The sequence below is a fragment of the Lathyrus oleraceus genome, chromosome 7 (genome assembly GCF_024323335.1).
Source record: "Lathyrus oleraceus cultivar Zhongwan6 chromosome 7, CAAS_Psat_ZW6_1.0, whole genome shotgun sequence".
In the NCBI taxonomy this organism is placed as follows: Eukaryota; Viridiplantae; Streptophyta; class Magnoliopsida; order Fabales; family Fabaceae; genus Lathyrus; species Lathyrus oleraceus.
The window spans coordinates 432191005-432263093 of record NC_066585.1 but is presented as its reverse complement, the minus strand read 5'-3'; the positions used below and the strand labels follow the sequence as shown (position 1 = coordinate 432263093).

Genomic DNA, 72089 nt, shown 5'->3' with positions numbered 1-72089 from the left:
TTTTCTTCACCTTTGACCCTAGGCTTTGACCTAGGGGTTTGGACTTACATGTGAGTTTTGAATTTCAGGACCAAGCACCTAATCTCCATGGTTGATGTTGCTTCATCATTTGAATTTTGATATTTGCTATTGATTGTTAACATTGGTTTGTTTTGTAGGTTGATGATAACTCATTTGAGTTTGCCTTATGGCTTATATTTTGTACATTGGGATTGTCTGTTTGTTGTTGACTGTTGTTTGTTTGTCTGAATTCTGTACTGATTGGTTTAGTTGTTTCCACAGGTACCTAAGTTGCTTTAAGTTCATTTGAACTTTGCTTTGCTTTTGCTTGTGGTTGGCATACCACTTAGGTATAATTCCTTGATCTTCATGTAGTCTGGAAGACCTGTCATGTTACTTTGGCAGGCACCTGTCTGAAGCCCTCCTTAAGAGGCAATGTTTGTGTTTGTTTAATTTTGTGCCAAGCAGGTTAAGTCCTCTTAAGAGGCAATTGGCAGATAAAAGGGATATGTAATCCATCCCCTGCTATTCAGTTGTGTCATTCATCTTGCTCACACCCTGTGTTGATGCACTTTGAATAAAAACCTAAAATCTTGTTGTGTCAAGTCATGTGGAGTAGAGTCCCACATTCTGGACTCCCACACTTTCATTGTTTGAAGCTCTCCCAGGCCAGGGATAAGAGCTGTGAGGTCTTACCCTCACTTCCCATTTCATCTGCTTCACCCTAACTCTCAATGTTAGGGTTAAGAGCTAATAACACCCTTTTCCAGTTGGCTTGTTTGTCAAGGTCGATATGACCCCTTGACTAAAGCCTAACTTTGCTTGAGCCCCTTGGTTGTGTATAGTGTGTGCTATTTGCTTTTGATGTTTATCTGCTTAACTTCTCATCTCCTTTCTGTAGGAGTCGTATGATCAACTTTTGAGGAAGTTGACGTACATAGAGATAGACTTGAGTTGACTCACTGCCTGTGTGAGTCAAACTCTTGTTAGAAACCTCAACTTAGGACTATTGTGGATTACATGATAACTATTAGGCTCGAGTCAGTCTCCCTTTTAGTTTGTCATTTCCCAGTCTCTGGTTAGGATAGAAATTTCTCCCCTGTTTAGGGGAACTACGTCGCCCTGATCCTCATACCAGATGAGGTACGTAGGCAGGAGATCGTGCGAGATCTCTCCGAGCGCCCTTTTCTTTTTTTGCGTGTGTTTTGCTTGACAGCTATTAGGTCCGAGTTCCCGACTCCCTTCTAGTATGTGTGTTCAACTCTTCTGCTTTGTGTGTGTGTTTGGAGTCTGATGTAAGCCCAGCGATTGGCATTCGGTTTCCAGTTTGTTGTTTGTTTGTGGAGTCAGATGTAAGCCCAGCGATTGGCTATCTGTTTCCTGTTTCTTTTGTGGAGTCTGATGTAAGCCCAGCGATTGGCATTCGGTTTCCCGCCTGTGTCTTGCTTGTTTGTGGAGTTGGATGTAAGACCAGCGATTGGCATTCCGATTCCAGTTGTGCGTTTGTCCTGATGTCTCAGCGCCTTTGTGTGTGTTTTGTTTCGGCGTGCGTTAGCCGAACTACGGTAGCTCTGATTCTCATTCCAGATGAGATACGTAGGCATAGGATGCGATATCCTAGCGAGCCCGTTCCCCCCTTCTTCCATCTGTGTTTTATTCCAATGTGCGTGCATTCTTTTGAGCAGTTATTTAGCAACCTTATTCTATTCTTTTGAGCGTGGATCCCGTCGAGTACGACGGACGTGAGGGGGTGCTAATACCTTCCCCTTGCGTAACCGACTCCCGATCCTTGCAATCTCCGGTCGTAAGACCATTTCCTTTCCAGGTTTACTTCGAGCGTTTCCTTTCCCTCCTTTGGGATAAATAACGCACGGTGGCAGCTCTGTTTGTTTGTTTTTCCCGCCGGTTGTTTTTCGCGGATGCGACAGTAACACCTAGTTTTTATTATTCGAGCATCTTCGGTAGAATGCTCATCTAAGTATAAACTATTATAGTACGTCTTAAGGCGTGAAAGTAGTATACCTTGACCTCTTGAATTATCATCTAACAAATCAATCTCTAAGAGCTCCATGTAAATTGAATTTGCATAGTTGGTCTTACCATTAACAGCCTTACCTTTAATGGGTAGTCCTAAAAGCATGTAGACGTCTTCTAACGTCATGGTACACTCGTCAGTTGGGAACCAAAATGTGTGTGTCTCTGGTCTCCATCTTTCACATAAAGCTAGAATGAATTTGTTATCTATGGACCAAGACAAAATCTTGCTAATATGACCAAAACCGGCGACTTCAACATAAGGTTGAATCATCGTATCCATAGGGACATATTCGTGGACCCGAGTTCGGAACCTTGATACATCCTATAAAAGAAAGAATAAAAAACTTGACTAAGTTGGTATGTCAAAATAAAAGGGGGTTGGTGAAGATAAAAGATAAAAAGTTAACAAAAGAAAAAACTTACATATGTTGCGATGTTTGCAACTGTTCCTCTATGTGCTTCGCCCATTGTGAGGATAGACATTTTGTTGGGGGGTTGGTGTAGATGAAACTACAAGAAGTTGTTGCAGATGAAAATGTAGAAGAAGTATTGTAGAAGAAGTAGTGAGAGTGATGGTGTGGAAGAAGTGTTGATGGAGTGGATGTATTTATAGGCAAATGGATGGGAGCATGAAAAGTTGTGCTTGCATGGTGTCTCCATTTGAATTGGCGACCATGTAAAAACCTTTAAGAGGGCCGCCATTCAAATTGGCGCCTCCATAGGGACATGCATGCAAGACCTAGGTCTGATTGCTTGGTTTCGAGGTCTAAATACATGGTGTCTCCACTTGAATTGACGCCCATGTGCAAGGAATGAGTGGGGGCGCCAATTCATTTGGAGTGTGTGTCTGCATGTCTGACACGTGTCTGTCTTGTCTCTTGCATGCTGAACATCTCACTTCTTAGTAGCTTGCATGGTTGACACCTCATTTCGGAGAAGCTTGCATGTGCGACACGACATTTCGGAGTAGCTTGCATGTGTGACACGTCACTCCGAACTAGCTAGCATGTGAAACACTTCACTCATATATTTAAGTGTCTTACTATCAACATCCAAGACACTTCACTCACATTCATGTGCAGTAAGAAAATAGTTTTCATCTGCACAATGTCATCTTCATCATTATACAGTGTCAACGTTCACTGCAATGGTGAAACATACGAGTCTGAGCTACATGGTTTTTATTTTCGAAACACTGATACCATTAGAATCACGATCAAGAGAAATGCAACCTTCTTGCATTTGAAAAAAAGAATACAATCCTTTGTAGGATCGGGTATTGTGTCAAAGATCACATACCAAAATCCAATATTTTTTGAGAATGGTCAATACAAGTATTTCCCCCTTAAGGTACGAGATGATGAAGATGTTGAATACATGTTTGTTAGTCATGAACATTCAGGCTGCAACTGTATTGAGTTGTACATTACTCTTTAACCATGTATACCATCTCAACAGTCTCAACTAACCGGTCAGGATGAATCTGGTGAAGATGATTGACAATGGTCAGATGACGTCAACCCAGAAGCAGAGGCAGAAGTGGATGACGTTGATGAAGAAGAAGAGGAGACCGAGATACAGGTTGATCACATGCTGAACAACGACGATGAAGATGATGATCAACCACCACAAATACCTCCTAGTCATGTCTACAATCCTCCTCAACATATGACAAATATGGATCTTCACGACGATGAAACATCCAATAGTGTTTTCTATAATATGTATCCGAGATCAGAAGGCGAATTAAAGGTGGGAGACATGTTTCGTACCAAAGAAAAATGTGTTCTGGCAATCAAACAATTCCACATGAACAACTCTGCTAACTTTATAGTGAAACGCACTGATTCTAGAAGGTATGTTATCGAATGTCGTAACATGCTTTGTAAGTTTCATTTGGCTGCGTCTTACAAGAAGAAAAACGACTCTTGGGAGATCGCTTCAATAGACCCACCGCACAGTTGCATTGCAACTAACGTTGAACAAGATCACCGTAAGCTAAGCACAACTTTGATATGTCAAGACATTCTGCCGTTGGTTAATAAAGACCCATCAGTGAAGGTGAGTATAATTATATCCCATATCAGAACAACATATAATTATACTCCATCTTACAAGAAAGCCTGGATTGTGAGGACAAAGGCTATTGAACAAGTTTTCGGCAACTGGGAGGATTCATACAAGGAATTGCCACAGTTTTTATGGGAACTAAAAACATATGTCCCAGGAACTGTGGCAATTACGGAGACAGTGCCAGCGATGATGCCAAACGGAACCTATGCTACAGGTAATAAAATACTTCACCGTCTCTTTTGGGCATTTGACCCGTGCATCAAAGGTTTCGCATTCTGCAAACCTATTATTCAAATTGATGGCACTTGGTTAATGGAAAATACAAGGGTACTTTGCTCATGGCGGTTGCACAAGACGGCAACAACAATGTCTTTCCCATTGCCTTTGCTCTTGTTGAAGGTGAAACGACTGGTGGATGGGGTTTCTTTCTTCGACATCTCATAACGCATGTGGCTCCACAAGCCAATCTCTGTTTGATTTCTGATAGACATGCTACCATTAAGAGTGCCTACAACAACCATGACAACAGATGGCATGATCCTCCTTCTACCCATGTCTACTGTATCAGACACATTGCACAAAACTTCATGCGTGCTATAAAAGATAAGAATCTTCGTAAGAAGGTGGTGAATGTTGGGTATGCTCTAACTCAGCCATCATTTCAATATTATTGTGATGAAATTAGACTGTCTAATGAAGACGCAGGGAGATGGATAAATAACATACCAGTAGAGCAGTGGACAAGGGCATTTGACGGTGGTTGTCGATGGGGCCACATGACAACAAACATTGTGGAATGCATGAACGGGGTATTCAAAGGAATTCGAAATCTGCCGATAACCGCCTTGGTAAGATCAACCTATTATAGGTTGGCTTCTATGTTCGCAACCAGAGGTGAAAGATGGAGTGCGGTGTTAATGTCCCGGCGAGTATTCAGTGAGTGTTGCATGAAGGTCATGAAAGAGGAGAGAATCAAATCTAGCACACACGCTGTAACAGTCTTTGACCGTCATAGACAAAATTTCAGCGTCCAGGAAACAATGGACCATAACGAGGGGAGACCAAATTTAGCCTACGTTGTTAGACTAAACAGAAGTTGGTGCGATTGTGGAAAATTCCAGGCCTTCCGCATACCTTGCTCCCATGTCATAGCAGCATGCGCTTATACTCGTCAAGACGCTTACAGCCATTTATCTTATGTGTACATGGCCAACACCATCATGAATGTATATACTCAAAGCTTCTCAGTACTACCAATAGAGAATTACTGGCCTCCATATGAAGGTGATATTGTTTGGCACAATGACGAGATGCGTAAAAATAAGAAAGGAAGGCCAAACAGCACACGTATCAGAACAGAGATGGATTCCATAGATAAAATGATAAGATTATGTAGTATCTGTCGTCAACCAGGACACAACAAGAACAATTATCCCAGTCGAGGAGCATCATCTAGGTCTTAAGCTTTTTGTAACATTGTATTTCTGTAACTTTCAATCATTATATATCATTAAGTTTTTGTTACAACGGGGTTCACAACAAACATCAGTATAAAACATCTGAAAACATATATATTTCTAACTAATTACAACAATCAAATTGATGTGGTCTCAACCGAACATCATTTCCCTAACATCCTTATCAGTCTTCATTCGCACCCAACCAAAAATACTGTCAAGTCTCTCAATACTTTTGATTTTTCCCCTTCTGGTATTTTCCCATCTAACCAACGAACCAGCTCCCTCTTCAGTTGATCGAACGTGGTGATGTTCCAAAACAGCATCAGCATTTGAGGTTTGTCTCTCGCATAAATCACCTTTCCGTATCGGCCGAACACCAAACATGATTCCCAAATGATTATATGAGATGTGGAACGATTACTCACACAACGCATCTATTTATAGGACAAAACTTGCATCTTAGGAGGAGTCTCCAATTGAATTGGCGGCTCCTCTTAAAACCTACACAGGGGCGCCAATTGGATTGGCTAGGGCACCTGCCCTAGCTAAACCAATTGGCGCCTCCATTCAAGTTTTAAGAGGAGTCGCCAATTCAATTGGAGACTCCTCCTAAAAGTGGGGTATTTTGGGATTTTTTTTGAAACCAGGGGTATTTTGGGAATTTCCGTGAAAAAATGGGTTATTTTTGTAAAAAAAACCATGTAAATGATATAGTTAGATAACAATAAACATAAACATAAAATACTTGAAATAAAGTGAACAATAAAATAAATTGTAAGGAATTAAAGTGCAATAATATAAATGTTAGGAGTTAGTAGATAATGAACATAAATAAAATACTTGAAATAAAGTGAACAAAAAAATAAATTGCAAGGAATTAAAGTGCAATAATATAAATGTTAGGAGTTAGTAGTTATTGGTTAGTAACAATAAGCAAATAGATTAGCAAGTTAATGTAAAGACATGGTTTCATCTATGCATCAAATGACTCAAATATGGTTGAAATAGAGGCAATCTATCAATGCCTCAAAGTATCATGAATGATATATTGATCAACCATTAATAGGTTTGAAACATTGAAGATTTAATAAACTCTAAACAACCATGGTCATGATCTAATAGACCTCATCAACCAAACAAATACAACAACAAGTCCATAATAAAAGAAAATGATAACAAAAATAAAGCAAGACTAAAAAAGGTGAATAAAAAGGTAGTAAGAGCAAGAAAACTCAAAAAAAAGTGTGTAAACCAAAGTTAACCATTTTTGCAAACTTGAATCTAAACTTTCTCAAAAGATCAACCAAGAACAAACAACCATTTTTCAACACAAAACAGAACCAAAAAGTTAACAAAGTTTAAGCTAAAATCATTACCCAAAGATGTGAAAAAAACTAGGTTGAAGGGGTGTTGAACTTGAATGTGAAGCAAAGGGGTTTGGGATGAAAGTATTTAGGATGGAAGCTTAGTGAAGGGTTTATTTGTGAGTGTTAGAGAGTGAGAAGTTTTTTGGAAAAAAATGTGAAAGAGGACAAAAAAAAGTTGGTGGGGTGACTTTTTGAGAGAGAAAGATTTTTTGTTTTGACATAGGTTTAGAGAGGAGAGTGAATGGTACTTGGGAAAAACTTTGGGGGGCTAGGAAGCATGAAAAATGAGGGGAAATAGTACCCCTATTTATAGGGAAAGTAAGTGGGAAAGGGGGTGAAACAAAATGTACTCTGCGTAAAAAACAGAGTTACTGCTGATGTCCTCATAGGTGTAACTGATTACCAAGGTTGGTGTAATCGATTACAGGCGCCAAAAATGGTCTGAGAGCCTGTTTTTCAGCCAGGTAATCGATTACCATGGTTGGTGTAATCGATTACAGGCACCAAAATTGGCTTGAGAGCCTGATTTTTAGCCAGGTAATCGATTACCAAGGTTGGTGTAATCGATTACACTGTCCAAAAGGTAGATTTTTCCTGTTTTGGTGGTGTTTTCTCAGGTATGAACGGCATGCCTTGAGGTTGTGCAATGTGCCTTTGGTTTTGGATGTTAATGCAATTATGGTGATGGAACGATGAATGTATGTAGGGGTAATAGGGACATTGATCAGATGAAATTTGTATGGGGGTAGGGTGATGGATCGAATGAAAGTTGTATGGGTAATAGGGACATTGATCAGATGAAAGTTGTATGGGGGTAGGGTGATGGATCGAATGAAAGTTGTATGAGTAATAGGGACATTGATCAGATGAAAGTTGTATGGGGGTAGGGTGATGGATTGAATGCAAGTTGTATGGGGTAGGGTGAATTTTGGGGTATGACAAAAAGCCCTATTAATTTTTTCCAAAAAAGAACAACTGGACTTCGTAGAATTAGAAAATGGAGCAGAAGTGGTCTTAGTAAAAATGAAAATAAAAATAATAAAAACAATATGGATATGATCTTTTCTCCTATCAATATATAAATTATGTGGATATGAAAAAATCCTATGTTTATGGATATAAATCACAGTCTTATAACACACCTAAAACTCTCAAAGAATTATTTGATATAATGGGTGATAGCTTTATCCAAAATTATATAGGAAAATATGGTATAGATATGGAAAAAAATATGGATAGAAAGTATTTTCATTGGATGGGAAAAAGAAAAATGAATTCCATAACGAATCAAAAAGTATTGACTCCAAGATTTGTTTTTTTTTCAAAAGTAAGTTCATATAAGAAGAATCCTTGGATCTTACCACTAGATTTCTTTTTTATGCCGTTTTATACAAACAGTAACATTACTGATAAACCGCAATTAGAGTTAGAAAATAAAGAATACGAGATTATAGAAAATCTAAATTTATATCTCGCTAAGTATTATGCGATCTGTCCCCATCGTCGTCGTCATAGTTCTAAGATAATTACAGAAAGGTCGACTTTATTTAAAAAACGTGATTATTTAATAAACAAATATTTGGGTTATTATGGGGATTGTGCGCACGGCATCAAAGAGGATATATTTCAACATTTTAACATACAAGGTTACTTGCTTGAGTTGAAAATGCTAAAAAAAAATCACTATTGTGGCTATAAAAAGCGGGGATATAAATATAGAAAATTTGGCGCGTATGAACAAGATGGACTTTTGTTATGGAAACGTTAGGGACATAATAGAATTGCGGGACTACCTAATGTTTTTTATTGAACCCAATCGTGTTTCTATAAAAAATTATGAACAAATCTTTATATATCAAACCATAATCATAGCATTGAAGAACAAGCGAAAAATTTCGAAAAGAAACTCAAAAAATAGTCGTCTTGAGAATTATGATTTCCGTATTCCCGAAAATCTTTTATCCCCTAGACGCCGTAGAGAATTGAGAATTCTAATTTCTTTGAACTCTAGGAATAGAAAGACCGTGGATAAAAACACAATAAACGAGAAAAAATAAATAATTCTTCTGAAGTTTTGACTAAAAAAAAGGATCTTGATAACGATACAAAAAAATTAAAGAATTTAAAATATTTTCTTTAACCAAATTATCGATTCGAAGATTTAGCTTGTATGAACTGCCATTGGTTTGATACGCATAATGGGAGCCATTTCAGTATATTAAGAATACATATGTATCCTCGATTGGAAATTTGATTGAAAATCTAGATTTTGGTTCTATTTATAATTTTCATAATATTTCTTGTAACATATCCATCTTGAGTGTATTGCATTTCATTTATAACATGTAACCTCGAAAGATGATAGTATAGTATTTCATTATATAATAACATTTCATTTGTAACATGTAAATTGTGACAAAGTAGTGTTGGAGAGTCTAAGAGAGACACACCACATCTCAGTCTAAAAAATTTTAAGGTGTTAATAAATGAATCATCTCTCTTATAAATTCAAAATTTCACTCATTCATAGCTAATGTGGGACTTTAACCACTCACTACACTTAACCCCATCAATTTAAATGTATAGTTTAATTCATTATAGAATGACTAATGAAAATTCACATGATTTCATTAAGTTGTATGATGTAATTCCAAAATAACCATTATTTCAAAATATTTATGAATATAACCACTTTTTCAAAAACAATTAACAAATGCATCATTTTATTGGCACATGCAATGAAACTGTTATACATATGCGCCACATGCATTGGCGCATACATGTCCATTTCGCCACTAAGAGTGGCGCATGCATGTCCTATGTGCCACATACAATGGGATATGCATAGTCCACTCAGTGGAGGTGCCAATGCACGTGGCTACTGCTCCTGCACTCCTTTAAATACAATATCACCTCCCATAATTTTTCACACATCTTCTTACTATCTCCTTCCATTTTTATTAATTCTCCTTCCATTTTTCTTTAAAATGTCTTCATATATGTGTCCTTATATTCACAAGAGAAATTTCGATTTAATATTTTCAGCAGTGCAGCCTCCGATGAAGATCCGACTTTGGAATGTAGATACGTTTGAACATATTAACAGGATCTTGAACCGTTGGTTATATGGAGAAATTGCAGAGGTTGAAAAGATCTTAAGAATTCAATGGTTTGATACCATGTTCAATCAAAATGGGGAAGTTCGTTTCTGGGTGAATGTTAAAACTGACAGAGATGTTTACATGATGATGTATACTTCTCACAAAATTGTTTTGATGGTTGTAATCACATAATTATGTTGTTATTTGTTGTATTTGTTTGTGATGTTATTTTATTGTTGTATTTGTTCGTGTTGTTGTTTAATTATTGTTTAAATTATTGTTTAATTTTTGTTTTCAAGTTATTGTATCTGAATCTTATGATATTTATGAAAAGAATATTGTTTTCAATATAAAGCAAAAGGGTTGCAATTAAAATTATGTTGTTGTGTTTGGTCTAATACTGGGACAGTTTGTACGATTATGATCGGGCTGGTTACATGAACTACATAATCTCACCATTTTGTTCGTCGTATCCATTTCGGTTCGAATATGGGTGTTGTTTGGGCAACCCTTTTTCTTTCTTCGCATTATTTCATTGTGTCAGAGTATGTCCCCTTGATATGAAGGCCAATAATCCTCTTTTTCTACCATTGAAAAGATAATTTTGTAAACATTGCATAGGTTTATGATTTTGTAAACGTCTGATAGTAAGTTAGAAGGATCATGTCGAACCTTTGAACATGCCACTATGACATGGGAGCAGAGCATACGAAAGGCTTGGAACTTTCCGTAGTCGCACCAACCTCTATCTAGTTCCACTCGATAGTGTCCCATCGGCATGCCTTCATTATGATCCACTGACTCAGCAACATTGTACCAACCTTTAGTACGGTCAAACACTGTAGCCACATGTGTGTTACCTTTGGCAGCTTTCTCTTTAAATACTGATGTTTATCAGCCTTTCCATCAAACACACTCAACCTATATACATTGTCTGCAACACTCAACCTATATATATTGTCTGCAACACTCAACCTATCTACTTTGTCAGCAACAAATACTCAAACACATTCAACAAAATATCTCTATTGACTATGACTGATGAACATCGAGGAACAATCGACAATATTGTGACATTTGTAAGTTATTATTTAACTTCCCTAATACTATTGTTTATTAATTATTCTTACTTATGTTTTAATTATCTTTTGTTAGGAACCAAAGAGATTTCAATGTCGTGTACACAAATATGTATCAGACGATCCTTTGATAGAACCGTATTTACGAGCATGCGATTTTGGTAATCTACTCAACATAGTCTCATACTCAGTTGATTACAAATGTATTCTTGCTTTGGTAGAAAGATAGAGACCCGAGACCCACACATTTCACTTTCCATTCGGTGAATATACAGTCACACTTGAGAACGTCTACATGTTGTTAGGTCTACCCATCGATGGTAAGACTGTAAATGGTAGAGTTAACCAAGATAACTCTATATGCGAGAAATTGTTGGGTGCCCCTTTGTGTGAAGATACAACTACGAGACAAACTTCAGGTCAACCTAGGGGCCAAAGTATTAATTTAAAATATCTTAAACAGTATTATTCAAGTATAACATTAAATGAAGAATCGACTGAGTATGAAAAGATAATTAAATCTCGTTATTATATTAAGATTCTATTTGGTAATTTTTTATTTCCTGAAGTTACTGGTATTACGGTAAATATTATGTATTTTCCGTTGTTACGAAACATAAATAAGGTAGGCACATATAGTTGGAGTTCAGCTGTTTTGTCCCATCTATATAGTTCGTTGTGTAAAAATGCCAAAAAAATTACTTGTACGTTTTATTCTTGCGCCTATTTGCTACAAGCATGGGGTTGGTCAAGAATCTCGCCCCAGTCAACGAGAAGCCATTCACATTCCTCTACGCAACAAAGTAAGTTTATATTAAATCTTCTAATTTGTTAGACTTTATAATACAACTGACTGTAACTAATATATTTTCAATCTTTTTGATATAGGTGTTCAGTTTAGGGGATGAACTACAACAAGTGTCATAAACACGTTGTAGTAGTCTATCGCAATCTTTTAGAGCACATTGGACCAAACGATGTATTACTACTAAACAACTCTACTTTTGATTTAAAAAAGTTATCAAATTACATATCCTCTAATCATGTCAAATTCTTATACAGTTTATCTGGAGATCGTATTTGGGTCTTGACCATCAGGTTAAACATGATGATGTTGTAGTTTGGACAGCAAAAACACCAATCATCTGGTTCACTGTTGTGGAGATTCACCAGAGTGACCATGTGAAACTGTAGTTCGGCATGCAACAACAAATTCCAGAACCTCCGACGTATTTGGGAGATTGACATCAACAAAGAGTCGATGACCAATGGGATTATTTCGATTGGAGAGAGTCCGCAAAAGAGATGTGTCTTCATTGGAGGAATCGACATCATCACATCTTAAACGAACTAATCACATGGTGCTAAACCAACTCAACATTATATGGCTTGGTTTAGGTCGGTTAAAACGCCACCGTTTTTGTTTGAGCTAATGTATTTGATTGATCCACGCCAACGAGCTTCATCATCATACACCCAACAACAAATCCCCGCCCAACAACCAACCTCACACCCTTACCAAACCCAAGAACAATGTCAACCAACCCAAACCCAACGACCAACCTCACATCATCACCTACCATATACACCAAACTACCAAACACCCAACCTCGCAACCAATTCATGCCACACACCCAAACTCAAAACCAGGAACCAAACTCTTACCACCAACAACCATACGCAGCCACCACATCTGTCTATAGCCCATATGATTCATACGATTCAACCGCATCCCGCCATAGCCCCCTCTTTATGAACACCCAAACATCTCATCGCCACAACACCCAACCATTGTTTGACTTTCTTACACCACATGAACCATTGCTTCGTTTCCAAAATGATTAAATGTCCCAATTCGGACAATCATGTCGTCCACAAACAACCCAACCATAACGACCCAACTACGACAACATGGGCACCGAACTCAATTACGGCAGGGCCGTTGACGGCAACACCCCTAGCTATTGGGGAGAAATGATGACAAATTTGTCAAATAACGTTGGACCTTCCACCATACCTTCGCACCAGTCACCATTGCATCATGTTAGCAATCAAAGACCTCAAACACCTCAAATGAAATCATGGGAGACCTCGAAGGCAGACTAATGCACCGGAATGTGAAACAGGGGCCGTTTCAATTGAGCAGGTCATTGATTTTCTTTTCAATTGTTGTGTATTTTAGCTTTATATCATAATATTATTAATTATTTTTCATTTACCTTTTTATTTCAATTTTATATAAGTATAACATAAATAAAATTTTAAAAAATAATATACAAAGCATGTGCCACATGCAATGACACATAGCCTTCATCTCATAAAGCATGCACCAATTTGATTGACTTCATCTGTATGCAATCGCCATTCCAATTTGCGCTTTGGTTCAATGGCAACATGCATGCGTCATTCCATCTAGCGCATGCTTTAGAAGGATACATGAAAAGTGGTTATATTGGTAAATAACTTGAAATAGTGGTTATTTTGGAAATATATTTGAAAGTTTTGATTATTTTTTATAAAAAAAATCCCTAATCTCCCCTATTTATGATTTTTCCATTTTTTCTATTTTTCTTAGATATTTTAATATTTTTTTTCTAAATATTTTCATTCGCGACTTCTTTTTCATTTTTTCTACATAAATTAATATGCTAAAAATTGTTTTTTCTTCAAAAAAACAAAAAGACTCTTAGTTTTTTATTGACCTGATCATTTTAATCTTCTAATTAAATACAAAATTAATTTATTCAAATTTATATATTGTTAAAAAATACTTTTTTTTCTTTAAAATGTTTATTCTGTATTTAATTTTAATAAAATATTTGTATTTACTAAGTAACATTCCAAAATATTTTATTTCAGAGATGAATTTTAAAATTAAAAAAAAAAAAATATATATATATATATATATATATATATATATATATATATATATATATATATATATATATATATATATATATATATATATATATATATATATATATATATATATATATATATATATATATATATATATATATATATATATATATATATATATATATATATATATATATATATATATATATATATATATATATATATATATATATATATATATATATATATATATATATATATATATATATATATATATATATATATACACACACGCGCGTAGTTAATTTTTATACATGAAACACTAATTAGTTATCCGTGTTGTAGTTGGTTGTTAAAAAACATTCCTTAGAACTTAATTATTGTTATGAAAATGTTACTTATGAAAAAAAAATTCAAGTGAACTTAATTATTGTTTTTGTCAATAAAACTTTTATCTAAAGAAAGAAAAACTATCTTATTAAATCAGTTTAGTTGATATGCAGAGATATCTGATATAAAAGCGTGAGTTCTAACTCATGACACCGCACTTATTCATTTTTAAAAGGTGTATTTCAACCACTAAGTTATTTGAAAAAAAAAACTCTTCAAATTGTAATGATAATGGACAATTGAAATTGATCAATCCAGAAAGAGCTTAAGGAAATTCTTTTTTTCTTTCTATATTATCTCTCTGTAAGGAAACATAACATGTTTACAACTTGAATGAATATTGAAACAATGATATTGCTAAAGAAGCCTCCTGAGAAGTAGTATTGAGGTGAAAAGTGGAGGCAAAACCAAGATGTTAATGAAAAGACCTGCAACAAATTCATATTCAAATTTGACACTTATCAATGTAAAAGCATGTTTATAGGGACACAATTTATTTGCATTTTCTTAGGTACTTTTCGTGCTGTTCTTCACTTCTGATATTAATAAGCATGATTTTCTCAAATCCATAATTTTCTAGATGTTTGTTATAACCACAAAAAGTGTATTTCATGTGAAGAACAGCGCGAAAAACACCTGAAAAAATGCGCCTAAGTGGATGATAGTGCTTGCTTACCATTTTGAGAAGATATTGCTGTAGGAAGGGATGGAAGTTTTGTAGCTGCAATGCAACGCATTGAAGGTAGAAATGCATAAGTCATAGGAAATATAACAGAAAGAAAAACAAGCTATATATGTCGAGCTTAGACATACTTCTATTGCACGAAGATTGTAGCGTGTAAGACGTCGAAGGCCATGGAGCAACAATGTTGTCATTAAGGTCGCAAATGAATCCAATCCCTGAAGTTCTATCGAATACTGCATCCGAAGGCAAACTCGGCAAAAGGCATCCAGATTCTTCGATCAAAACGAAATGATTATCAGTTAGTTCGAATAACACAACACCGATGAAAATCCGATGCAGGCTTCAAAAGAATGTTATATAAGCTCCATAACATACACTTCAAGTCTTAAATGGTACCTTGTGATCCAACTGAATTGTCCACGCCGCGATGTGAAAATCCAACGTCGAACATTAATGCATAAAACAGGAAAAGTATAAGTATGTAAGTACTAGTGGAAATGGTAAAATACTAGCAATACCAACCTTGAAGAGAAAAATCTTTCAAGCTTATGTGACAAAGATCGTAGACATTTTCGGAGACGTTTTCTTTCTGCAACTTCTTTCCAAGTGATACAGCACATTTTAAGGCTTGAAGATTGGTCACAAAGCTTTGTTCTTGCAAACGGGACACGTAACTTTTAGTGGTTTTGCAGCAAGTTGTTTGATTTCTTATCCGATTTCCACATTCATTCGTAATTCTTGTGACATTCGGAAAAACCAACGGGCAGACTGAGTAAATTTATTATGATATTGAACATAAAAACATGTCAGATGTACGCTACTATGATTTATATTCCGATAAATTAGCCAAAAAGTCCATGTTTTTGTTTTCTCTCTGCTCACCTTTGTTTAGGTTGCAATTTGAAAGTCCTCTAAAAACACTATTTGAAGTGGATGGATTGAGTTTCCCGGCCAGCCAACGTAGGATGATATTCTTACAATCCTTGATCCGAGCTATCTTCGGAGGCAAGCTACTGTTTCCATTCGAATTGGACATATCATTCAAGGCGATTTTCCTAGCAGCGTAATCTATTGCATTTTGGCAAACTTGATCACAACACTCATTAACAGGATTGATTTCTCTACAAGCGGTTAGAAGCCTAGAAGAGTCTGCGATGCTCTCAAATTCGTCGACAGATGCAACAGGACACAGGCCTTCGGTGAGATTTGAGGGATGAACTGAGCAAATGTTGTTTAGGTTTTCGTTTGCTCCTTGACTAACCAGAACCTTCTGAATATCTGAGAGGCAGTGGTTAGCTTGAGTTTTGCTCAAAGCTAACAGTCCTGAGTATTTACTTGACTGACCTATTAGGGTTATCAACATGGCATCGAATTGAGGACAACATACAACATTGGCCAAATAGGGAGCAAAGGTAGTCCAGCAATTGGTCGCGGTTTTGGTCATTATATCTTGAACTGCTGAGAAATTCAATGAACATAGGCCTGGATGTAAAAAATAAAACCTAGGTCATCTTAGAAACAGAAAGTATTTGTAACTCAGAGAATCACTACAAGTTACTATATTATGTTTGTTGCACTTTCAAGTCCACCCGCTCTGTAAGAGCCGTCTTAAATTTTTGAAGACCCTATTTCGTAACAGTTTTAAGAGGGACAACTTTTAGGCTTTAGGCGCTAACCCGCCTTGCGCGCCCTCAAAAAGGCCCTGCGGTCCACTATGATATGCTAAGTGTCTGTCTACTTATCGGTGAATATGAGTCATACTCAACCATATGCACATTACCTTTCACTCATAACAAAAAGAGAACTAGTGTTTATGAACCTCACACCAATTACAGGCTCTTATTGTTGCACCTCAACACATCATTGAACTCAACAATACTGCACTTTCACTACTTCCGATGCACTCTAGTTTCACACTGAACTCTTCACCATTCCTCATCCTACATTGTATAATAATTAGATTTATCTTTACTTCAATATTTGAAAACATTTAACCATCTCATAGTTTTCAGATTTAAGTCTTTTCAGTGTTTGAATTGTGTCAATGTCCGACTTTGACACAACACTAACACATATAGTTATATTAAGTTATTCTAGTTTCTCAAATTCTCACCGATGACGATGATGTGTCAGTGTTGTGTGTGATGTCCATGTTTGTGTCAAGGCTTCCTAGGTTCTGGGACTAAGCGTCTGCAAGACTTAAATGCTGACTCCGCCCCACCCCAGCTGTTGTCTATTCTCTAACAGCTACAAAATGTGTCAAAGTGTATACAAATTAGGGTGGTAAATGGGCAGGCCACCAAAAAATCCCAAAAAATGGCAGGTGGAGAAAATATAATTGAGAGTGCGGGCCTAAAACATTTACGTGCTCCGTGAAATAATGAGGGCGGGGCAAAGTTGGCATGTGAGTCTTGCACTCAAGATTAAAAGTTGAAAAATTCTTGTTAATACCCGCGCCTATTTAAATTATGGTTGCAGTTACGGATGCAATTACAGATGCGGACTCACCTGTACATAACTGCATGTCTGCACCTCAAATTTCTGGAAAAAAACACGCATGGACATATTGGAGGGTACGAGCTTAAAATTTTGCCCCACGCCGTTCAAAAAAGAGAGCGAGGCTGAGCGGACATGCGAGTCTTGCACTCACAAAGACTAAAAGTTAAAGAATATTTTTTTGTTGTTGTTAGTATCCGCCCTCGCAAAAGTCTAAGAAAAGGGGATGGAGCGGACATATTAGAGAGCGCGGACTTAAAACTTTTACCCACCCCCGAAAAATGCGGGCATTGCCACCCCTATATAATATTTTCAAAAAAGACAAGAAATCAACAAACAAAAACATTGCAAGGTAACACTGGAGAACTTAAATGGAAAAGCAAACAATACCTGATAACTTAGGCAAAGAATCATTTGTGAAAGGTATCAATGGTGAAGGAGCTAAAAGAGGAATAAAGGGTAGTGGCTGTGTATTTGGGGAGATATCATAAGGCAACACATGAACCTTATTTCTGATAGAAAACGAATATTTTGCACCACTGATTGGAGAGCTTTGAGACTTGTCCATAACTACATACATAGAAGCAACTTTAACTTAAGGAGTTAAAAAGCTTAAATCTCTATAAGAAATTGAAATATCTGTAGTAACAAGACATACATAGAAGAATAAGAAGCAGAATTAACACAGGAATCTGAAGAAGAAAGTGAGAGAGCACTCCCTTCATCACTTCACACACTTAAACTCTTGCAATTCATAGAGAGAGAAATGGTGGTAGGAACTTGGAAGCAATGACAGGTATGTTATCAGGGATGATCATGTGCAAAACACGTGATGGATTTGAATGCCAAGTTGAGAGGTAGATTGGTTAGTTAATCCGGTGTTACCTCTTATCCCAACATGGATTGACATCTTGACTTTTTGACCCGTCCGATGGTAACATGAGGACCTAGGAACCGTTCGATTTTTTACCCTTCATTTTCAATTGACATTAGAATTCTAATTTTTAATTTGTGCACTTAACGATGGAAGAGTAGAAACCTTTTAAGAAAAAACATGTATGGAAATATTGTTATTCATAAAGACCTCATTTTTTTTATGGAAAGAAGCTTGACATTTGGAAGGACAAGTTGTATAATTTTTTCATATATTAAGATGTTTGATCTTTGGGATATAGTTGAATATAGGTGCACAACTCACATTAATCTAGTAGGTGTTGCACTAACTTGGAGAGAGATGAGTAATGAGTAAAAGAAAGATTTAAAAATGCATCACAAAGCAAAAAAGTTGCCTCATGAATCCTATTACTCTCAGAGAATTGAAAAAACTTCCATTCAATAGGAAATATTCTAGTAAGATAAACTATTTTCAAGATTTTAAACATTGATCTCTAAACATAAGGTGCTTGACAAAAATAAGAGGTTATCATGTGAAGAACATCCTAATCCTAAAAAGTCTTCTTAAAAGATGCAGGCATGAGGTAATTATCATTAAGAAAATAAATTATCTAAACACATTACCTTTGGAAGAGCTCTTTATTTCTCTTCAGAGTCATGAGATAGAGTTAAATCAACGTGAACCCGAAAGGAAGTCTAAGTCTATTGACATTAATTCAAAAGCTATAAAGGTCATGAGAAAGACTCTCCAAGCTGAAGAATCAAGATCCATTGTATTATAGTGAAACATTAGATGACGATGATATATACGTGCTACCTAAGAAGGTTCAATTGTTGAATAAGTTACTCTAAGTACAAACACAGGAGAGGTGTGAATTATAATATTTAAAATGTGTGTGTGAGCGAGAGAGGGGGGTTCACTCAGTCTCTTAGCATAATCCTTTTCCCAATAAACAAATTTCTTAAAAGTTTCACTAATAATAATTTGAGAGATTTTACTAGGTTATGTCCACAAATCTTATTGCAGTTTGCCGAGAGATTTTACAATGATTTATAGAATCAAACAGGAGTTTTATTGGACAACCTCCATAATCAACCAAGAGACACTTCAAGAGAATCTTTTTCTTGATAAAATAGTTGAAAATCAGGACAACTAAAATCTCAAAGAAGTATTTCACTGACAAAGACATTAAGGTTACTTTTAATGAAAGAAAAAATAAGAGAGAGAGACTAATAATTTAAAATCGAATTTTGGTGTGTGAAATAGTGAGGAGCTGCCATACTTTTATAAGAGAAAATTTAGCTCAAAAGAAAAACTGATTCATGGATTTTTTAATGCTCATAATCGATTATGTAGTTCAAAAATGGAAAGTTTTCAATTGCGTTGTTACTAATCGACTACAAATCCTAATAGTCAATTATGAGAGGAAATAATAAATTTAGCACAAGGCATAATTGATTATTCAAAGCGATTTTCTCTCGTAATTGATTATTGGGACTTGTAACAATAGGCTATATGCGATAAATGTTTTTTGGTGATTTAAAAAAAAGAGAAAGTCTTTAACATTATGAAAGTGTGTGCGAGTTTTCTTAGTAACTTATGAGTTACTCTGCCTTTTTACATCACTCTAGTCACTCATACATTGCACTAAGCGCACGACTGAGTATGAGAACTTTTCACTTCCTCTCATTTACAACTCTAAAACTTCAAGATCCTTTCTACAATATCTTGGATCTTGAATATTGTTCTTTAATGACTCTTGAGATAGCTTTAGGATGAGCAACATCATTAGAGATAACTTCAAACACATAGATCCTCATATTGATCTTCAAGCATCATCACTTAGTTTATACATCAAGTATCATCACTTGATCACTGACTTGTCAAGCATCATCACTTGATCAACAAGTTGTCAAGCACCATCACTTGATTAAGATATCAAGTATCATCACTTAATTAACTTGTCAAGCATCCTCACTTGATCAACTTGTCAAGCATCATCATTTGATCAACTTAGCCTTGAACAACAAGACTGATGAAGACTTCTCTTAATAACATTGTCAACATCAAAACCAAATTAATAAGTTTTTGCAGCCTTCATACATGTAAGCACATATATCCATATTTTCCCCATTTTTTATGATGACAATGCATCTCTCTAGAAGGTGGTTAAAACAAGAAAAAATGAGTGATAAAATGGAGTGGTTAAACTTTCCTTAACAAATATATAAAGTATACATTACTCCCCATAAAGTATATTCCTCCCTCTTTGCATTATCAAAACGGAGAAAAAAAACCAACAAGTTGACAAATATAGAAAATAGGCACATAAATCATTCAATTCACATAGAGAAAGGGAAGAAGAAGAAATGGAAGAGACATTCAATGGATATTAAGCCATGCATGATTGATTTGATATTCCTAACTCAGTTCTTATGAAAAAAATGTTTTCTTTCGGAAGAGGTTCGATAAAAGTATCTGCAAGTTGATTATATGAAGACACAAGTTCAATTACCAATCCCCGTTTATAAAATGATCCCTAATAAAATTGTGTCTAACCTCGATATGTTTCGTCTGAGAGTGAATTATCATATTCTTTATGAGTTTTATGATGCTAGTGTTGTCAGACTTTATAGGGATATCACCAAGATTAAGTTTGTAATCACTTAGTTGGTATTTCATCTAAATAATTTGCACACAACATCTACCCATAGTGACGTAATCTTCCTCAGTTATGGATAACGCTACATTGGTTTATTTCTTGTTATGCCATGAGACAAGTGAGCTGTCAAGTAAGTAATACATAATATTGATAATTTTCTTATCTAATTTATACCTAGAAAAAATCAGAGTCGAGTACCTAACTAAGTCACAATTCTTTGAGGTACCATAGACCCATCTAATGTGTGCCAATGAAATATCTCATATGTGTTTTACCACAGTGAGATGTGATTCTTTCGTGGATGCTTAAAAACATGCACACAAACAAACAAAAAACACAATATCGAGATGAGATGCAGTGAGATAGACGAGAGAACCAATTATACCTCAGTATTTTCTTTCTTCATTTGGCTTTTCTCCTTCATCTTTACCCAAATTGTACGAAGTAGCCATTGTAGTATCAATTACCTTTGACTTCTTTATATCGAACCTTTTTAAATATTATTTCCAATACTTGGCTTGATTTAAGAAAGTTCCTTTTTTTTATGGATCTTAAGTCTTATAAAGTAATAGAGCTCTCCCATCATGGAGATATCAAACTCGTTTTGCATCATATCAGAAATATCCTCGCATAAGAATTCTTTAGTAGCATTAAATATGATATCATCCATATAGATTTGAACAAGTAAAATGTCATGCTTAGACTTTTGTACAAATATAGTTTTATCAACGTGTCCTCTTTGAAATTTGTTCTCAAGCAAAAACTTGCTTAGACAATCATACCAAGCTCTGGGAGCTTCTTTCAGACAATATAAAGCCTTTTTGAGCCTGAAGACATAATCATGGTAGGTTGGCTTGATAAAACCTGAAGGTTGATCAACAAAAACTTCCTCTTTGATGTATTTGTTCAAGAATACACTATTTACATCCATTTGGAAAAGTATAAAATTCATGATGCAAGAAAAAGCTAGAAGTATCCTTATGGCCTCTAATCGAGCTAGATGGGCATATGTTTCATCAAAATCTATACCCTCTTGTTAAGTGTATCCTTTCACAATAAGTCTTGATTTATTTGTCAAAACTTTCATCAAGATTATTGCGAAAGACCCAATGGGCCCCAATCACTTGATTACATATCTTGTTATAAGAGCATTGAGTCTTAACACCCTTAGAAATATCCCCTATGATGTTCTGGATTGGATGATCCTTAATGGTCCTCCATTCTTTGGGTATACTTTTATTCTCGTAGTTAATTTCTTCAGTTTGAGTCTCTTAATTTAGATTTTTCTTGATATTGATCTTTATCTTTATTTTGATCATCATCTTCGATGTACAACTTCTCAAGAATGCATGCATAGTAAAAAACATCTACCTATATAGAATAGGGGTTAGACTCGTCAAAGGTAACATGAGATTAATCTTTTATCGTTAGAGTTCTTATGTTAAAAACTCTAAAAACTAGCTAGAAGTGCATTATGCTAGGAATATGCCTTCATCATCTTTAGTGTCAAACTTCTCGAGGTTATCCTTCTCATTGTTAAGTATGAAACATTTTCATTCGAAGACATGTAAGTGAAATATATTCGAATTCCTTCCTTTATACAACTCATATTACGTTTAATTAAGAATTGATCATATTAAGAGACGATTCATTATATAGAAAGCAGTGTTTATAGCATCAACCTAAAAGTATTAAGGAAGATTAGTCTTGTTGAGCATTGTCCTTTCTAGCTCTTCAAGAGATCTATTCTTCCACTCCACTATCCCATTTTTTGGGAGTTCGTGTAGTGGAGAAAGTATGTTGAATACCATACTCATTACACTATATTTAAAATTCCTCTTTTTGGAATTCTCCATAATGATCAATATGGATTGGTGCAATGTTTATCCCTTTCAAATTCTAATAACCTTGGAAAGTTTTCGATATGTGGAAAACGTGTCTCTCTTTTGAGGTAGGAATAATGACCGTGTATAACGAGAATAGTTATTGACAACTACAATTCCTATCCAAGATGCATCCTCTTTACTAAGAAGACAAACATCATTTGAAGGAATGTTACTTAGATTTATAGTGCATGTATTTCCACTTCAAGAACTGGTGAAAATAGTTTGATATGGTTTATAAATTCTCCCATAATGATATCTATGCTACCTAGTATTGTCATAATATCATCCAATTTCTTTCTTTTAACTAATTGAGGAAGAATTTGCAAATTGATAAAACCAGGTGGACGAATTTTCCATCTCCAAGGAAAACCATTATGATCTCCTATTAGAAAAATTCCTAATTCTCCCTTGGGGCCTCAATTCTCACATAAAGTTCTTGTTTCGGAAAGTCAAAAGTAGGAGACGATTTTTTACCAATAAATCAATATTCAAAATCATTCCATTCTGGCTTCTTTTCTCTTTCAAAGTGATCGGAAAAATAGCAAGTGTACTATTTTGCCTTTTATAGTAATAATGGGGAAATTCCCCCGAATGTCGATCTCAAGGACTGCAAGTCAATATCGAGTTTAAATTATCATTCAATTAAACAAAAAGTATTAATTTGGTTTTTAGGTGCAAAAATATAAGAATAAAGGTAAAAGCAAATAAGGATAAAAATAAAGGTTTACAGGGAAAAAGGAACAATGCCAGAGAAGGTGTATGATTTATCCCTGTAACAACTCTGAGTCACTATTGCATCAACAAATATCAATTACTACCAGTTCTTAAGGGTATTTTATCCCAAGTCCTTGGTGAGAAAACCTTTAATAAATCTACCATAATTTCTATGTCCATAGCCAATTAAGGTGAAGTTAAGCTTTATAATATCAAGAATACTCTGGTTCATACAGGGTATCCCTAGTCCTAGGTGATATCTACTATAGAGTAACCTTATGAAAACCTTATCAATGGTGGTCCAGCCTAATTGATAACCACAAATCAATCTCGATTGGTCCGAAAGAGAAAACAATAAACACATCAAAAGGTTACCGTAAAAATAATAATATAAATGCAAATATAAACTTCAATTTGTTACAATTCTAAATCAGGGACACCCCCTAGAATTAGGGAGTTTAACTACTTATATTGTTTAAAACAAATGTAAGATAAAAATTACACGTTACAAGTAATTGGATGACTTTGATCTTCAATCGCTCCCGCTCATGAAAACCTTTAGCTCTCCAAACTCCTTGTTCTCTGTAATACTTGATTGTTTCACAATACTGTATTTTGCCTTGTTCCAAGATGATTTTTCATTAGGCAGAAGGTCCTCTTTTATAATGAAAGTTTCAAGCAACAGGTGGACATGTCCAAAAATCTCTCTGAAAAACCCGAGAAAAAGGGAAATTTTGGGTTTGGATTGACACGGCCCGTGTCAGCTGACATGGGTGGCCATGTCATCCTATTGTTATTGGTGACACGCCCATGGCCTCTTGACACCGGGGGGGGGGGGGGGGGGGTGATGCCTGACACGACCCGTGTTAGCTGTCATGGGTGGCCGTGTTAGGCCATTGTCTTCTTTGCCACACACTCATTTGCTTGACACAGCCCGTGTCAGGTGACACGGGTGGCCGTGTCAGGCCTCCTTTACCGGTAAAGAATCTCGCATTGTCTCGCTCTGAGTTTCCTGGTTCTTCTACCTGGACCTATCGGATAAAAACACAGCTATCCCACGCATAAAATCACGAAAATAGAATTAAAATATAATGATGAAAGGAAATGCTTAAATATTATACCGGAAGTAAAATTGCCTTGAAAAGTATCAAAAATGCTTGCATAGTGTTTCAAAATTCTAGGTTTCTTGCCGGATCAATAACGAAAATTTAATGCAAATGGTGACTGATCACAACCCCAAACTTAGCTCATTGCTTGTCCTCAAGTAATGTTTAAGAGAATATTGCGTGTCACTCTCCATGATTCTTGTTTCCTAACACTGCTGAGATCATTCGCTAACGCCATCCCTTTTCCTTCCATAAGTCCTGCTTTTTCCTTGTTAGTTTCAATCGCACTTCCAGTTCAAAGCACCATTTCACCTGTCAGCTTATATCACATTCTCACCAATTCTCTCGGGGTTAAGTGTTTTCACTCATAATTCAAAATATGCAATATCAACTCACAAGTTTGAATAGTCTCTCTTTTCATATCACCTACACACAACACACACATTTTTGAGGTCTTTCGGGTTGTAACTTGGTTTGGGTTAGGGTGTGGATTTTCAAACAAAAATGGGAAACAAGTGGTTTTCGGTTCAGAGTCGATGTTACCTACTGTGTTGCTTTCTTTTGTTTTTTCGCTCGGTTTTCTCTTTTTTCTATTTTTCAACTGAGTGCCCTTTTTCGTACTTCTTTTGAATCTTCAAGTTTATTTATAATATTTTTTTTCTTTTCTCTCGATGATTTCCTATTTTACTTTTTTTTTCTTTTTGTTTTTGCACTTTCTTGGGCGTTTGGAACTCTTTGGGATTTTTACCCCAAACTTAGCTTTTCAACACAGTTTAAAGGTATTAACATGACTCTGAACATGGTAAGGAAGTGTTTTGGCCAAGGGGTACATTTATGGGGTTTAAACAAACAAATGGATACATGCTCAAATGGGGTTTACAAGGGATATAATTATTTAGGATGGCTAGAAAGGCTCGGGGTTAATTTCAAACAACGTGCCTCAGTGTGTGTAATCATATAATGACAGTCCCAGAGAGTCTACGCAAATTCAGAGTGATAAAGACAAACCTAAATATCTCTCATGATGATCAATGTGTTTGGCTTTTTATGACTCACCCTGTTTGGTTAAGCTTTGGCAGTATCCACAATACTCTTTAGCCTGGTGCGACTTCTTCCTTACTTCAGAATGTACAAGACACTTATGTCGGTTAAGCTGTACACATTGCGTTTGATCTTTCTTTATCAGTAGTGTCAACTTCCTGGGGAGATCCTTCACAATAAGCCATGGTCAGTGGCGTGATCCTTTCCTCCATTCCCACTCGTGATCATTACTATTTCCAAAGTATCACCACAGACTTGAAACACTCGCAGCATAATGTACCTCCAAACAGAAAAATCAAATCTAGAATGCAATAAAGTAAAATAACACCATACTGAAATAAAATAACAAAATACTAAAAATAACAATAAAAGACATAAAATCTCCCCCACACTTGAACTAAACATTGGCCTCAATGTTTGCGAACAAGAGCGAAGGAGGACACTCACAATACCCTACTAAGGAGTGGTTGTGGAAAATGCAACATCAACTGTCGCATCATGCTGCTCATATCATCCAACATTGCCCCCTGTCGGGCTTGCTCAATGCCTTGTCGTTGTTGTTCCATCCTTAAGTTACCTATTTCGGTTTGTACCCAGGTCCATTGGTCAGTGGACCAGGAAGAGGAACCTGCCTCTTGCTGGGTAGGTTCCTGATGTGGTGGTACAAACTATTCCTGAGGTGCTTAAGGTTCCTCTTCTTCTTCCTCTATGGCATCCACCTGGTCATCTACAAACTGCTCACCTGTAGTAAAATGGTCAGTTTCGTGGCCTTCCTCCACGTCGGGGTCAGTGCTCACATACAACCAGTTGGCACAGTCAGTAATAGCAACTCTGTCCAAAACCGACTGAGCTATAATAAACCTCTTATGGATAAGCACAGAATAGTAAGTAGGGGCAACAACAATCATACCTTGTTGAATTAGAGCGGACATATCAATTTTGGTCTTACCTACAATTGGCATGTCTTCGAGTAGCACAACTTGATACCCGAAATGCTCAGCAATTTGGGTGATCATGCCACCCGCGGAGATGCCTCTGGAGTCTGCTCGGCCAACTCTGCCCAGATAGTCAGTGGCAAAGGCAGCTACATTGATGGCTTTGTTATGTGCTCTCGAGTACATAAAAAATAGCTCTCTCTGAGTAGCTACCCCTGTTATATCGCCTCTTCCAAACAGGGTGTAGGCCAAACCCTTCTGAGCATACCAGAAACATGGATTTTGGATGCCGGAGGCCTTAGCACCTTTGGAGGTGTAATCCGTCCTCCCGGTGATGGCAATCCAGAAATCCTTAGGTGAGAACCCATCTGGGACCGCTCCTGGTCCGTACAGAGGGAGTCGGAGTATCCCTGCCAATTCCTCAACCGACAATTCATGACAATTATTAAACAAACGGAAACGCAAAGTGCCGAAATAATACCTGGTCATGTCTATCCACCTCTTTTCGAGTTGGAATTCCAAGATGTTGAGGAATTCGAGCGTGATGCGCTCGTATGTCGGCGCTTTCAGGCTCATGAACTCTAGCATTCCTAAAACGTGGAACATCTGATATACCTCAATTTTGAGCCCTAGTGCGTTCAGAGTATGCTCTCACATGTACCTTGTCGGTGTGAGTTTCCGCTTCCGGTGAATTTGATACCTCTTTTCTTGTTTCGGATTGTCAAACACGATGTTGTATGGATTTGGGTTCCGGCTTGGTCGCTTCCGTGACCTCGACATCTCCGCAAGCTGTTGCTTTCTGATGAGAATTCTCCTCGGGGGCATTTTGGACCTGCAAAAATAGAAATTATTTGAAATAGGGAGTTAGAAAATTCCAAAACCGTGGTTAGAACGGGGATGACGAGTGGATTAATATTTGTGAAGGGTGTTTTTGCAATAGGAGAGTGGAAGTGGTGGTTATGGAAGCTTTGAGGTAATGGGGTTTGTGAGGTTTAGAGAGAAAGAAAGTGAGAAATATGATAATGATGAGAGAGAATGATGGGAGTATAATGAGAAAATTCTGATAATGATAAGGTAAAGGGGGTAAAGTATGGTTAAGGAGGAGTAAATGGGTGGGGCCCACTGCAAAATTTGGATTTTCAAAAAAAATTCAAAAATTTCGCCTGCCTGACACGACCGTGTAAACTGACACGAGTGGCCGTGTCAAGCTACTTTCCATCACCATGTTTTTAATATTTCCTTCAGTGCTCCTAACACGGGCCGTGTCAGTTGACATGGCCGCCCGTGTCAGGCTACTGTTGATAAAGATTTTCCTTTCCCTTTCAGTGTTCCTGACACGGCCCATGTCAGCTGACACGGGTGGCCATGTCAAGCCACTATTTTTAGACATTTTTGGCCTGAATTTTCACCCTCCTGACATGGCCCGTGTCAGCTAACACGGGTGGCCGTGTCAGGCTTCCCTTTTGGCTTTTTCTCCTATTCAACCTCCGGTACCTCTGGCCACATTGATTATCCTTTTTCATGACTTAGACATTTGTTGAAGTGGTGTTCCCTCCTTGTAGAGCTCCTGTGTAAACCTACAAGCATACATAACTGATTAGATTTAAAATGCGTGGGTTGCCTCCCACGAAGCGCTGCGTTTAACGTCACATGACTCGACGGTTCTCCGTCTTTTTATGTGAGACATATTTTGTCTATTAGACCACCCTCCCGGTCTTGTAGGTACGGTTTGACTCTCTGCCCATTCACCTTGAACGTGTCTCCATTTGTAGGATTTCTTAGTTCAATGACTCCATGCGGAAATACTTTTTGTATCATAAAGGGTCCCGACCATCTTGACCTTAGTTTCCTTGGGAATAACTTCAACCTTGAATTAAATAATAAGGTCGGTTGTCCTTCCTGAAGTTCTTTCTTCTGAATGCGCCTGTCATGCCATGTTTTGATTTTCTCTTTATATATTTTGGCATTCTCATATGCTCGATTTCTGAATTCTTCCAGCTCTTGTAATTGAAGGATCCGAGATTTACCCGCTTTGGACAGATCATAGTTGAGAAATTTGGTAGCCCAGAATGCCCTGTGCTCTAGTTCGAGCGGCAGATGACAAGCTTTACCATAGACCAGTTGATACAGGGACATACCTATTGGGGTTTTGAACGTTGCTCGGTATGCCAAGAGTGCATCATCTAGCTTGATTGACCAATCTTTTCGTGAGGCACTAACTGTCTTTTATAGGATTTGCTTGATCTGTCGATTTGATACCTCAACCTGTCCACTAGTCTGGGGGTGGTACGGTGTGGCGATTCTATGCTTGATATTGTATTTCCTTAGCAGGTTCTCCATCAGCTTGTTGAGGAAGTGGATACCTTCGTCACTAATCAGTGCTCTTGGTACCCTAAACCGTGTAAAGATACAATTCTTGAGAAAATTTATTACCACTTTCGCGTCATTCGTGGGTAGTGCTACTGCTTCCATCCATTTTGGCACATAGTCAACCGTGACTAGAATGTATTGCTTTCCAAAGGACGGTGGGAAGGGTCCCATAAAATCTATTCCCCACACATCGAACAGTTCTACCTCTAACATGACATTCTGAGGCATCTGATTTCTCTTGGATATGTTTCCTGTTCTCTGACATCTGTCGCACTCTTTTATCATCTCTTGTGCATCTTTGAACAGTGTAGGCCAGTACAATCCAGACTGGAGGAATTTTTCTGCGGTTCTATCTCCGCTAAAATGTCCTCCATATTCTGAGTTGTGACAGGCTTTTAGGATGTCCCTTTGCTCTTCCTCCGAAACACATCTCCTTACCAGGCCATCTAATCCCTTTTTGCAAAGGAATGGACTGTCCCACACATAAAACCTACAATCATGCAAAAAAAATTTTCTTCTATTAGAGTCAAAGTCATCAGGTATTAGTCCACCTACCACAAAGCTCGCATAATCTGCGAACCATGGGATATGCGTAACGGCTAGGATACGTTTGTTAGTGAACTCATCTCTGATGGGGTGTGTTTCTTCTGTTTCTTGAATCAGAGTCATCCGAGACAAGTGATTAGCAACAGTGTTTTCACTACCTTTTTTGTCTCTGATTTCCAGGTCGAACTCTTGTAGTAAGAGGATCCATCGCAGCAGCCTTGGCTTTGATTCCTGTTTGGCAAAAAGATATTTTAAAGCAGCATGGTCAGTATACATAATTACATTTGATCCCAACAAATATGATCTGAACTTATCAAATGTGTACACAACCGCAAGGAGTTCTTTTTCGGTGGTTGCATAGTTCATTTGAGCAGGGTTCAATACGTGGCTTGCATAATAGATCACATGCAAGAGATTCTCCTTTCGTTGCCTTAATACTGCCCCTACTGCATTATCACTAGCATCACACATTATATCAAAAGGGAGAGGCCAATCAGGGGCAATAACTATGGGGGCTGACACAACTTCCTTTTTCAAAGTCTCGAAGGCTTGCCTGCACTCCTTGTCAAATAGGAATGGTGTATCCTTCACCAGTAGACTGGTTAGTGACTTTGCAATCTTGGAGAAATCTCTTATGAACCTGCGGTAGAACCCCGCATGTCCCAAGAAGCTTCAGATGCCTTTTTCATTTATCGGAGGTGGTAAATTAGCTATTACCTCCACTTTTGCTATGTCCACTTCGATACCTCGATTGGAGATCTTGTGTCCCAACACTATACCTTCACGTACCATGAAATGCCACTTTTCCCAGTTCAAGATCAAATCTGTTTGCTGGCATCTTTCTAACACAAGTGACAAGTTAGTTAAACATTTATCGAAAGAAGAACCGAATACTGAAAAGTCATCCATAAATACTTCCATATGCTTTTCGAGCATGTCAGCAAAGATTGATGTCATACACCTTTGAAAAGTGGCCGGTGCGTTGCACAACCCAAATGACATTCTTCTATAAGCAAAAATACCATAGAGGCATGTGAATGCAGTCTTCTCTTAATCTTTAGGGACAATCGCAATCTGGTTGTACCCCGAGTCCCCATATAGGAAACAATAGTAATCGTGTCCGGCTAACCTTTCCAGCATTTGATCGATGAATGGTAACGAAAAGTGGTCCTTTCGTGTTGCCATGTTTAGTCTTCTGTAATCTATGCACACTCTCCAACATGTAAGAGTTAGGGTTGGAATTAACTCATTCTTCTCATTTTTTATCACCGTAGTGCCCCCTTTTTTTGGTACCACATGGACTGGACTTACCCAAGAACTATCGGAAATAGGATAAATTAAGCCTGCATCCAACAATTTTACAACTTCTTTGCGTACCACTTCTTTCATGGCTGGGTTAAGTCTTTGTTGTGGTTGCACCACCGGTTTGTGATCATCTTCCATTAAGATTTTATGCATGCAAACGATTGAGCTTATACCTTTTAAGTCCTCGATTGCCCATCCGATTGCGCCTTTGTATTTTTTTAGCACTTGAATGAGTTCTGCTTCTTGGACACTTTGTAGATTGGCATTGATAATAGTTGGGCATTTCTTTTCAGTGTCCAGAAATACATACTTCAGATTTGTTGGTAACTGCTTCAGATTCACCCCTGTTTTTGGTTCTTCAGTGACATCTGAGGGTGGTGGTGGTCTTAAATCTTCCCACCGGTGTGGTCTAGATCTAACCCATTCAGGTTGTTTTTCCATCATAGCGAGCACCTCAAACTCTCCTTCATCTTCATCACTTTCAAAAATTGATAGACTTAAGACCCGTTCTAGTGGTGACTGGGGTCTATGCCTTTCAATTTCTTGAGCAATTACTTGATCTATTACCTCTATAGTATGGCTTGTTCCAATATCATCTTTGTATTGCATTGTGTTCCTCACATCTATTTTTAGTTCTTCATCATAGACTTTGAGGGTCATTGTTCCTTCCTCGATGTCTATCATACACCGTCTTGTTTCTAAGAACGGTCTTCCCAATATGAGAGGAATCTCCTCATCTTCAGGCATTTCCAGAATGACAAAGTCAACTAGGAAAACAAACTTGTCAATTTTTACAAGAACGTCTTCCACAATCCCATAGCGTCGCCTAACAGAGCGATCCGCAAACTGAAGTGTCATTCTAGTATCTTGATCAGTGTTAATGCCTGATTTTTTATAGATCGATAGTGGTATCAGGCTTACACTTTCTCTTAAGTCAATCAAAGCCTTCTTGAATTTTCTATCACCAATAGTGCATGGAGTAGTAACCGACCCTCTGTCTTTCTTTTCACTGAGATTTTCATGCCTTGGAGAATGGAACTGCATGTCTCAGTTAGGATGACCGGGTCCATATCAGTGGAACGCTTCTTGGAGATGATGTCTTTCATGAACTTGGCATATATTAGAATTTGTTCTAATGCCTCAAAAAAAGGGATGTTTATTTCCAGCTTTTTGAACATTTCCAGGAACCTCTCAAAAAATTTCTCATGTTGATCTTTCTTTTTCTGTCTTGGAGGGTAACCTTTTTGGAAGATATTTTTATTGATCATTAATAGTAATGACACATATTTTTTTTGAATTTTTCTATAGATTTCTTTCTATCTATTCTATCTAATGGATACATCATTGAATTCGTATCAATCCCACAATGCGTGTGGACGTTTATTTTATTATATATATATATATATATATATATATATATATATATATATATATATATATATATATATATATTTATATATATATATATATATATATATATTCACATATCAGATATCAATTGATTCGTGTTGTATAAATATATGGTTCTTGTTGTTACAAATTGAACTTACAACTTCCTTCACTCTTTTCTCTATCCTATATCCCAATTAGGGGTGGACAAGAACCGTTCACCCGGCCAAAACCGCGGGTAACCGAAAAAGAAAACCGAAATGGGCGGGTTCAAACGGTCTATCGGGTCAGTGATTAAAATATAGCAGTTTCAATTGGGTTTATATGGGCGGGTCGGGTTCAAAATTCTGAACCGCGGGTACCCAAACCCGCCCAATTGAGATACCCTCCTAGGGTTTTCCAGCAGCTCATTCTATTCTCTCACTCACATGTTCTCTCGCTCACCGATTTCGCCAACTGCATCTGTAAGTTTTCTTTTCCTTTTCCTTTTCTTTCTTTCCTTTTTCCACCCTCAGGTTTTCCGTTACACACTCGATTCCTTCATTCAACCACTATTTTCCACCCTCACGCTCTTCATTTTGTTATTATTTCGTTTCGCTTAAAATTTCCAATTTCTTTCCGGATCTGGATTCATTCATCGCTAGTATTTCACAATGTTCAAATCTGATTTAGTATTATATCTTAACTGTTAATTCTAATTATCGCCGTGTTAGTGTTGTTCTGGAACTTCCATTTCAGAGGTGGTTTGGCTTGGAGTTCTACCAACAAGGCTCTCATCTTCAATGTAAAGTCTCTCTTTCTATTTTTCTTATCAATTTCTTTCTTGTTTTACTCTTAGTCCTATTACGGTTTTGTTTCTGGAAAATTAATTCTTAATTTACTCTTAATTCTAATTATCACCATCCAATTTTGTTTCAAGATTCTGGGGGAGTAAGTAGGTTATGCAATTACCGTTCCGCTTTAGTATTCAATCACCGTTCCTCTTTATGTCTCAGATTTTTCAGGGTTGAAATCTATTGTGAGTCTTAACATATCAGGAAATTTATTTCAGGGTTCTGTTACATATGTTTTTGTGTTAAAGTTGGAGGTTTTGGACCTTAGCAGAAACCAATTTCAAGGTCACATTTCTCAGGTAAACTACTACAATTGGTATCATTTAGTTTATCTTGATTTTGGAGTTTTATACGCATTATTCTGAATTGTTCTTTATTCTCTGCAGGTTGGTGTTGTTTCTGATTATAACTTGTCTAAAGCAGAAAACAAGTAAGAGCTTGCACCATTTATTGCTTTTTTTCATACTTTAAGTGCTTTTCTTAGGACCTTTCAAATTGTTTTTACAAATTATCTTGTTGAACTTATAATTAAAAGTAAATTATGTTGGTTAATAAGCTGAAGTAAGTCATTCTACCAATTTTTACAAATAGCCAATTTTCATGTTATTTTATCTGATAATGACTTTTTTCATGTTATTTTCATGTTATTTTAAACTAAATGATAATGACTTTTTTCAAATATCATCTATTTTCATGTTATTTTATCTGATAATGACTTTTTTCAAATAGCCAATTTTTACTTGATTTCTATTTTAAATTTTGCAACCTGCTTTTCCTTCAATTATGTTGATTATGGCTCCGTCATTTTTCAGTGATGGGTCAGCCTAATCAAACTATACCTACTGAATATGTCATGAATGAAGTTGGTTCAACAGCAACAACTGAAGTTGTTGGAGCAGAATTAGTTAATACCCAACCTACAAAGAAGAGGAAAGCTAGTGCAAGTGGTTCTAGGCAATCATCTGCTTGTTGGGAGCACTTTATTAGATTACCAGATGACTTAGTTGATACACCAACTGCAGCTTGTAAACACTGCCACAAAAAATACCTATGTGACCCTAGGACTCATGGCACCACCAACATGAACCATCACATTCTAAAATGTGCAAAGAAGCCTAGAACCATTGATCCCACCCAAACTATTCTGACATACCCCTCTGCAGAAGGATCTAGTTTGGGTCATGTTAGCTCCAAATTTGACAAGCAAGCTTGTAGAAAAGCTTTGTCAATTTTTGTGGTTCTAGATGAACAACCATTTAGTGCAGTTGAGGGGGAAGGTTTTAAGTACTATTCTAAAGTAATGCAGCCCCAGTTTACTCTCCCATCTAGGCGTACAGTAGCTAGAGACTGTTTTCAGCTACACTTGGATGAGAAACAAAAACTAAAAGCCTTCTTTAAGTCTGACTGCAATAGAGTAGCACTTACTACTGATTGTTGGACTTCTATCCAAAATCAAAACTACTTAACCCTTACGGCACACTTTGTGGATAACGAATGGAACTATCAAAAGAGAATTATAAGCTTCACAGTTATTCCAAACCACAAGGGTGATACGGTAGGTAGGAAGATTGAAGAGGTGTTAAGGGATTGGGGAATTAGGAATGTGTCTACCATAACTGTTGATAATGCAACTTCAAATGATGTAGCTGTAGCATATTTGCATAGAAAAATATCAACTATGAATGGGATGATGGGGGATGGAAAATGTTTTCATATGAGGTGCGCTGCTCACATATTGAATTTGGTGGTAAATGAGGGCTTGAAAGATAAACATTTGTCTATTACTAGTGTTAGGGATGCTGTTAGATTTGTCAAGTCCTCACCTCATAGGGCAGCCAAGTTTAAAGAGTGCATTGAATTTGCTGGAATAACTTGTAAAAAACTAGTATGTCTCGATGTTTCAACTCGTTGGAACGCGACATATTTGATGCTTGAGGCTGCAGAGAAATTTCAAGCTGCTTTTGATAAGCTTGAGTATGAAGAGTCGAGCTACAGGGAGTTCTTTGGAAAAGGTAGTCCTCCTAGTAGTGATGATTGGGACATTGTTAGAGCTTTCATCTCTTTTTTAAAGTTATTCTATGAAGCAACTAATGTTTTTTCCACCTCTCAAAGTGTGAGTTTGCATAGTGCTTTTCACCAAGTGTCTGCGATCTATTGTGAGTTGAAGCAAGCTACTATGAACTTGAATGGTGTTTTTGCAAGTGTGGGTGGGGACATGATGGAAAAGTATAATAGATATTGGGGGTGTGCTACTAAGATGAACAAGTTGATTTATTTTGGAATCATTTTGGATCCAAGATACAAGTTGAGTTATATTGAGTGGACTTTTAAGGATATGTATGGAGTCGGATCTGTGTTTGCTACCGGGTTGATGAAATCTATAAAAGAGAGCTTACAAAAATTGTATGATTGGTATAAGCAAGCTTATGACCAAAATCATAGTAGACAACCTCTTGGTAATGGTGAAAACAATGTTTCCAATGATGAAACAACAGCTGGCCGTCCTTCACTAATGGCTAGAGCCGATGCTTTTGAGCAACATTTAGAGGAACAAGACTCGATTGATCAACAAAATGAGCTTGAGGGTTTTTACTCTAGTAAGTGTGTCAAAAGGGATCCTAAATTTGACCTTCTTGTGTGGTGGAAACACAATTCAACACAATATCCTATTTTGTCTACAATAGCTAAAGATATTTTTGCCACACCAGTGTCTACGGTTGCATCAGAAAGTGCCTTTAGTACGGGAGGGAGAGTCTTAGAAACTTATAGGAGCTCCCTAAAACCTGAAATGGCAGAGGCATTAATTTGCACCCAGAATTGGTTAAAGCCGTCTTTTACCTATTTCAAAGACTTGAACCTCATGGAAGATTTTGAGCTTTCTGAAGATATTATAGCAGGTAAAATTATTTTTAAAAATGTTATATCTTTATTTCATAATTGTTATATATTTCTAAAAAAATGTTTATTTCATTATTTTAGAATTTGAAGAAATTTCTTCTACAGCAAGAAGAGGATCTTTACCGTCTCAGCCACAACCTTCTGGTTGTGCTTGAAAAATATGGAGGTATATTTACTTTATTAATTTGATTTATTTATTACTTTATTCCTTTTTAAAGCTTAATATTTTTCTTGTTTAATTTTTCAGTTCAACTATGTTTTTTGAAGTCATATGTGACTTATATTTTGTGACTACTCAATGGTCAAATAATATATATTTTGTCCCGTAAATGAGGGAAGAAACTGCAGTTCAGAAAGCTAAGGAAACAGAACTTACTAAAACCATTCACATTACAGGTTCGCTTAGTCATTCACGCCAAATCTATTTTTTTTTGTTCTTAATGCTGTTGAAGGGTGCTTAATTCTCTTTTGGTTGCTGCACATTTGTTTTCTCAGATGGTGTTGTTTCTGTTATGAGAATTGTGCTACTAAAAGAGTGTACAATAACTACACTGACAAACATACTATGCAATAATAGCACAAAGGTTTCAATGCAACCAAACAACATAAATAGTCCTGCCAGTCTATGCTCTCATTTACTCCTTTTCCCCTGTAGACTCTGCTTGAATTGAATTGGTTTTTAACTTAGTCCCTATTCATTCGTTTGGCTACTCTAACAACATTGATCAGCTTTTTGTTACACTGTTATTATTCTATTGCTAAGAAGGTAAACATTTGGTCACAATGGTTCTTACTAGTACGCACATGCTTTCTCTGCAATTTCATGTTGATTAATTAATTTATATTAGTTGTGATACTCAAACCATCAAACATCAAATTTCTGCCATTTCTGGTAGATTGTATACTTAACCATGTGATGTATCATTTCAAGTACAGTTCTAGCTATAGTTTGGTATTTACAGTGTTTCTGTTAAAAGAATGATCTTCAATCTCAAGGGTAAACATAAGTTCTATTACCATGTCAATGAATAATTGTCACAGTTGTTATATTCTGTGCTGCAATTAGCGAGTATGGCCTGCCATTTGATTTTACATCATAATGTGGTTAATAATGACAATGATAAAGTCTGTTTGGGAAATTTTATTTTCAAATAGTGTGTACTACAAAAATATCCAAGTTATATTTTAAATACTTTCTGTTCGTTTTTATTTTGCCATATATAAAATGCTTGCCAATGACTAAAACCATGTTTGATGTTAGTTGTGCTTTTAAAGCATGTTAGTAGACAACAATTTATCTATCAAGTGTTGTTGCCAAAAGCATTGTACTTGTGAGATTTGAAAAGCGCAAGTGTTGACTTTGATTTTCCTTCCAGGTATGATCAAACACTTTTTGAGGATGAAAGCAAGAACATACTGATGGAAACTAAGGAGCTTTTTGAATGCAAGAACATACTGATGGAAACTAAGGAGCTTTTTGAATGGATCCTGAAGCAACCATGTTTTGAGGTTTCCTTTCACGCTTTTCTTAAATTCTAACATCTACGTTTATTTGGTAAATTCTGTTGTCAACTAAGGGTTTGGTTAGATTGACTTATTTGAGCTTATCGACTCATATAAACACTTCGTGAGATTGTTTGGGAGAGCTTACGGAAGCAACTTATGTCATGTCCATGAACTATTTTCAACATATTTCCATAACTTCTCAAGGGTAGCTTATAAAAACAACTTATAGTTTATGTGAAAACAATTTGACTTTATTTTATCTTTTGTTATAGAATAGATACATCAGCACTAATAAAATAAATGTTTAAGCTATAAGTAAGAACCAAAACCTTAGAGAGAAAAAAAAAGCCTCTGGTTTTTGAGAACATAAAATGTACAAGACATCAAATTTGAGTTCAATGTTTAGTCCAAATTCTTTGCAGCCTAGGATGTTAGTGAACAGGTAAAAACAAATTTTGAAAATGTTAGCTTAACACAATCAAAATATATCATCTTTTGTTTATGACTTGTGTGTGCCAATGATAATTACAGGTTTTCATGCACATTGAAGAATCAAAGTGTCAGAATTGGTATGCAGTATGCACAATTTTTGTATGGATTTATTTTCTTCATTTTTCTTAGTCCTCACTTATCATTATGACTGTCTGTAATGTTCAGGACACTGCACAAAGGTACCTAGGAATGTAAACATGGAGAAACTGCAACATGGTTATTTATTTCCTGAGGTACTCTTCAATAACATTCTGTTCAAATATAATTTTTCTGTCTCAGTTGAACATTGTTATCATGAAAAACTTAATATTTTGAGAAGCAATAAAATATTCACTGTCATGGGCAAGATTTTTTACTGTCATGGACATTTCACTTTGTCAAATGACACATGTTAGAATTTTATGATATATCTGTTATATGATTTTGCATCAGATTGAAAGACATGAGCTTCTTCACTTAAAGAAGTATCCAAATGCAAATCTGATAGACCTTGGAATTGGTGACACTACAGAACCTTTACCAACACTTGTAACATCAAGCATGGTTGATGTAAGTTATGAAGATTCTTTCTGTTGAAAATACACATAAACTATCATGCTTCATAGACAGGTATACAACAATATATAATCAATTTATTGATTTGTATCAAGTAAATGATGTTGAATGGGTGGATAGAGAAAGACCTTTGTATCCAATGCTGGTCTTTAAGTAAGGTTCAAGTTTGAATCTTATGAATGGAAAACATAGTCACTGAGAGCCAAGAAATGAGGTTTCACAGATGTAATTGTGTGTGTGAGTCTGTGTTTTTGCTTGTAGTTAATTTGAAGATTCTTATGTTAGCTTTGTACACTGGCACAAAACTTAAACCGTTCTAGTCGAGGAAAGTAATACATTATTAATAATTTACATACATTTGTTTTTAAGGTTTCATTTTATTGATTTGTATCAACCCAATAAAACCGATTAAACCGATTGCATAACCCGCAACCCGTCCTAACCCAACCCGTCCAAACCGATTACAAAAATGGGCGAAAATGGGCTTATATGACTAAACCGCGGGTTGGGATGAATGAGGCTTTTGGGCCCGAAACCGCCCAACCCGGCCCGTTGTCCAGCCCTAATCCCAATATTTTGTCCATCCTTTCACATGTCTAATCAGAATTATTAATTGCAATTTTATTTATACATCACATCAACTTAAAGGAAGTTGACTATATAACTTTTTTTTTTAGTAAACTCAGTTACAAATGTATCCAATACAAAATGGTTGATGCTTTCACCAACATGCGACCTTCATGTGGAGTAGGATAGCCATAGCTCACAGGACATTGTGTTTAACAACAGCTAACAACGCTTCAAATAAGTACATTATTATTGGAAATTTCTTCTAAAGTATGTATGGTTGCTGCAATATGTTGTTATTCTACTTAATCATTAAGCTAATTGATTTTAAATTTATGAGTCAAATGTATATAGCCCTATATTCCTACTTGATAGATGTTTAAATGAGTACTTTGTTGTTATAGTAGTTTCTTTAGTATTAAAATTGTTGTAGTGAATAAATAGGTAGAACATTGTAGTTGTTTTTTTCATACTTGTCATAAATAAAAATGAAGTTTTCTTTTCTATGTTAGTTTTAACTTTTAAGGAATTTGTTTATGCTATTATAATTTTTAGTGAAGAGGATATCATTAACATTTAGTTATAAGAGAAACCACATGCAATATTGATAACATCTTAGTTAGAAATATATTCTCATCTTCTACTCTATTTTACATACTGCAGCAATTTTAAAAATTATTTAAAATTTAATTTGTTTTTTAATTAAATTCATGGGATGATTGTGATTATGAAGGAGAGAGAAAATTTTATTTTTTACTTTTTAATTAATAAAAAAATTATGAATAGTTATGTGTAAAACTATTTGTTATGGTTGTTTTTATCTAAGATTTTTCCATTATGTATTGAATGCAAGTGATTTTTAGCTTTTTATGTTTGCAATTTAAATGTTTATTTGGTTAATAACATTTGAGTTTTTAATGATGTTTTATTAAAGTTCAACTAGGTTGAAGAAAGTATTTGACATGTTAAATAAATCTCTCTGAAATAATTTATAGAAAATAAATTTTATTTTCACCTGCAATCTTGTATGTGCTGAACCCATTGAATAGAGGCATAGTTTTCCAAGTTTAACATAAAAAAAAACACCAAACCAATACCACTTAAATTTTTACAGAAGATTTTAAATCATACATTTTGTTTCTCTTCTAACAAAAACAAATCAAAATTTTTTTTATGCATATTTTCTTAATTTTCAATACAAATTAGACAAATCATTAAGTATTACTAACTACGCAATTAATTAAGAGTTAAAATATATTATTATTTTAACTTAAATTTATTATTTCATCTTCTATGATTGAATAAATGTGTGTCATTGAAGAAATTTCCTATTACTATTTCATCTTATACATACGGAAAAAAAATATTATTGATTGTTCCATAATTAATTTTATCCAAATACCCATTAAAACATGTTTAGATATCTATTAATTAAAACACAGTTTTCATATTCAATTATTGTTATAAACGGGAAAACAATTTTACTATTGATTCGAATATTTTTATAAATATTTTTAAAACAAAAATAATATTTATATACGGAAAAAAATACATTGTTGATTCAAATATTTTTATATACGAGAACAACTTTACTATTGATTCAAATATTTTTATAAATAATGTCAAAAATAATAATATTTATATACGAAAAAAGTACATTGTTAATTAAAATATTTTTATATACGGAAAAAAATATTATTGTTATAAACGGGAACAACTTTACTACTGATCCAAATATTGATTAATAGAAATTTATTGACCATATTTTTTTAAATATGCGAAAAAGATTAAGGGAGCTTATTAAAAAAAATTTAGTAGATATTTAAAAATTGTATTCTCTCATAAAAAAAAATTCTTATTTGTAAAAAAACTAAAACGATAATTTATCTAATACAAGTTTCAATAGTTTTTATTTTTAATCATATTATTCTTGATATTATTGTTTACCTTTCATCTTCTATGTGTATTACTATTTCAACTTAAATTTACTATTATTCTTAAGTTTTTTTTTCTTTTTTCAACTTCCAATTTTTATGACAGATTGCAAACAAATGCGCGTACCAAGAAAGAACTCAATCTCACTTCTTGCTCCAATGAGTTAACTTTGTCTTCTCCCATTCTCATGTCTGAATCTTCTATCTCTCCCTGTACTATCACAAGTAAACCGACCGCTCCTCTTCTGGAAAATGATAATCCCATGCTCACCAGAGCCAAAATTGGCAAGTCAAAACTTAAAGTTTTTGTTACACGTACATTGTTTGAACCAACCAGTGCCAAGCAAGCTCTAACTAAACATGAGTGGATAAAGGAAATGCAAGCTGAGTTTAATGCATTGCAAGTCAATGCAACCTGGACTTTAACCACTCTACCTTCCGACAGAAAAGTTAGAGGTTGTTGATGGGTATTTGAAGTTAAAGAAAATGGTGATGAGAGTATTAAAAAACATAAACCCAAGCTTGTTGCTAAAGTTTATCATCAGAAAAAAAGATTTTTACTTTACATAAGCCTTTTCTCCATTGGTAAAGCTAACAACTTTAAGAGTGATTCTAACTCTTGCTATAACATGCAAATGGGACATCGAACAAGTTGATGTCAATAATGATTTATTAAATGGGACTCTTCATGAAGAAGTATATACGACACAACCTCCCAATTTTGTGAGTGCTGATAAAACTCCAGTGTGCAAATTCAATAAAGCCATATATGGACTAAAGCAAACTCCAATGGCCTGCTACGAGAAGCTAACTCAAGCCCTTCTTCAGTTTAGATTCACTACCTCTAGGTGTGATAACTCTCTTTTTAACTACTGTCAGCAAGGTATCTCTCTCTATGTTCTTGTTTATGTAGATGATATTCTTATTAGTGGCTCAAATTCTGCACCCATTCACAATTTAATCAACAAAATGAATTCTACATTTGCCTTAAATAAGTTGGGGAGACCTAATTATTTTCTAGGTATTGAAGTCAAGTTTCACAATAATGGATCCTTGTTACTTACTCAGTTTAAATACATAAAAGACTTCCTCTCAAGAGCCAAGATGGAGAATACTAACGGTGTTGCAATCCCTGTGTTGAGCACATGTAAACTGAGTAGGCATGGTATAAATCAGTTTTCTGACCCTCAACTATACAGGTCCATAATGGGTGATTTACATTATGTTACTTTGACAAGGTCAAACATATTGTTCAGTGTCAACAAATCCTGTCAGTTCATGGCGTGTCCTCTTGATACTCATTGGTCAGCTATTATAAAGATATTCATATATTTGAGTGGTACAATGCAATATGGCATGATGTTATCACCTTTTGTTTCAACTCCAAAGTTCTCTCTTAGAGCATATATTGATTCTGACTAGGCTAGTGAGCCAGATGACAGAAGATTGACCTCTGTATCGTGCATATTTTTTTGCCTGAATATAATTTCTTAGAGTTCTAAAAAGTAGTCATTGGTGCCACGTTTCAGTACAGAGGCAAAATATAGAGCCCTTGTCCATAAAACATTTGAACTACTTTGGTTAGAATATTTATTACCTGAACTCAAAATTCCTATTCACACACTAACACTCATATGTGATAATCTTAGTGCTGTTTTACTATCTCACAATCCGATTTTACATGCTCGCACCAAACACATAGAATTGGATATTCATTTTATTCGAGAAAGAGTGATCGCTAAAATAATGCTATTCCAACATGTTCTAGTTTCTACTCAGATAGCAGTCACACTGACCAAGCCCCTTGGTTTAGCAGCTTCTCAAGAATTAAGAAGCAAACTCAAGGTCATTTGTAAAAGACATTTCCCTTAAGTTTGAGAGGGGTGTTAAAGATATAATATGCTTAATGTTGGAAAATATATTATTTCCAATTTTATTATTGTCTTTAATAATACCTTTATTTTTATTTATTCTCCATTAAGGAGAAAATCAAGTGTAATAATTGTATCTTCACTATATAAACTAGCCTAAGGCTGAGGAATAAGACACAACAAATTTTAGTTATTTTTTTCAATATGGTATCAATAGCACTGGGTTAGGGGTTATTGTAAAGATTTCAACAACTAGTTTAGCCTCCTATGGAGAATAACAACAACATGTGGCCTTCCCTATCACAGGCCTACATCAGATATAACCATGGAGAACAGCCGCAACCTGAGTCGGGCGTCGGGCATAGAAACATCGATTGTCGCGGAAACGACGGTGGTCGCAGAAATGGCGTATGAGAGGAACCACCGGTGGTCATACACAGCGGCAGTAATAACGACAATAATGAAAACAATAACAACATTGTTTTTAGCAGTAACGACGATAATAATGGAAACATGAACAACACTGTTTTTTGTGACAGTTATTCCAACATAGGCGGTAATGATCAAAAGGGTTCCTCATATTCCCTCAAGGTCAATATCCCTAAAATAAAGGGGAATAACTATAATGAATTAGCTTAAACCGTTAGGTTGGTATTGGATAGCAAAGTAAAACTTGGTTTCTTAACAGGAGCAGTAGATGAACCGGCAACATGAGACCCTCGTTCAATGGAAGTCGGAAAACTCCTTGATTATTGTGTGGATGGTAGGCTCTATAGAAACTGGAATAAGTAAGCCTTACATGTTTTTACCTTCTACAAAGGATGCGTGGGAAGTTGTTAAGGAAACATACTCTGATATTCAAAACTCCTCACAAATTTTTGGTTTAAAATCAAAGTTATGGCATGCGAAACAAGGTGACAGGAGTGTAACTGCTTATTACAATGAGTTGTTGACATTGTGGCAAGAGTTAGATATCTGTTATGATGATAATTTAGAGGTGTACAGAAGACAATGTTTTATCTCTCAAGAGGCAAGAAAAGGATCATGTATTCATGTTTCTCGTTGGGCTCAACAAAGACCTTGATGAGGTAAGAGGTAGAGTTTTAGGAAAAGTACCATTGTCAACGCTTCGTGAAACTTTTGCAAAAATAAGAAGGTAGGAGGCACGACAATGAATTATGATGGGTAAGACACCACAAAGCTCTGAATCTGAAGGCTCAACTCTGGCTACTAGGAACCTTGATGAGGGAAGAAGGTCATATAAAGTTCCTTGGTGTGATCACTACAAGCACAAATGGCATACACGTGAAACTTGTTGGAAGCTCAAAGGCAAACCTCATATCTGGAAGAAGAAAAATGGTCGTGAATTTCAGACAAGTAATTATGATCAAGGGAAGCAATCCCCTCCATCTCAGTTTCCACTCACAACGGAGCAACTAGACAGACTTACAAACTTCTCGAGTCTCCAATCCCTTCTTTCTCTTTAACAACAAAAGGTAATTATGAATTTCTTAGTGTTAGTCTCAGTCATACTTGGATAGTAGATTCAGGTGCCTCCGATCACATGACAGATGAATCTACTTTGTTCTCTTCATATAGTCCATGTGCAGGTAATCAAAAAATAAAAATCACAGATGGCTCTTTTTCAGCCATTACAGGTAAAATGTCAGTTGTGTTGTCACCAATGTTGACTCTTAGAAATGTCCTTCACGTACCAAACTTATCTTGTAATTTAATATTCGTCAGTAAATTAGCCCAAGATATAAATTGTCAAACTATTTTTTTTCCCGATCTCACAGTGTCTTTCAGGATTTGAACTCGGGGAAGATGATTGACAATTCTAAGGAGAGTGGAGGACTTTACTACCTTGACATTGGATCTGCATCACAACTACCTTCAAAAACAATGAGTTCCTGCTTTGAGTCTTTTTCTGTTTTGAATAATAAAGATGACAATATTATGGTATGGAATTTAAGATTAGGTCATCCTAGTTTCCGTTACTTAAAACACTTGTTTCCTAAGATATTTCACAATAAGAACTTTTCTTCGTTTAAATGTGAAGCATGTGAGTTTGCAAAGTATCATCTTTCCTAGTTTTCAATATAGCCTTATAAACCATCAAAACATTTTTCTATTATTCACAGTATGTTCGGGGCCCTAGTCGTACAACTACACTCTCTCTCAAAAAATGGTTTATCACATTTATAGATGAGCATACAAAAGTATGTTGGGTGTACTTGTTAAAGGGGAAATCAGACGTTTGTCAGGCTGTAAAGAATTTTTTTTCAATGGTGTAGAACCAATTTCAAACAAATATCCAAGTCTTTAGAAGTGATAATGGCAAAGAATATTTTAACACTATCCATGATGATTTTTTTTCTAAAAAATGGGATTGTACATCAAAGTTCATGTCCTAATACTCCTCAACAAAATGGAGTGGCCAGAAGGAAAAATATACATTTACTAGAGGTTGCTAGAGCTCTACTTTTTTTTGAATAAAGTACCAAATTACTTGTGGGGTGAAGCTGTTTTAACAACTGCATATTTAATTAACAGAATGCCCTCCAAAATTCTCAATTTTCAAACTCCAATTAATGTCTTTAAAGAATGTTTTCCTAGTACTCGTGTTTTAACTGATTTGACTTTAAAAATATTTGGTTGCACAACCTTTGTTCATGAGCATAAAAATGTTGGAATACTTGATCCATGTGCTATAAAATGTGCCTTTGTTGGATACTCCTCAACCCAAAAAGGATATAAATGTTTTGATCCAAAAAATAAGAAAATATTTGTCACTATGGATGTTACATTCTTTGAAAATAAACGTTTTTTTGATGACACTCATCTTCAAGCGGGGAGATAAACGAAGTCTCGTTTCAAATTGAGGACATGAGTTTTTAAAATAACTTATCTTTGCCAGTATCACAAAGTTCTGAGACTTTTACACATGCACCAACAGAAAATTGCCATGATTCTTTATCGGGTCCTACTCCTGTTATGAGTAAGTAACCTTATGAATCTAAGCCTACATTTTCTCTTGTAGAAAACAACGAGAATCTTAAAAACGATGATAATGATGATCTAATTGAAATTCCACAAAATAATGAGTCACTTCAAGAAAACAAATTTGAATTAGGAATTAGGACTTCGAAAGGAAAGGTTTTTATGAAAAAGAACCATAAAGGAAGGGACCAATCCACATCTCAACACTGCCAAGAATCTGAACCGGGAAATGATCAACTTCCTAACATAAGGAAATGTAAGTCTATCTTTGTTTCTGAGAGTCGTATTTTGTATCCTGATATAGTTGATCCTGTTGCCATTAGAAAATCTGTCAGATCTTGCACTAAACATCCCATGTCCAATTTTATATCATACTCAAATTTGTCTTCATCTATGTCTGCCTTCACCTCAAAATTGTCTAGTGTAGAAATTCCAAAAAGTGTACAGGTTGCTCTAGAAATTCCAAAGTGAAGGGAAGTTGTACTTGAGGAGATGAAAGCTCTTGAAAAGAACAAAACTTGAAGTGTTACGTTACTACCAGATGGAAAGAAGACAGTTGGATGCAAATGGGTGTTTACTATGAAGTATAATTCAGACGGGTCAATTGAAAGGTACAAGGCTCGCTTGGTGGCTAAAGGCTTTACTCAAACTTATGATATAGATTACTCCGAGACATTTGCTCTTGTTGCAAAATTTAATATTGTCAGGATTCTTTTGTCTCTTGCTGCTAACATGGATTGGCCTCTACATCAGTTATATGTTAAAAATGCCTTTCTTAATGGAGAACTAGAAGAAGAAGTATATATGGACATTCCTCCTGGATTTGAAAACAAATTTGGATCAAATATATGCAAACTAAATAAGTTTTTGTATGGATTAAAGCAATCCCCTAGAGCTTGGTTTGAAAAATTCACTTAGTCCATGAAGAAACAAGGGTACATCAAAGGACAAACTGATCACACCTTGTTCACAAAGTTCTTCCACGATGGGAAAGTTGTTGTCCTGATTATTTATGTTGATGATATTGCCCTTAATGGAGACGATACAGTGGAAATGGCAAGAGTAAAAGAGAAATTGATCGTAGACTTTAAAATCAAGGAACTGAGATTCATGAGATATTTTCTAGGTATGGAGGTTGATCGGTCAAAGAATGGTATTGTGGTTTCACAGTAGAAATACATTCTAGACTTGTTGAAAGAAACAAGAATGAATGGATGTCGTCTTGCAGATATCCATATGGATCCTAATACTAAACTTTGGGGAGAAGATAATGTTTTTGTTGATACTGGAAGATATCAAAGATTGATTAGGAAACTGATCTATTTGTCACACACCCGACCTGATATTACTTTCTCAGTTAGTCTAGTGAGTTAGTTTATGTATTCTTCTTTCGAGGAACATCTTGAGGTAGTCTATAGGATACTAATATATTTGAAGGGAAATCCTGGAAAAGATTATTTTTTAAGAAGACTAGTTAAAGAAATGTGTTTATCTTCACCAATGCTGATTGGGCAGGTTCAGTCACAGATAGAAGATCAATCTCTGGATATTGTACCTTGGGGTAATCTTGTGACATGGAGGAGTAAGAAATAAGAAGTTGTAGCAAGGAGTGGTGCAAATGCCGAGTTTAGAGCTATGTCTCAAGGTATTTGTGAAGGATTATGGATCCTTAGAGTCCTAGAAGAACTTAAGATGAAAATTGGGCTTCCATTAAAATTGTACTATGACAGCAAAGTTGCTATTAACATAGCTCATAATCCAGATCAACAGGACATAACCAAGCATATCGAGATTGATCAACACTTCATAAAGGAGAAGTTAGATTCTGGAATCATATGCCTACCTTTCATGACTTCAAGTTAGCAAACTGCGGATATCCTGACCAAACGTTTGGCAAGACCTATTTTTGAGCATTTGATAGACAAGTTAGACATCATAGATATCTATGCACCAACATGAGGAGGTGTGTTGAAAAATATATTATTTCTGATTTTATTATTACTTTTAATAGTACCTTTATTTTTCTTTATTCTCCATTAAGGAGAAAATCAAATATAATAATTATATTTTCGTTATATAAACCAGTTTAAGACCGAGGAATAAGACACAATAAGTCTTACCTATTTTTTTCCAATACTTAGTCTTTTTACCAAGCTTTAAAAGGGAGTATAAAGTTAACATTGTTAGCTAGCTTTGCTGTAATTCAGTCAGTGTGGTTGTTAGGTGTTAAAAAACTAATTTTTATGATCGTTAACATAGTTAGTAAGCTAGTGTTTTCACGTAATATAAAACTTGCATCGTTGTAAAGCTACACATCATTCAATTTCACTTTCTTTCATCACTTCTCTCTCTCTCTCCTTGCTTCACTAAGAGAAAGATGAACTCAAAAGTCCATCTTCAACAAAACTAAACTAAACAAATTCAATCCAAACCAAATCAAATCATACTTGACAAAATAAAACCAATTCAAACTATCATAAAAAGAAACTAAAACAAACCAAAACAAATCACAACGGAGACCGATGCAACCATAGAGTACACATGACCAATACTAGAACCAACAAAGAGAAGGTCAACTTAAATCATATATGATCCAATTTCAATCACGATTCAATCCTGTAAAATAGAAGACACTGTCTTAAAAACAATTTGACGATTGTCTTTCTTCAATAAAATTAATCATCAAAATCAAAACAAAAATGTTTCTAAATTTTTTAGAGCACAATAGTAGAAACAACGAGTAATTCGAAGATAATCGAAAGAAACTCTAAGTATTATGTTAACATTAGAGATAATAAAAAAAGGAGAAGAAAAAAAGAGATTAAAATTTTAATAATATGAATAACATATAATTTATTAAAATAAATATTATCAAAATAATATAACAAAATATAAATAAACCAAACCATCATTAATTTGATTATAACAAAAAGCTAATTAGATATTATCAAACTTAAACAATAATTTTGTTAATACGTATACACATTTCTCTCTTCTATCTTTCATAAAAGTCTTTATAATCCATAACATTGACTAAGACATTCATTTTTGTTTTTATTGCTTTGGTCTCTTAAATAAGAATCAAGTAACCAAAACTTTAGGCCCTATCCAACTTTTGATTTTGATATTTGCCAAACAAACCCTCAAAATCTAGTTTTCAAAACACACTAAACCACATTATATACTACTAGCAAATAGCACTATCCTTATCCTCACAAAGTTCAAGAGAAATAGAATCCAACAAGAGAATCACAAATCCTCTTGTGTTGTTGTATCCATCTTCTTTCAATTATTTTCACCCAAAAAGCAACCTTTGATATTGGCATCAAAATCATGAGTTACCCCCAAAACCCCACACAACCAAAAACCATGACCACAAAAGGCCTCAAAATATGCTTGTTGGTGTCCATAATTTTCTTCATCATTGTTGCCACTGTCATATTGGCACTAGTTTTCACAATCTTCAAACCCAAGAACCCAGCTGTAAGTATCTACCCACTAGGACTCAAAGACCTTGAATTTTTCCAACCCGATTCAACAAGTGTACCTTTAAACTTGTTAATCACAATAGTGAACCCAAACTATGGAAGCTTCAAGAGCAAAAATGCCACTGGTTACCTTAACTATCAAGACACTGTAATAGCCAATGTTCCCTTAGAACCAAAGCTTCTCCCTGCTCGTAGAACAACTAATGTGACCGCTACTGCCGGTCTTATGAGCGGAAAATTGATTTCTGATGACACCTTTATAGAAGATATTGAAGATGGTTCTTTCAATTTGACAGCAAAAGCAACACTTCATGGGAAGGTTCATTTAATCAAGGTTTTCAAGATCAAGGCTACGGTTAATATCTTCTGTGATATCTTCTTTAACATAACCTCGTTGTATACTCATTCGAACTGCATAACCAAAATCAAGGTGTGATTATCGTAATTTTAATTCATACGTATTTATTTAAGAAAATAAAAAAAAATATTGTTGGGAAAATATCATACCCATAAGTTAAGAATGCCGAAAATATGCTAATTTTCTTTTAAAAATTATTAATTTATAAATATTTATACCATAAAAATTAAAAATTTGACGGAAGGTCACCATCTTAATACATAGAATATGTTACTTGTTGTCATTTATGAAACTGACTTATTTGAATTTATTACAACGGGTTAATCGAGTTACAAGAAGATTTAAGAGTTTATTTGTTAATTCTTAAGTAGTGGTTCAGTCTTGTTCTCCCACTTATTGAGCCTTTTATTTGATTCTACAACCTGCAAGCACATGTATATTTCATTATATATATATATTGAGAAAGTTCATTGGTAGGAGATAGTGTTTGTTTGAGCAATTTTAACCTCTTTATTCCAATCAGTTCGAAATGTGACGTATAATAAAATGATTGTTTGCAAAACTGTGCCAGCTAGCATTCCCAACCATATTCCCTATACAGAAAAAGTGAAATTGAATAAGCAATAAATAAGATCTAAAAGGAAGCAAACAATGAAAGGCTTTGGGTAGGAAATGGAAAATGATACCTTAGCACCGAATTTGAAATAGAATCCAAGAACCGAACCCAACGGTATGCCAATTCCATAATAACAACCTACGTTTACATACGCAACAAATGTCTGCCATCCACATCCAACAGCCACCCCTTTCATGCATAAATAGTATATAAGTTAGTATTTTATTTTTTCTGAACACATGATTTACCTTTTAAAAATAAAAATATTTTTCAAGTGGAGTTGCTTGAATTACAAGAAAGGAGAAGGTTAACTTGCACAAGCAAATGTTAATAACCTAGAAGATGTTATTCTAATGGCCAAAACAAAATTGGATCAAGATAAATCCCTTTTTGTGGTACCAAGGCACATGGTGCGACAGTAACATGTTTGGGAAGAAGGAATGGTTTTTAAAACTTGATGATTATTTGAAAAGGAATATAAGGTTTATAGATAACAGTCAAGTAATGTCATAAAGAATTGGAATTGTGCTTATTTGAAGGAAAGGAGACCAAGAATCAATCATAAATAAAGTGATATATGTGCCTTCCATGACAAGCTATTTGATAAGCCTAGGTCAATTGCATGAGAACAATTATTCAATGAAGCTGGTGAACATAGAATTGAAGGTTTATGATGCAAATGTAAGACCGGTCTTGAAAGCTCCTATGTCTAGTAATAGAACATTCAAGATCGGTATCAATATTCTCCCATCAATGATTTCCCTCAACAATAAATCCAACAATGATTTAATTGTGTCACAAGAGGTATGGTCACCTAAATCTCAAGAGCATGAGTATACACAATAAAAAAAGAGAATGATGTATGGAGTGTGTGAAGAATATTATGTAGAAAAGCATACAAGGAGGTTATTTAGAGATGACTTTCCAATGAAATAAAAATAGAAACTATAAATAACATGCTTAGTTTTGTGTGGATATTTTGAAACAAATCCATGAGTGGTAAAAACAATATTCTTTACTTTCATATATGAGTAGACTTAACACATTTGACTCTATCTAATGGAAAAGAAAAGTGACGTGTTTAAAATGTTCAAGATATTTAAGCTACATCTTTAAAACAAAGTTAATGTAGCCTAAAGAGATTGAGAACAAATGGTAGAGGTGTATCAAAATCTATTAGATTTGCACAAATTTGTGAGAAATAAAGCATAGAGCATGAAGGCAATGATTCATATACACTGCAACACAATGGCATAGCAAAAAGAAAGAATAAAAGTATCATGAACATGGCATAAAGCATCTTGAAAGAGAAGAAAATATCTTAAAAGTTATGGGTAATTGACAATTCACATTTTTGTGAGTTATTACAAGTCCTAATATTTGGATAATGCTATTTGTTTTACCATTTAATAGTTAAATTCATTGTATTTTGTTATTTTTAGAGTAATTTGTAAAGAGTACGATAGGTGCTCTCTTTTGTAGTTTTTATACGTTTTGTTTCTTTTGAAAGGTTAGTTCTGATAAGGTCAGGCACGACATCCTGGGACAACAACTGGTACCCAAAGGAATGTAGAAGGCTAAAAACAACGGAGAGAAAATGAGATGTATTAATTGCATTCCTATGGAACACGTCACAGCGATATGCGTTTGAGGGAAAACTGATTTGAAAGGATATGAATAACGTGCTAGAAGACAAAATCCAGTATGTAGTATAACCACCAGTGCGCCTTGCAGTAACAAAAAATAGCGTTGTCTGCTCCTCTGCACCAGTTGTATGTCACACTACACTTTGTCTCCCACTACTGTATGTACCTGATTCCAAAGTTGTACGAATGAGAAGAAATAGAAGGAGCCTTGTTGATTCTCTTTTGTGCCTGATTTGATTTATTCTTAAGCTCATGATCTAAGACAAATGACGAACCTCTAACTGAAGCAACTATAAAGACGACTCTTGAAGAAGAAAAACGAGTTTAACACGTGTTAGAAAAACATTAAGAAAAACCCAGTGAAAAGAGTGAGTTGAGTGAAAATGGAGAATATTCTTCTTCTCACCATCTCAAGTGCGTGCTACTGATACATGACGCGAGAAAACCTGTCTCTTGATGATTAACCATTGCAAGAAGACGAAGATGTTGCTCTTAGATTGTTATTTATTTTTCAATGTGTGTTTAAAGAATGATCATCTTAGGAATCAATATTGTTGTATATACTCGGCTCACTATGATCTAAACCCTTTATATTGAGCAATGAGAAATTAATATAATATATTTTTTATGTTAAATGATGTGTTTTTAGTGCTTTATTTTATTATGTGTTAGACTGTTATAAATCAGTTTTTTTGATTGATCAACTTGAAAAAAGAGAAAAACTTGTTGTTGTGAGAGATCCAACATCAAGCGGATTTTATGATAAAAGTGGTTGAAAATAGTAGGATATAGATATTCAATAGATTAGCCTATTAGAGATAAGTGACTACAATCATAAAGGATTTTCATAATAAAAGCATATATGTTTTAGGATTATAAGAGAGGCTTAAAGATTTGTCCCTTTATCCTAAAATATATTATTTTAATGATGTAGAGATATATCCTTAGATAAAGTTCTGACCTTTCCATTTTTAACATTAATTCACGTCATAAATAGAATTCCAAGAAAAAACTTATGAACAAGACGCCTCATAAGGCTTGGAAAAGTAAAAAACTTAGTTTCAAATTTTTTGGCTCATTGTATTTTAGAGCCAATCAATGGTTCACACAAGTCATCACTCAACTGGTGCATATAAATTGTATGCTCCAAAAGAAAATAAAGTAATAATTAATAGATACGTGATATGTGATGTGAACAAAGAGTAAAACTGGAAGCTAGGCACAATTGACATAATTTCTATCAATGAAGATATAAATGACTCAAACACAACAATTTTATTAAAAGATGAAAAATTGAAACGGAAGAGTCTAAACAAAATCTTAGAAGATAAAGGCAGGATAAAACTCAATCAATCATCTTTTTAAGATGTTATGACATTTTTTTGAACAACCAATCACTCAACATGGTAACTTAGTCAATGAGGCCATTATTAGAAATTTGGATCAAACTCTAAATGACTCAAATTAGATAACATACATGGAGTAAGAGCTTAAATAAATCGATAAGAATAAAATTTGGGAGTTGATGCATAGATTAGACAACAAAAGATCAGAGGAAGGTGGGTTTATGTTGGTATCAATTGAAAATATACATGTTTATTAAATCTCATATTGTGGGTTTATGTTGGTATCAATTGAAAATATACATGTTTATTAAATCTCATATTGTTTAGTTTTGTAAAGGAAGAAAGAGTATAAGGTTATATAAAAGATTCAAGCTCTTTATTACAAAATAAAATTTTCAAAAACACTTTACGCTTGTATTTTATTTTCTTATACTCTTGTGTTAGAGTGTTACGAAGACGTAGTTAAATATTTGCTTTATAATCTTGCGTTGATGTGATATGTAATTAAATATTGCTTGGGGGTATGAGTGTACTAGAGGCCTGACGGTGGTTGAGGATAAATTACGTGTTATAACAATTTTCATATAGTGTTATTCTCGGGTTGTCATTTGACACGGTCGTGGTTTTTATCTAGTTTTGGAATTTCCACATTATGCCCTTATGTTATAATTGTGTTTTTTTTCTATGTCGATTTTTTTCAACAACTAGTATAAGAGCTTTTGGTTTGATATGGATATAGGAATTCTTAGTATGCTTTATGGTTGCAATTTTGTCAGATCTTCTGTATAAAAAAAGGTGGTGTTGTGAAAGAGTTGTTAAGCTACACTCACAAGTTCCAATGTGTAGTTTGGTCTAGAGAAAATCGATGGAAGAATTGTTTTTGAGTTGTGGAAAATTCAAGTCAAAGATATGTTGATACAATTTGTATTAAACAAGGTGTTGATTAGTGGTTAGTACATGAGCATTGATTGACATTGATGCAAAGTGTAATATGATATTATGTTGGTGGTTGAAAATCTTCCTACCAACATGAAAGTTGCACCATAAGTTTTCAACTTGGTTTTCAACATGTGAAATTCTTGGACTGCTTTACCTTCAAGTGAAATATATTCATCATGATATAGTATATGGTTTTTGGTGATGACAATGTGAAATTATTTGAGTGGTTTAACTTCAAGTGAAATATATTCTCCGTGGAGTATGATAGTTTTTTGAATTAAGATTGTTGGTGAAAACAATGTTAAAATTTTTAGAGTGGTGTAGTTTCAAGTGACTATACTTTTTATGGGTGACATGACAGTTCTCTTTGAACTATGATTGTCGGTAATGACAAAGAAAAATGATGTAGGTGGAGGTTGTTGGTATTGGTTGAAAATACACATGTTGATTAAGTCATACATCACTTACTTTTGTAAAGGAAAAAGAAGTATAAGGCTATATAAATGATTCGAGTTCTTCATTACAAAGTGCACCAGTCAAAATCACTTTAAGTTTGTATTTGAATTTTTTGATCTCTTTTATTCTTGTGTTAGAGTGTTGTGAGATGTAGTTAAATATTTGTCTTATACTCTTGTGTTATATTGTTGTGAGGTGTAGTTAGATATTTGTTTTGAAATGTGAGAGTACTAGGGGCCTGAGGGTGGTTGAGGATAAATTATGTATTGTGATAATTTTCACATAGTGTTATTGTCAGGTTGTTATTTGACAATAGTCGTGGTTTTTTTCTCTAATTTTGGAGTTTCCATATTATGTTCAATATGGTTCTACGACTTAGGCACATGGTCGACATTTTATTCACCTGGTGCAAATTGTTAGTGGCTTCGGAGATTTTCCTAAGAACTTAAAGCGTTTCAAAAATAGATTCTTCCTGGTTACCTCCTCCACTCAAAGGCTCAAGAAACGGCGTGCTTCGTCTAGGAAAGAATGTGAGTAGATGTATCGACTTGTTCCCCAAATACTGGAATGAGGGTCATTTTCAGATGAGGAAAGGAAGATTATTTTTTGTACGTCTCTGATGCCCTTGGAATCTTTGTCGTCAATCCTCTTATTTATAATGGGTCATTATAGTAATAATCGTATGCATATTTAATGAAGGATGGGGATGCACTCTGTCTTTTATGGCGGGGAATCTAGCCAATGTAAACTGTGGTAGGCCCTTCAATTGCTTCAGGGTTGGTCAGTGCTCTTTTCCCCCACATAACCCTCTAAGGATGTTTCTATTTTGAATGTTCCCTGTCGATCATCACGTGTGTTGGGTCCTCCCGACTATTACGCAATTGTCGACGTCAGACCCTCTCCATTCTAAAGAAAACGAGACCTCTCATTCAGAGGAAGATTGTTCTTACCCAACCAACCTGATCGGGCGTGCTCTTGAGGAAAAATTGTCTACTTTGGCGCATTATACTCGTCGTGCATATGTCGCTTTGGCCATCGTTGGAGCTAGTCGATTGGACAGTTTGCTGTTCGACTAACAATGCAAAGCAAAACAATGGATAAAATAAAGTGTTCATAGGTTGATGCTCTAGGGGTAAGCGTACATGCAAGAAATACATACAAATTTTTCTACTCTCACTGGGGTAGGTGATGCTTTGCGCCCCCTAAATCTTCCTAACTCTCTTGTCTACCAGGTAACCCTTTTGATGAGGGGTGCAGCGAGGAAGGACAAATCTTTATCTTCTACTAGGGATACTTTAACATCTACTAGGTCGTCATTTTCTACGGTTCAAATAGATCTATAGTCTATGCATCTTAAGAATGGTTCCTTGGCTCAACGTTTAAATGAGTGCTCTAGTGCTAGTGTCATCACTATTTCGGAGTCCTTTAAGAATTATTTACGACAAGTGGAGCATTTTCACCATCCTCTTCGTGTTTCGAAGGAGAAGATTCTCAATGATAGGAATGTCATTTCGCTCTCGGGCTAGGCATCCTTCCCCTTTGTTATTTTTTGTTGTTGCACCATATGGTGTAAAATATAAATGGAATGAAATAGTTATAATGTTATTTTTACCTGTTCATGGTATATGCATTCTATTCAGAGTATTGCTCCGTGTGAACTTTGAGGTCTTCCCTTGAAGTTTATTGGACGTCTTTAGTGCCGTTTCCGACTAAGGGACGGTTCCCCTTCCCCCTCTCAGGTGAAAACCTGGTCCTAGGTCGACGTGTGGCCAACCCACCGTGGCCTCTAGGATGGGTAGATTTCAGATGAGAGGGGGGGTGGATAGTTATTGTTGTTTTAGTGGTTTTTCCACTTTCTTCGTGTTTGTGCTTTACATTGTGGGGTTTTGATTGATGTTATTGCACACGTGTGACGTTTGCGACAACATCATAAGTCTTTGTGTTGGGGCCCTAATCCCGACCGTACCCTGGACTTGTTGGTACCCTACATATTCACAAAGAAAATAAATATTTTAGAACTTGCAATTTTTTTCATTAACCATTGGGAATTCATCTTACATTTGCGAGAAAACTGATTAGAAGAAAATAATATCAATTAGGAACTCAAAGACATAACCAGGTGGATGGGCCACCACTTATTCTCCCTTTTTTGCTTCTCGTTGAATCAACCATTTTCGGGAGGCTGGATGTTCATGCTTGTGAATTGGTCGGTTAGGGATGTTGTAATGATTTCCATGATCTTGCTGGAGTGATTGATATATCAGTTTAGCCCCTTCAAGATCGGCATTGACCGTGATTGGCTCTCCGCGAAGATTATAGAGTTTGAGATTGAGATTGACTGGTGAGTTCATAACATCTAAGGTGGTTGAGAAGGGTCTATCGAGAATGAAGTTGTAAATAATTTTGCAGAGAACTACAACAAACTGCGAGCTGATAAGATTCGAAGTCCATTCCTTTTCATGTGAATACCATCAACTCGATGTACCCTATGGGGATGGTCGTCATAATGTAAACGCTTGCAAATATGACCCCTCGTATGACAATGAATTTATTTTATCGAAGCCCATATTCTCGAATAGTTTAGAGTACATGATGTCACATGAGATAGAACCACCGATCAAAATTCGAGAACATAGAAATGTCTGGTCGTAGCTTTTATAACCAGAGGGATGATTTCGTTCGGGTTCTAGAACCCGAGCATTGATTTGTTAGGGGTTTTGACTGACGTGCCTCCGTCCTTCTTATGGATGTCTAGCATTTCAAAGATCTTTCTCTTAATATTCCCCTTTAATGGTATGTTTTTACGTGAGATGGGGCGGGGGGGGGGGGGGGGGTTCTCTAGTGATGCCTATAATGTAATGGTGCTTCTCCTTACTAGCTTACTTATCTTTTCCAGTGGTTCTAGCATCTGCAAATTTTGAGGGGGACTTACTCTCAAGTGACTCTTCTCTCCCTCTTTTTATTGCTTCACATATTCATAAAATTGGCCCATTTTTATCAACTCCTAAATAACATCTTTTAGTTGGATACAATCATCGGTGTTATGGCCATGACCCTTGTCGAAAAGATAATATTTTGTCTTGTCCGTTCAGGATGACTCTTTGATGGGAAAGGGGTTCCTGATTCCTTCGTGTTGGCACACTCTTGATAAATATTTTCCCGTGATGCATTCAAAGAAGTGTACTTATCGTATTTCCCGTGCATTCCCCAATCAGATTCATCTTTCCGCCAATGATAATCCTTCCATGTAGGACGACTAAAAAAAGTGTCAACAACGATTGAGTTGTCGAATTGGGTGTTTATCTTTTCCACCCGGTTGATGAAAGATTGAGCCCGCTTCAACATCTCTTTCAAGGTATACGCTTCGCTTCTTCTTGGATTGTATTTGAAGGGGCTAGCCTGCATTAGGTCATTCTCGAATATCCAATATTTTAGACCTTTTTTGATTCCTTCTACTTCCACGAGCATTTGGGTGAAACGATTAATGTAAGATTGTAGATTCTCATTCCTTCTTTATTTAGCCCCGTTTAATGTAGGTACTTCCATTGGCGACCTCTTTTAGACCGTGAAGTGAGCGGAGAAGCTCTCACATAAGTCAGTCTAAGACTCGATGCTCACGTCCAACAGAGCATTGAACCATAATTTGGCTAATCTCACACAGGTCAACCAGTCGTTGTCGAGTTGCACATGCTTGTAGGGATATCCTTTCCGTTGTATTTGTCCACCTTAAGAGGCTTCTCCAATGACTTCGGTATCCTACTGCCCATAATACGTGTGCATAGAGGATGTTTATGCGGATTATTTGTGGGTGGTTTCTCTACCTGATCCTGCAGAGGAGCATGACTTCCCGGTCTCCCTCGGGATTCTGAGGAGGAGTATGAAGCTTCTTTCTCTTCCTGCATTGTGTTTCCTCTTGGAGGCGCATTGTGTAAGCTTTCTTCAAGACGAAATAACCTCTCATTTATTGCATGTGAATTATGGTGTCAAACGATGTTATGCATGTTGTTTAACAATTTATTGGCGCCTTGTATTCTATGATTTCCTCACAACAATTCGACACCAAGCAATATTTTCAGTTGTGAAGCTAGCAGTGGTATCAAAAGTCTAATCGAAGGTGTAGGAGTAAATCCTACAATCTGAGGAGGTTGAAGTAGATTTAGATGCAACGGCGAATCTACCACTACTTGATATGCAATACCTTAAGGAGGAGTAAATCTGGATGCAGCGGCATAATGGTTGGCTGATGACCATTACGGTCAGCCCTGAACAACTTCAATAGCCAGATTGAACCATAGTTAATCAAACCAAAACTGAAATAATCGAACCGAAATTAATTAATCAAATATATGGTTTTATGGTACGGTTCAATCAAGAAATCAAGCGAACCATATTTAATCAAGCAAAAACTGAAATTACCGAACCAAAGTTAATTAACCAAATATATGGTATTCATGGTATGTTTTAATCAAGGAATCAAACTGAACCAAATCGAATGAACCGTAGTTAATCAACCCAACTGAAATAATCGAGCCGAAGTTAATCAACCAAATATATGATAATCATGGTACGATTTAATCAAGGAATCAAATCGAACCAAATAAAACAATAATAGAAATTCAAAACAGTTCCGTTTAAAATTTTGAACTAGTATATCAAACCAATATTTAGGTTCAGCTCGGTAAATAACTAAAATAGTTTAGTTCGATTCTTTAAAAAATTTATTATGGTTTAATTCAATTTGATTTTCTATTTTAATTTTTAACTATACCATCAACAAGTTCCAATGTTTTACTTGCAGCCCCTCATCCAATATGACAATTGTTGATACTAGTTTACTTGGTGCTAAACCATGCTCTCCTCCACTTGTTGGGACAGTTTTGGTTGTTGTTGTAAATATGACTATTAATAAATCAAAGTAATTTGTTTTTATAAAAATCCAAGATGTAATGAAAGATAATCATACCAGATAAAACAGGTTGGACGCCATTGAGGGCAATGGCAAGAGCGAGGAGAGGACAAAGATCTGAGACAGCAGCAGCGACTACTTCACCGTCTGTGAAGACATAGCTAATAACATCCCTTAATGCAAGAACCACAAGTGCTAAAATAACACATATTATGAAAGAAATCACGGTCACCACCAAAACAGAAAATGAGGCTGATTTTGGATTTCCTGCTCCTAATTCATTGCTCACTCTCACACTGCATCATTATCAAAACAACAAGATGGAAGTTTCAACCTCAAGAATGATCAATAGAATTCAAGAAATGTAAAAGAAAGAGAATCAAACCTTGCAGCTGCGTTAAATCCAACTGAGATCATGAACGTCCATCCAGACACTGTGGCACTGCAATATAGGAACACATTTAAGGCACATCAAGAGGAAAATTCAAATAAGTTTTGAGCATACATATTTATTATTTGTTTGGGATTATAGCTTTGCTTATTTTCCTAACCAATGATCAAGTTTTTAGATGAAAACGTGGTGCAATTATTTTCTTTATTTCTATTGCATTGCTAGTATAAAACACCATATAGTATTTCTTTAATAAAGCGAAAACTTTCACTCAAAAAATTCTATAGAACCCCTACATTAGATATAAGTTACACAAAAATTTGTTTTGTTCAAGATGTTAATGGATTTGTTTGATTTACCTTTAAATAATATATATATATTTTTTATTTATAAAAATGAATATTATAAAAAAATGTTTTTATAATATTAATAACTTTTTAAATTCATTTTTTTAAAATTAGAATATTAAATTTAACAAATAACATAAATATACATTATTAAAGATAAAACATAGTCGAAATCATAAAGTTTTTAAAAAAAATATATTTTAAAAATATTTTTCTTAAACACCATTCAGAATAATTTTAATGTTAAGTAATTTTTTTGAAATTTCACTATCCACACAAATTATAGTAAAATAATGTTATAAAAATTTTAAAATACTACTATAGTAAAATTTGTAGTAAATTTTTTTAAAAATATTTTTTTTTGAATTAATTTTTATTTGAAGTTTTTTTTAAAGAAAACTTAAATAAGAATATATAATATTAAAAAAATTTAAAAATTGAAACAAACCTGCCTAATATGTACAACCCAATAGCAAAAAGTTGATTTCCTTTAACCAAACAAACAATTATACTAATTGTTTTTTAAACCTAGTTGATAAGAATTAAAAAAAAAATTGGTAATGTGATTTTTTTTTAAAATAATCAAGTTTTTCAATTAAAATTCTAAAATAATCATTATTTAAAAATATTTATCAAAAAATCATTATGTTTCCAAAAACATTTAACATAGGTGTCAGGTGCGTTGGCGCATCCAATGAAAATATTATTCATTGACGCCACATGCACTTGTGCATCCATGGCCATTGTGCCACTAGGAGTGTCACATACATGTGTAGGCGCCACATGCAACGACGCATGCATAGTCCACTATATGTACGCGTCAATGCACGTGGCTACTGCTCCACTACTCCATATATAAATACACAACATCATCATCCTATAATTTTTTACACATCTTCTTACTATCTCATTCTGTTTTTCTTCATTCTCCTTCCATTTTTCTTTAAAATGTCTTCATATTCATATGTGTTTTCTTATATTCACAAGAGAAATGCCGATTTAATTTTTTCAGTAGTACAACCTCCGATGAAGATCCGACTTTGGAATGTAGATACGTTCGAACATCTTAACAAGACCTTGAAGCGATTGTTAGATGGAGACATTGCAGAGGGTGAAAAGATCAGAAGAATTCAATGGCTTGATACCACGTTCAACCAAAATGGAGAAGTTCGTTTTTGGGTGGATGTTAAAACTGATAGACGTTCACATGATGATGTATACTTCTCACAAAATTGTTTTGATAGTTGTACTCGTATAATTATATTATTATATGTATTTGTTTGTGATGTTATTTTATTTGTTGTATTCGCTTGTGTTGTTTTTAATTATTGTATTTGTTCTTCTTATCATATGAAATGAATGTTGTTTTTAATATAACGCAAAAGGGTTACAATTAAAATTATGTTGTTGTACTTGGTTTAACATTGAGACAGTTTGTACGATTATGACCAGGCTGGCGACATAAACTACATAATCTAACCATTTTGTTCGCCGTATCTATTTCGGTTCGAATACGGGTGTTGTTTGGGCGATCCTTTTTCTTTCTTCGCATTATTTCATTGTGCCCGAGAATGCCCCTAGATATGCAGGGCAGTAATCCTCTTTTTCTACCGCCGAAAAACTAATTTTGTAATCATTGCAAAGGTTTATGACTTTGAAAACGTCGGAGTAAGTTGGAAGGATCTTGTCGAACCTTTGAACATGCCTCTATAACATGGGAGCAAAGCATACGAAAGGCTTGGAGCTTTCTGCAGTCGCACCAATCTCTATCTAGTTCCACTCGATAGTGTCCCCTCGACATGCCTTCATTCTAAATCATTGACTCAATAACACTGTATCAACCTTTAGTACGGTCAAACACTGTGACCACATGTGTGTTAGCTTTGGTAGCTTTCTCTTTAATGAATTTCATTGAAGCATCACTGAACAACTGCCCAGATTGTAACATTGAACTCCATTTGGAACGTATGATCTCAAACAACGCCTCTAGTCTAAAATAGGTTGCTTGTACTAAAGCGGTTATCGGTAGGTTTCGGATACCTTTGAAGATAGAGTTCATTAATCCCACAAGATTTGTGGTCATATGGCCTTATCATTGACCGTTGTCCTATACCCTAATCCACTTCTCCAATGGAATATTGTCGATTCATCTTACTGCATATGCGTTTGACAATCTGATGTCTTCGCGGTAGTGTTTGAAAGAAGGTCCTGTTAATGCATACCCTGCATTGTCGACCTTCTTCCGCACCATTTTGTCTTTGATCTCCCGCATAAAATTTTGAATGATATGTCTAATGCATGTTAATGCATACCATGCGTTGACAATCATACATGGTGCTAGACCAACTCAACATTATATGGTATGGTTTAAGTCGGTTACAACGCCACAATTTATATCTGAGTCAAGGTATTTGATTGATCCACACAACCGAGCTTCGTCATCATACACCCAACAATAAATTCTCGCCCAAGAATAATGTCAACCCACCCAAACCCAACGACCAACCTCACACTATCAGCTATTGGGGATAAATGATGACAAATTTATCAAATACCGAGAAACCTTCCACCGACCTTAACACCAGCCACCATTGTATCATATCAGCACTCAAGGACCCCAAACACCTAAAAAAAATTGTGGAAGGCCTCGAAGGAAGCCTAACGCACCGGGATGTGGAATATGGAAGCGTTTCAATCGGACATGTCATTGATTTTCTTATCAATTGTTATGTATTTTAACTTTATATCATAATATTAATAATTATTTTTCATTTATCTATTCATTTTATTTATTTCAAATTTATATAAGTATAGCATATGATTTTTTTTTAAATAATATAAAAAACATGTACCACATGACGCATACGTTTTATATAAAAAATATATACATATGTCAATAGTATTAACATTTATATTACAATATATTGTTAGACTAATTGACACATATTTTAGAGATAGAGATGTACATCAAAGATACTTATATTGAGAAATAATTTGAAATAGTGATTGTTTTAAAAATTTAATTAAAATTTTTGGTTAATTTAAAAAAATCTGGTAATGTCAAGTCATCTAAGCATGTGCATGGTCCACATCAAAAGACGCATTTTTGTAAGAGTTTGTATTCAAATTGCTGTCTTCGCACTTCACCAATAACGATGAGATTTGTTTTTTTCTTATATAGTCAAAGTTTTCATGATGTTTTCAATTTTTATTTAAAGAAAACTCTTCAGAAGTTTTTGACATCAGACGCCACCACACAGCTGTTGTCTGACTAGCCACCAACTACTTAAACTAATCACTTGATTAATTCCATAAAGTTAAAGAAGCCTCCATAAATAAATAAATTAATAAATAAATAACAATATTAAAACAGAACTTACCAAATAGAGAGAGAATCAAGAGCCAATTCAGGATTAGGAAGCAACCCAGCAAGCAAAACCAATATTTGAAAATACCAAGTCTCCAAACACAACATCACTGCTGATGAAGCTGATAATTTGAAAAACTCTGGCAACCCTGAAAAGGCTTGAAAACTAAACCCTTTCCATGTATGTTTACACTTTTCACTCTTCACAATATATACAAACTGTGCTATCACAATTATCCACCAAGAGAAACTCAAAACCAATGAAGCACCCAATAAACCAAGCCCAAATTTGTACACAGCAACATAACTTAATATAACGTGAATAACCAATGTTCCTGCTGATATGTATGCACTTGGTGCAACTATGCTTTGTGCTTGGAGAAATTTTTGTATTGGAAAGTTCACAGCATAGGCAAATATTTGCGGAATTAGACCATAGACAAAAAGTGATGCTGCTGATGCAATTTCTGGTGATTCACCTAGAAATATCAGAAGTGGTTTGGAGAATATGTATATTAATGTCAATATTAAACCTGCTATTGTGAGAAGAACTGTGGATCTTTGCAAATATATGCCTAACATGTCATACTTTTTTGCACCAAATGCTTGTCCGCATAGTGTCTCAACTGCACTCCCCATGCCTAACTGTTTATCAAAATTACCAATTATAAAAACATAAAATTAATATTCGGTATTATGATAAAAGATGACATCTCATTTAAAATATGAAATTTTGAAATAATTAGAAAAAAAAAATTCTAATTACACTTTTATCTTATTAATTTGAATAATGTACAATTTTAGTCTTCAAAATTTTTATCGATGTTCTTATAAAAATTTTCTAAGGATTAAAATTATATTAGGAATTTCTATGGTCAATTTTCTTGTACTAAAACCTTATATAAAGTCTTACTTTTATCAAAATTTTGGATACAAAAGCAAAGTTGATTTTAAAATAATTTGAGAAACTAAGGACATATTTGTTATATATTAAAAAATTATTTTTTCTTTATATTTTTTTATAATTGTTTTTTATAAAAAAAAATATTTTAAAATAATAAAATTATTTTTAATCTTTGAAAAGGAAATTTTAATATATAAAGAAAACAGTATTTTCAAAAGTTGGGGGTTATACCTAACCCAGATAAACTAAAGAAAAAGACAAATAGAAACAAAAATAACAAGTCAAAAGAAATGCAAAACCAAAATAGCCCATTGACTTTAAAAATCACAAAATTAAATCAAATTGATATATTAATAAATTAAAATATACATAAATGTTCATTTTTAAATAATTTAAATATAATCAAAATAGAATGGTTTTTTAAAAAGACATATCTTTAAAATAACTTTTTTTATTCAAAATAGCTTTAAAACTAAGTACTACATTTTTAAAATTTTGATATTTTAAAAAACATAGAAAAAAGGAATAAATACTTAAAATAATATTTTTAAAAAATTATTTAAATCAATTTTTAGAAAATTAATTCTATTTTTAAAAAAAAATATAATGTAAGCTTAAAACTTAATAATATTTCTAGACAAAACCATAGGAAAGAGAAATGCAGAAGTAGTGGGTTTTGATTATTTTATTGTTTCATTAGACATAAAGATAAATTATGCTAAGAGATAGCAATAATTGAAGTGAATGAAAATCCTATTATAAAAAAAGAAGAATATTAGTTGAGATGGAGCTGAAACTATTGAGGCTAGAATTGACCCTCGAACTAGTCGGTCTAGATTCAGATAGCAGTGAAAACAAAAAGAAACAGAGATAGAGTAATACCATGAGACCATAAGCAAAGATTTGTATCCCAGTATTTCCAAGTGAAGCAGCAGCAAGCTCCAAATTACCAAGATGCCCAGAAAATATTTGAGTGGACATTGACATGACATAGTTTATAAGGTACACAACAACAGCAGGGGCAGCAAGGTAAAAAAGCATCTTAAACTCAACCCATGAAGCAAGTCCAAGACGTTTAAGAAAAGGAAGACTTGTGTCTGATAGAATTCTTTCAAGTTCACCATCTGATTCATGTTTTGAACCAAACGAATGAGTGAAGGACGATGGTAGTTCTTCCGCTGTTGGTTCATTGGATGCTAGCAATGGTTGATCAATATCTTTGTGGATGTGAGTGGAAGTAGTACTCATGTTTGTGAGTATTTTGGTTTGAGGGTTAATTAGAAACCAAACAACTGAAATTATGAATGATGAAACTGTGTGCTATGTTGGGCTTTGTTTTTATAACTTTGCAGATATTTTTATGTTGGACTTTTAACTTATTATCTGTAAAGTTGTGTTAAGAGTGACATGAATAGTTTTATAAGATGAAATGGTATGTAAATAATATTTATTTCTAGTTATCTTTTATACATAAAAGTTGATAAATGATTCCATTAATAGTTATTAATAATTGTCTTTTTCAAGCGATTATATAAAGAAATGAAATAATCATTAAAAAATGAAATAAGAATTTTATTTTTTAAGCAATTATATAAATAATTGAAATATATTATTCTATTGATGTTTGACTTTTTTAATTAGTTAAATAATAAAAACGTAAGTAAAATGAAAAATGTTGAAACATATATGAACACCTTAAGTGATAAAGAGAAAGAAAATTTATCTTGAGATTGTAAAAATCTGAAAGTTGAAGAAAAAATAGTTTGGAAGTTGAGGAAGACGGTGGCACAAGAAGGTCGGTGTCAGCGGTGGCCAGCGATCCGACAAGCTCGGTGGATATCAGTCCGACGAGTTTGGGCCGCTATGGTCTGGGGCCTAGTGTCGATAATCGGGAAGCGATGGTGGCTAGCGAGTCAGTTTCGATAGGAGATTCGGGTTCGTCGGGAATCAGATCCAATCCAAGTTATTTTCGTGTACCAGGCTTGGTTGTTTTGATTTGTGGATCAATTTGTTAATGAGTTGTGTTTTGGGTTCTTTAAGTATCAGTTGAGTTTCATCAATTATAAATGTGTATCTTTGCTCTACAAAACCTTCGTAATATAGTCTAAAAGACAGAGGATTAAAGTGAAAATCCTAGGGGAAAATTAGAGAGACAATAATAGAAATTCCTATTATTGTGTTCTTAGAATTTGGGAAACCTTTAGAGGTATCTAAGAGGACTAGGAAACAATTATAAACACATTAGTCTCGTGTTATTCATATATAAAGAGTTGGAGAGATGCAAAAAACTTAGGTAGAAAATATGGTTTATTCTTGAAAACTTGGATGACTATTATCTTATAACTCATTTGTAGTTTTTTGTAACACCTTTTGGAAGAATAATGAATCAGAGAGATGTTCTCTTCCCCATAGTAGATCGTTTGATCAAACTTGATAAACAAGTTATTATGTTTATTGTCTTTTATCTTCTTTTACCAAGTTAAGTTGTTGTCGCGTTGCAAAAAGAGTAATTTCGCAAAGGCCATTTATTTTGGTTATCATTGTTCATTTTTTCAACACATCAAATTTTTGGTGTGAATGAACTTTTCAATTTCACAACAAGTGACACCTACCATGGGGAAAAGCGATTTTGTTTAAAAGTGATCACATTGGGTTCTAAATGGAAGATTTAGAAATTTTCAAGAGACAACGATTTTGGGTTATGGAAAGTGAATATGCAAGAAATATTAACTCAAGAAAAATGTATTGAAGCATTTAAGGGTGAGGAATATCGATGCATGCACGCCTAACACAAGTAGAGAAAAACAATATGGTAGATAGGGCCAAAAATGCTATTATCTTGTGCCCTAGGGATAAAGTTAGAAGAGAAGTCATCAAGAAGAAGACTGTGACATCTACATGGGAAATACTTGAATCATTGTATATAACCAAGTCTCTGACTCATAGGTTGTTCCTTAAACAACAAATTCACTCATTCTGAATGGTAGAGAACAAATTCATAGTAGAGCAGTTGACATAATTTCACAAGATCGTTGATGATCAAGATACTATAGGGATCAAGATTGAAAATGAGGACAAGGCTCTACTTTTGTTAAGCTTATTACCTAGATCACTTGATAACTTTAAGGATGCAATTCTTTATGGTAAGAAAAATGTTATTACTTTGGATGAAGTATAAATAATTGTGAGACGCAAATAACTTTCATAGGTGATGGATTTGAAGATTGACAATAATGGTGAAGGAATGAGTGTCTAAAGCGGGGAAAGTAAGAGTGAATGGTTTTCCAAATCAAATATTTTTCAAAAGTCAAGGTTCAAATGATTGATTTGTAAAAAATCCAATCACTTCAAGAGGGATTGTCCCAAACTGGGGGACAATGAGGATTTTGTTCAGATTGTTGTTGTCTCTGATAAGAATAGTTTTGAGAGTGATGATGTATTAGTTGTGTCAAGTTTAGATATTGGAGAGGGTTGGATCATGGTCTTATGTTTCTCTTATTACACGTGTCCAAGAAAAGAATACTTTGAAACTTTAAAGCTGGTGGAAGAGGGGCAGTTCACCTTGGTGACAATAAATCTCTTAAAGTTCATGGTATTGGTAAAATCAGGCTTAAACTGCTCATTGATCATGAGTTTCTTCTTCACAATGTGAAATGTGTTTCAGAGCTCAAGATTTTTTTTTTATCCATGAGCATGTTTGGTGACCTAGGCTATTGCACTAGAGTTGAATATTAGATGTTGAAGATTTCCTATGGTGAAGTCATCATAGTTAAAAAGGTCTAAAATATGTGGCTTATATATCTTAGAAGGTTCCAATGTTGTTGTTCATTTATCATCCGATAGTGAAGACTTCATTAAAAGAACAAGCCATGGGATTTGAGGTCAAGGCACATTGGATGCCTACAGGTTGTTTTTTATCACTTTAAGGAGTTTTTCAGAAGATAGGAGATGAAAATGCATTTGACTGTTGAGTTTTCATGGAGTTTCTAGGGTATGGTTGGTGCCAAAGCAACTTACCTGGTCAAAAAATATTCATTTATTGGAATGTATTTCCAAACACTTATGGAGGTTTGGAGTAGAAAAACTGTAACCTAATCTATTTTGAAGGTCGTCAAAACGTTTCTCATTGATCAAATTAAGCAAATTCATTTTGATGCTAAAGCTTTGGATTTTGTCTTTAATGGTTATCACAAAGGTAAGAAGGGTTATAAGATGTTGGAAATGAACATGGATGATCTTAATTCATAAATAGAATATGTATTACTTTTAGTAAGTCCTGCTAAGGGAAAAAAAGTAATGAACTGGGGGTAAAACTTTTGGAAACTATGGCGTAGAAATATATCAAGGGAACAATTATTGAGACCTTTGATTAACATTTGACTCGTGATAAGGTGGGGAGGGAGATTATACCATCTCAAAGGGAAAGTTATGCATACCTTGAGTGTTATTTTTTGAATATGGATGAAGGATTTCAAAACTCAGTGTTAGGTTGGTTGTGTTGTGATTGACCGTATTTTGTTAAAACAAGTGTTCTAGTAAGATGTTAGACAAGATGTCTTGACATGTTGGTACGAAATCGTAATGTGCCTTGTTTCGCATTCTTGGAAGATTTGTTTAAAGCATGAAGTCACTGAAGATTTGTTGAAGATATGATTCACGTATACTGCGGTCCAAGAAGCGTATGTTTCTAGAAGCAACAAAGTTTGGCTCAAGCTTTGTCGTATTTCCATGGTTTTCAAAAAATTTAAGGAAACATTATATCCTCTTACGAAATTTGTGCTAAAGATCATTTTTTATCTGCTATTTGTTTAGCCTAAATTGTTCATCAAGCCCATGCTGCTCTTAGGCTATTTAAAGGAACACTCTAAACCTAAGAAGGTCTGCCGTACCCGTGATAGTGTGAATTAGGTTTTAGTCTGTTCATTGTTGTTTGTGAGCCACTATTGTATCACCTTGATGCTAGAGTTGGACTGATAGTTGAGTTGTAATTATGAATCATTCTCTAACTTTTAAGCAAGAGTGGATTCTGTTTATTAGAGTGTGTCTTCTCTTTGATTGTTATCTTTATTATCATGTGTTGTATGATTGAGAGGAACTGAGAGGGGTCTCATATCTATGAGAGTCTTAGATAGAAATATCATGGGTATTGATTAGGTGTGAAGATTGTAAAATGGAGGTTGTTTACATAGGATTTCAAACTAACTCTATTATAGTGGATTTCCTACCTGGATTGGATGCCCCCAGATGTAGGTAAAGTTGCACCGAACTGGGTTAACAAATACTTTGTGTTATTTAATTCCTAGAACTCACTTTAACTTGTTTATTATTTTTTGTGTTGTTACGATGTCTTGACTTTGCCTTCGACATTCTGGTGTCCTGACATCGTATATGACATATGTTCTCTATGTGCCAGAATTTCAATTGGCATTAGAGAAGGCACCTTATTCTCTTTTGGGTGAGCTCTATGGAAGATATTTTCTGGTACTATGTGTCGCATCCGCGAAAAACAACCGGCGGGCTGAAACAAAAACAACACAGAGCCGCCACCGTGCGTTATTTATCCCAAAAGAGGGAAAGGAAACACTCAGAGTAAACCTGGGAAAAGCATGGTCTCGCGACCAAAGAGAATGGGATCGGGAGTCGGTTATGCGTAGGGAAGGTATTAGCACCCCTACGCATCCGTCGTACTCGACGGGATCCACGCTCAAAAGATAGAAAAAGGTTGCTAAAACAAACATCACACACACACACACTGAAGACAACACATGTGGAGGAAGAGGGGAGAGGGCTCACTAGGATATCACATCCTATGCCTACGTATCTCGTCTGGAACGAGAATCAGAGCTGCTGTAGTTCGGCTCACGCACGCCAAACAAAACGCACATAAACACAGGCAAACCTGGAACCCGAACGCCAATCACTGGACTTACATCGGCTTCCGAACCAAACAAACACACTCAGGATACGGACACCCAATCGCTGGGCTTACATCCATATCCTGACACACAAGAGGAAACAAGCAACAAGAAGTTACTAAGGAGTCAGGCACTCGAGCCTAGCAACTGTCAAGCAAACACACACAAAAAGGAAAAAAGTTCGCCCGGAGAGACCTCGCACGGTCTCCTGCCTACGTACCTCATCTGGTATGAGGATCAGGGCGACGTAGTTCCCCTGAACGGGAAAGAAATTCTCACCAGATACAAAGGGAGACACACTACTAGGGAGCTGTACTCGAGCCTAGATGTTATCATGCATCATTGCCCTATGTTATGGTTTCTATCCTAACTTGCACAGGCAGCAAGCTAATCCTAAACAGGCAAAACAATCAAAGCAAACAATCACAAATAGCACACACTATATCCAAACAGAGGTGGCTCAAACAAGGGTTAGACTGCCAAAGCAAGTCAATTGTATCAGGGTGATGTTAGCTCTTAACCCTGACATTGAGAGTCAGGGTGAAGCCAGATGAAAGGTGAGTGAAGATTAGACTTCACAGCTCTTATCCCTGGCCTGGGAGAGCTTCAGACAATGAAGTGTGGGTCCAGAAAGTGGGAACCCTTCTACACTTATGACACTGACTCAACTGTACAACTGTACATGGATCTTGGGTTAGGATCCGCAAGGCATCAACATGTAATGTGAGCCAAGGGACGACTCAACAGATTAGCAGGAGGTGGATTACACACCTCTTGTATCTGCCAATTGCCTTAACAAAGGTCTTTTCCTGCTTGGGGACAAAAATAAACAAGCACAAACATCGCCTCTTAAGGAGGACTTCAGACAGGTGCCTGGCCAAGTAACAGGCCAGGTCTTCCAGACTACATGGAGTTAGTGATTCTACCTCAATTGGTTTACACAACCAAGCAGCAGCACAAAGCGAGTTCACAAAGAACTATAGCAACTAAGGTACCTGAAATCAATCTAATATAGTCAGTACTCAGCTCAAACAGTTAAACAGACAAGTTAAAAGTCACACAGTTAACTGTACACAAGCAATGCATCAAGCAAAGCATAAGCCAATGCTCAACACAAATGAATTAGAAACCACCCACAAAACAAAATTAATGTTAATCAACATCATTCACATGAGCAACTCAAACCAAGTGCGTTAATTCCTCCATGCCATTTGCCTTTTGTCCTGAAAACACAATCCAAACATGAGAAGCATAACCCTAGGACAAAGCCTAGGGTCCAACAGGGATCAAAAATTCAAAACAGAACATGAAAATTATCAAAAATCAAGTTCAATCAATTAAGAATCCAATCCAGT

The 72089-nt window shown here is 35.2% G+C and overlaps 4 protein-coding genes across 5 annotated transcripts; 2 read left to right on the top strand and 2 right to left on the bottom strand.

Moving 5' to 3' along the window:
- Positions 1 to 14605: 14605 nt before the first annotated feature.
- Positions 14606 to 18425, bottom strand: LOC127106488 (uncharacterized GPI-anchored protein At1g61900). Of its 2 annotated transcripts, XM_051043772.1 has the most exons (7): positions 18206 to 18425; positions 17938 to 18117; positions 15934 to 16533; positions 15448 to 15819; positions 15180 to 15323; positions 15043 to 15087; positions 14606 to 14794 (listed from the first exon to the last, which is right to left on the bottom strand). In XM_051043772.1, exons 1-4 carry the CDS (start codon positions 18270 to 18272, stop codon positions 15560 to 15562), a joined length of 1107 nt encoding a protein of 368 aa, XP_050899729.1. In that variant the 5' UTR covers positions 18273 to 18425; the 3' UTR covers positions 14606 to 14794; positions 15043 to 15087; positions 15180 to 15323; positions 15448 to 15559. The 2 variants fall into 2 exon arrangements, with proteins under 2 accessions (XP_050899729.1, XP_050899730.1); XM_051043773.1 differs by lacking the exons at positions 14606 to 14794; positions 15043 to 15087; positions 15180 to 15323 and having other exon boundaries at positions 15654 to 15788.
- Positions 18426 to 34043: 15618 nt separating this feature from the next.
- Positions 34044 to 35742, top strand: LOC127104202 (zinc finger BED domain-containing protein RICESLEEPER 2-like). Its single transcript, XM_051041402.1, has 2 exons — positions 34044 to 35582; positions 35725 to 35742. The coding sequence occupies exons 1-2, from the start codon at positions 34044 to 34046 to the stop codon at positions 35740 to 35742; spliced, it is 1557 nt and encodes a 518-aa protein (XP_050897359.1).
- A 13393-nt stretch (positions 35743 to 49135) lies between these two features.
- Positions 49136 to 49994, top strand: LOC127100793 (uncharacterized). The gene has a single exon (XM_051038068.1). It carries the CDS (start codon positions 49389 to 49391, stop codon positions 49977 to 49979), a length of 591 nt encoding a protein of 196 aa, XP_050894025.1. The 5' UTR covers positions 49136 to 49388; the 3' UTR covers positions 49980 to 49994.
- A 160-nt stretch (positions 49995 to 50154) lies between these two features.
- LOC127100792 (protein DETOXIFICATION 40) lies at positions 50155 to 66259 on the bottom strand. Its single transcript, XM_051038067.1, has 7 exons — positions 65702 to 66259; positions 63929 to 64560; positions 60196 to 60252; positions 59868 to 60106; positions 50588 to 50706; positions 50408 to 50494; positions 50155 to 50323 (listed from the first exon to the last, which is right to left on the bottom strand). The coding sequence occupies exons 1-7, from the start codon at positions 66065 to 66067 to the stop codon at positions 50258 to 50260; spliced, it is 1566 nt and encodes a 521-aa protein (XP_050894024.1). The 5' UTR covers positions 66068 to 66259; the 3' UTR covers positions 50155 to 50257.
- Between the last annotated feature and the right edge of the window lie 5830 nt (positions 66260 to 72089).

Excerpts from the sequence above, each read along its gene's own strand:
- LOC127100793 (XM_051038068.1), top strand. The coding sequence starts at position 49,389 with ATGAGTTACCCCCAAAACCCCACACAACCAAAAACCATGACCACAAAA.
- LOC127104202 (XM_051041402.1), top strand. The coding sequence starts at position 34,044 with ATGGGTCAGCCTAATCAAACTATACCTACTGAATATGTCATGAATGAA.
- LOC127106488 (XM_051043772.1), bottom strand. The coding sequence starts at position 18,272 with ATGAAGGGAGTGCTCTCTCACTTTCTTCTTCAGATTCCTGTGTTAATT. Across the intron at positions 18,118-18,205 it reads TCTGCTTCTTATTCTTCTAT|TTATGGACAAGTCTCAAAGC; the intron begins GTATGTCTTGTT and ends CTATGTATGTAG. Across the intron at positions 15,820-15,933 it reads AAATTGCAACCTAAACAAAG|TCTGCCCGTTGGTTTTTCCG; the intron begins GTGAGCAGAGAG and ends AAATTTACTCAG.
- LOC127100792 (XM_051038067.1), bottom strand. The coding sequence starts at position 66,067 with ATGAGTACTACTTCCACTCACATCCACAAAGATATTGATCAACCATTG. Across the intron at positions 50,707-59,867 it reads CGTCCAACCTGTTTTATCTG|GGGTGGCTGTTGGATGTGGA; the intron begins GTATGATTATCT and ends TATGCATGAAAG. Across the intron at positions 50,495-50,587 it reads ATTTCAAATTCGGTGCTAAG|GGAATATGGTTGGGAATGCT; the intron begins GTATCATTTTCC and ends TTTTCTGTATAG.